Here is a 56,915-nt window from a genome sequence, read left to right as displayed (position 1 = left end):
CGATGTTGCGAAGTACCAACAGAGGATAGACGCATCAATACAGGAGTTAACTAATCAAGTTAGTAAACTCTCGATGGCTGTTAATCGTTTGGAATCTCAAGGTAAATTACCTTCCCAGACGGAGCCGAATCCTCGGCAGAATGCAAGTACAATAACTCTTCGTAGCGAAAAAATTCTGGAACCAGTTCCCGAAAAAAGTCATGGGCAAGACAAGGAACGGGAAAAGTAGATCTCTGATCCAAAAGCCAAACCAGAATCAGAAATTTAGAAACCAATTGTGATGCCACCTCCTTTTCTAAGGAGACTCGCAAAGGATAAGAAAGAGAAGGAGGAAAAAGAAATCCTCGAAACGTTCAGGAAAGTGGAGGTAAATATCCCTTTGCTCGACGCTATCGAGAAAATCCCTCGTTATGTGAAAATTCTCAAGGAATTGTGCATTAGCAAAAGGAGGTTAATAGGTAACGAAAGAGTAAATGTAGGAGAAAATGTCTCCGCAGTACTGCAAAAGAAAGTTCCGCCTAAATACAAGGACCAATGTATGTTTGCTATTTCCTGTGAGATAGGTAATGTAGGCATTAAGAAAGCCATATGTGATTTAGGGGCTTCCATTAATGTTATGTCTTATCCTATTTATAAGTTGATTAATGCGGGTCATTTGAAAAAGACAGGAGTAATAATCCAGTTGGCGGACAGGTCAGTCATCTATCCCGAAGGGTTACTTGAAGACGTCCTTGTTAAAGTTAACGAATTAGTTTTCCCTGTAGATTTCTACATTATTAATATGGAGGACGATAACTCAACTAATTCGTCTGACATTTTTCTTGGAAGACTGTTCCTAAGTACCGCAAGCGCAAAAATTGATGTTTAGAGTGGAACATTGACAATGGAGTTTGATGGCGAAATCGTGAAATTCAATATCTATGAAGCCATGAGTCATCCTAACTCATTATCAAATATTTCCAGTATCGATAGTATAGATTGTTTAACTCAAAATTATTCTGAATATCATGACTTTGATAAGTTGGAAACTGTCCTTTACAGAAGCATTGACATGGATGTATTGAGTCGTCTCGAGGAGTTAGCAGTTATAGAAGATCCGTTGCGAGAAATTGTCAAACACTTAGAGACGCAACCATCGTTGACGAGTCGAGGTAACCAACTTGAACTATTACCTTCCCAAGTTAAAATGTTACCTTCGATTTTGCAGCCACCAACCTTGGAGCTTAAAGCGTTACCGGACCACCTCAAGTATATCTTTTTGGGAGAGAAAGACACCTTACCGGTAACAGTGTCAAACAGACTAACCAAAGACGAGAAGGAAAGTCTAGTACGAGTTCTGAAGGATTATAAGGAAGCTATTGGTTGGACAATAGCCGACATAAAAGGGCTAAGTCCATCCACTTGTATTCACAAAATTTCCATTGAAGATAACACGAAACCAAAGAGAGATGCTCAGAGGCGCCTTAATCCACCCATGACGGAGGTAGTAAAGAAGGAAATCCAAAAAATTTGGATGCTGGAATGATATACTCGATCTCTGACAGTGATTGGGTTAGCCCGGTTCATGTCTTGCCCAAGAAAACTGGCCTGACAATGGTGCAAAATTCATCAGGAGAGCTAGTTCCCACCCGAGTCCAGAATGGATGGAGGGTTTGCATCGATTACAGAAAGTTGAATGCAGCTACCCGGAAGGACCATTTTCCACTTCCCTTCATCGATCAAATGCTCGAGCGATTAGCTGGTAAGACCCATTATTGTTGTCTCGATGGATATTCAGGATTTTTCCAAATTCCGGTGGCGCCTGAAGATCAAGACAAAACAACTTTCACGTGCCCCTTTGGAACGTTTGCGTATAGACGAATGCCGTTTGGACTCTGTAATGCTCCGGCCACCTTTCAGAGATGCATGGTAAGCATATTCTCCGATTACGTTGAGAAAATCATTGAAGTCTTCATGGATGACTTCACGGTGTACGGTAACTCTTTTAACGAATGTCTTGATAATCTTGCTAAGATATTACAAAGATGCCTAGAATTTAATCTTGTTTTAAATTATGAAAAATGCCACTTCATGGTTGACAAAGGATTAATTTTAGGTCATATAGTTTCCTCAGAAGGTATTGAGGTCGATAAAGCAAAAACGGATATTATTAACTCATTACCTTACCCCACATCTGTGAGGGAAATTCGTTCGTTTCTTGGGCATGCAGGATTTTACAGACGATTCATAAAAGACTTCTCGAAGATCGCGCAACTGCTTTGCAGTCTGTTACAGAAGGATAAAGAATTTAAATTTGACCAGACTTGTAAAGATGCATTTGACGAATTGAAGCAGAAATTGGTCTCTGCCCCTATAGTGCAACCACCAAATTGGAACTTCCCGTTCAAAATCATGTGTGATGCAAGTGATCGAAGTGTGGGAGTTGTTCTTGGCCAAAGAATAGGGAAAGAGCCTCATGTTATCTACTACGCTTCGAAAACCTTGGATGCTGCCTAAAGCAATTACACAACCACTGAGAAAGAATTATTAGCTGTTGTGTTTGCTTTAGATAAATTTAGATCTTACCTATTGGGAACTAAGTGATTATTTTTTCTGATCATGCAGCTTTGAAATATTTGATAGGGAAGAAGGAGGCAAAACCTCGACTGATTAGGTGGATTCTACTCTTGAAAGAATTTGATTTTGAAATCTAGTATAAGAAGGGATGCGAAAACTTAGTAGCTGACCATCTAAGTCGGTTACCGATTCCAGCAGATGACACACCATTGAAAGACAACTTCCTAGATGAAAACCTATTTTCAGCAAATGCGGTTCATCCTTGGTACGCAGATATAGTAAACTATCTCGTCACAGGTACTATACCTTCAGAATTACCAAGGTCTAAAAAAGATAAGATTAAAAAGGATGCTCGATATTACATTTGGGATGATCCTTACCTATGGAAGCATTGCTCCGATCAGGTAATCCGGCGGTGTGTAGCAGAAACAGAGGTACAATCTATCTTAGCTTTTTGTCATTCTTATACATGTGGAGGACACTTTGGACCCAAACGCATCACACATAAAATTCTCGAGTGTGGACTATTTTGGCCAAACATATTTCGTGATACCTTCTTATTCTGTAAAACCTGTGAAAGATGCCAAAAAGTCGGTAACCTTAGTCGTCGAAATGAGATGCCCCTTACTCCTATTCATATTTGCGAAATTTTTGATGTGTGGGGCATCGATTTTATGGGTCCTTTTATTTCTTCTTTCAGTAATTTCTATATACTCTTAGCTATTGATTACGTTTCTAAGTGGATAGAAGCAAAGGCTACTCGCAATGATAATGCTAAGACTGTGGTTGACTTTCTTAAAAGTTCTATCTTTTCCAAGTATGGCACCCCACGAGCATTAATAAGCGACAGAGGAACTCATTTCTGCAATAAACTCGTAAATGCATTTGGTAAACCGTGCCATCTCCCGGTCGAATTAGAGCACAAAGCATTTTGGGCAGTTAAGCAGTGTAATATGGAGATGGAGACTGCAGGAAGAGCTCGAAAGTTGGACATTCAGGAACTCGAGGAAATTAGAAATGATGCATATGAAAATGCTACAGTTTATAAAGAAAAGACGAAGGTGTTCCATGATAAGATGATCACTAGGAAGCAGTTCTCAAAAGGACAAAAAGTTCTCCTATACGACTCCACCTTAAAAATTTTCGCTGGTAAGCTTTGATCCAAATGGATAGGTCCATTTACTATCACTAATTTATTCTCAAATGGTGCAGTGGAAATTCAAAGCGAAGAAACCCGGAAGTGCTTTAAGGTGAATGGTCAACGATTGAAAACCTTCTACGAGAATTTTCAAATGCACACGATTGAGGAGATTGTTCCCGAGGAGCCCAGAATTTGAATAACAGGTCGTCGAGCTAACGACGTTAAACAAAGCGCTATTGGGAGGCAACCCAAATTTTCTTTTCCTTTATGCAAATAATTTTTTTTTGGTAAAATGGAAAATGAAAATGCATGTCAAGGATTAGTTCTGTCTAAGGAAAGACTTGGTACTTAAGAATGTCCATTGTGACTCGCCTCTCTTTCCTGGGAACTTACTTGGTGCATTTATCACGACTGTTTTACCAAATCTCGTAATCTTGGTTTTTAATAATTTATTTTTCGAGTTTATAGCTTAGCTAATAAATTTGAAGAAAAAAAACATTTTTATTTTTCTATTATTATTATTATTATTTTACTATTTTATTTAATTTTTGTTTTATTTCCATTTTTGCAGGGAAACATTCCAAGACAAAATTAAAATCCCACATGTCAACTCATAAATTCTTTTTATTTCAGCCAAGGCCCACTCTACCTACGAGACCAACCTCCACGACATTGAAATACATGGGGAGCTTTTTTTTTCTTCTCTCTTTCTCCTACTTATCTTTACTTTTACTCTTTGAATTACATTGGGACAATGTAAAATAAGTAAGGGGGAGGGAAACATAAATTGGTTCTAATTTGCTTATCTGTCATCGCTATTTTTGCATGTTTTTGGTAAAAGGTAAATTTTTTCTTTTAAATTGGGATGGTACACTTATGGTTTGACCTATTTAGCTATGTAATTCTTTACACATGAAACTCTTCAATAACCTAGACTTAGTGGGTAAGAAATTTTTGGGAATTATAAGTTTGCTTGACTGTCTACTTTTTATCATATGTCAAATTTTTTATTGCAAAAAAAAAAAACTCCTCTGATACGAATGTTAAGAGTGAAAAATTAGGGCTATACATCGGGCTGAGTAACCGGAACGTGGTGCTTGGGTTGTCATTACATCTCGCGTAAAAAGGTTCGTGTGGCTGCCCAATTTCTTTGCACTCACTCCGCTAACAAGTTATCATGAGTAGGACGAAATAACCCGCTTAGAGACGTCCGAGTTGAGTAACCGGAACATGGTGCTTGGGTTGTCATCATGTCTCGCGTCAAAAAAATTCGATAATGTCCTAAGTACAAAAATAAATAAATAAATAAATAAAATTAGGGGTAGGCCTATCAAGCTCTAATAAATTCCAAAATATATTTAATTGCTTCTTAGGCTAGGCTATTTGAGATGTTAATGTGCTAGGGTTAAATTGTTGAATTGTGCAAACCATGGGGGTCAAATCCTATTTTGGAGAAAATTTTCCCTTTTGCAGATACATACAAAATGCTCGAGGACTAGCATAAGCTAAGTAGGGGGGATTTGATGAAATGCTAAAGTTACATATTTTATGTAACTAAATTAGTTAATTTATGAGAATGCACCACTAATTTTGCCATATTTATTGAATTTTATGCAGGAATGTAATTTGGGGCTAAATAGAAGAAAAAAGAAACAATTGGGCTGGATTGAAGAAAGTAGCGAAAAAAGAAGGCCAAAGCAGAATTTTTCCAAGATTAATTAGCTGAAATTTTTGACTTAATAAGGGATTATTTTGGGATTTATTTTACTATGGGATGTTTTTTTCCTTAATTTCATATGACTATTTGGCTCCTAATTTAGTAAATCCACTAGTCTAAATAGAGCTTGCATTGTTCATTTATTCATCAATCAAAAATATTAAGCTTTTATCTGTCAATTCTCTCCTTTCTCACGTAGCCTTTGTTGTTTCTTTAGTTTGTTTTCCTTCAATTTATTAGTTCCAGTAGCCTACCATCCATTTCACCTTTATTTTCAACTTTTCACAAATTTATTTATTGTCTTTAGTTTCTTTAACTTTCAATTCTTAAAACTTCCAGCTTGTTACTACTTACCATTTACAACTCATTTTTTAAATTCCCTTTTTCAACCACCCCACTTTAATATATATATTTTTTCCACCCCCCATACTCAATCACATCACCCATCTTTTCACCCTTTCTACCTTATTTAATTTATGAAATACTAACATGCACCAAACCTTAGCCAACTAAACCGATTTTCAGCTTTAGGCCGAAATTAGCCTCGTCAAAACCCGTGAGTTACGAACCCGAGACATTTAACTCCTAAAATTCCAGTACTTATTACTTCTCCGAATTAAGAGTATGATTTTGTCTACTCATAAAGTCAGATCAACACTAAGTCAAAAAAGACGTCGTTTGATTTAGTGTGGTTAGACGTACAGTTGAAATTCCGAAAGGAACGTTTCTAATCGATTTTCTGTGAACACATTGGCGTGCCAAGTGGAGATTGCTTTTTGGTTCCGTCAAGGGAAGTAGTAACCGGATTTAAATGTGCCACGCGGTTGAGGGCATTGGTTCTAGCTAGGCTCTTCTAGAACGCAAAGCTGCCGGAGTTCTAAATCAAGAACGTTTCGTGGTTGTTCGATCGGTAAGATTTAGTTATTGGACGTTCCATAACTAATTTAAACAAGGAAGAGTTAGTGTCCGAGGCGTCCTTGGTAGCTATAACTAGCTTATTGGAAAAGAGGAGATCATCCAATTTCGAGGATCGGTTCAAAGACGAGAAAAATTCGTGCCTAAAGCTGAGCTCATTCTAATTAATTTTTCTTAATATTTATATCACGGTTTTTATTATTCTGTTTTCAACTTTTACTTTTGATGTTATTTTTCTATTTATTTCAGGTTTTCGAATTTTTATCCCCCCGAACGTCTTGGGCAGAACAGCTGCCCCGACATAAATCTGGTCAAACGAGCAACAATTTATAGTAAACCAGTCTCTAAGGGATCGACCCTACTTCCTATACTGCATAATTTGCAAACTAAGGCGTAGGTTTATATTGGTGGATTCGACACCCATCAAGTAGTCTTTGAATAGAGAATTTAAAATGAAAACAATAAAAAAAGTGGGTAGAATAATTTTCTATCCAGTGCAAACTGCAAAATCTTTAGAGTCTAAAGAAGTTATGAGGCTTAAAACTATTCTTACATGAGACAAACAAGACCCTAACAGGTAATGTGATCCTTAGTTAGCAGGTTTGATAAGTGTATCAAAACTACCTCCTTGATTTTTGGTGGAGCAGGAACTTCAGGGGCCAAATCCCTTCCCTTAGGATCGTTACCAACAGCTTCATCATCATCAGTGAATATTTATTCATGCTCCCAATCATCACCTTAACCAAAAGCATGCGAATAAACAAGAAGAGTAAAAATAAAAAAGAGACGGGCTAGGGACCTTCTGTGTCACCTTTATCTCTCACAATAGTTAATTTATACTATTTCTATGTTAATTTCATTCATCTTCTGCTTCAACATGGAAAATCATACCAAATATTCTACAAATCAGAGTGATAACAAAGAAATAGACACCAAGACACAAACATTATAAAAGCTCACCCTTCTCAACATCATCATCCATATCAAGATCACCTTCCCTTGGACCTTCATCATCATCATCACCACTTTTTTTTGTTAAGTCCAAGCCTATTCTTCTTGGCAGCTTCCTCTTCTTCCTCTTCTTCTCTTCTATCTGATACATGACCTTCTTCCTCCTCACCAGTTGACTTTTTACGTCCCCTCCCACCACCACCAGCAGTTTATTTTTCATCAATCTTCTCCACTTCACCAAACGCAGCAGCACTATTATTCGCAGCTTTCATCATCCATCTCTCACAACCATCTGCAGTCTTCCTCTTGTTCTTCATTTTTTCTTTAGCTTCTTCTAGTGTAAGTTGCTTATACCGAGCAACCTTGTTAAAATTGTACCTGCCAAAGAGCTTCACAATTAAAAAACTAATAAGACTTAAATATTTCTCCTGAAAAAATATGAGCCAGAAATAATGAAACTCAGCATCAAAGTCAATAAGGGCATAATTAAATCAAAGTCAATAGAGTCAATAATGAAAACTACTTCAGTCTACTTTTTACTTTACTTGTACAACAATTACATGATATGCCAAAATAAAAAATATGGGTCTGCGTCACAAAATCCAGAAAAACTTCATAGAACTTTCTCTAAAAATTTACTTGCCAATGTTCTCAACCTTTTTTCAGGAATTTGGAGCATACAGAAACCATATAATTTAGCTATCCCGTTTTACAGTGAAAGCTAGGAACATACAAGAAACAGATGAAAAAGGATAAATCTAATACCCGCAAAGCATCAGTAACTTGGCGTCCTTGTAGCCCATCTTTTTACAGAGACCATCTATTCTCAGCATTTTTCTTCTTTGAAAAATTGGGCAACCCAGTCATAAACCTACCAATAAATTGATTTTTTGTATAAAGTGCATGCCTTAAAAAGTAATTAAAAAATAATAAGTTTAAGGGATGCATGAACAACCCTCTCATTTCTCCATCCCTGTAAAATGAAGCTAGAAGTCAAAAGATTCCGTAAAAATTACCATTCTTTCACTACCTTTCAAATTCTTCAAACACTCTATTAGCTTTTGGATCAGAACAAACTTCTTTTTTTGCTACTATTGTATTTATGTAAATAGCAGCAGAACAATCCTGAACTGCAGAAGGCATGTTAAAAAGTACAAAGCGAAAACATAGAGAAGCTTCTTCATGTGTATATATATAATATTAAGCAAATTAGAGATGTACCTTGAATTGAACCCCAATAGTGAAATTCTTGTGAAAAATGGAATGGTTCCTTTCATCAGCTTCATCCCCGGGAGAATACTTGACCCCACAAATTGAATAGGCATGGAGAAGAAAATCCGATTGACCTAACTCCAAATGAAACTATGCATAACTTCTCTTCTTATTTAGATTTCTCCCATTTGAACCACATTCTTCCCTTGAAACCCTAGTCTCTGATATGGGTTTGTCGAACTTGTCATCGCCAGATTCTTTTTTCTTGTCATTCCTTAAAAAGTCCCAAAAGTAAATAAAATTAAAAAAAAATAAAACAAAACAAAAATCCAGACTTTTTGTAGAAAAGAAAATACCCATTAAAATTTGAAGGTCTACGCGTGTAGGTGTTAACAATGGTGTGCTGACTCTTTTCTCAGGTGGCTAATTCATCGTTCTCATCATCGCCGAAAACTGGAGGTGAATTTGAGCGCTCAACCGACAGAGAAGGAGGCTTGAAGAAGGAATTTATTTTGGATTGCATTTCGACCGTCTTTTGGATGATTCATCAAAATGGCATATTGGTGGAGTTTTGACTTTTTGTTGCTGCTGAATTGGCGCTCTAAAGATTTTAAAAGATATTTTAAATTTTTATTGAAAACTTCCCGCCTTATCAGAATAGCCCCTTTATGAATCTCCTATTCTCCTTTCCTTTCCCATTTTAAAATTCAAGTTTCCTATTTTAAATCCTATGAAGGTTGCGTTTGGATTCATGCATTTTTTACTCTCTTCCTTCACCGTTTTAAGTAAGTCCCGATCGAAAATACTTCGAGAGAGATAAAAGTGTGTAGAAAAAAATGACAAACAGGAAAATGAAAGTAACAGCAGAAGGGAGAAATGTTTACCTGAAAGATGCTAGATGAAGGGGAGAAATGCCGAAATCAAATGAAGCAAGGAATGACTTTCGTTTGAGTATTTTTTAAGTGAGAATTTGGTGAGGGTAAAATAGAGTTCTTCAAGGACCGAATCAATCATCAGTGAAGAGGGGAAATAATAGAAATCAATAAATTTCCCAACATAAGCCCAGAATAGAATACACCCCTAATATGTATTCTATTGAACCAAACAACTGTTTGTGTAGGCCTACAAAATAAACTTGTAATGACTATCCATTACATCGAACCAAACATTCCCTTAGAGATCTATTTGTTCAAGTAGTAGTTACAAAAAACTTTACTTTTTTTCATGTTTGTTTGGCGTAGAACATCTTTGATCAATGCAAGTGATTTTCTCGATTAATTTGTCATTGTTGATTAATTCTATCCTTATTAATTAACTTATTATTATTTACTCAAGTATAAAGTGAAGTAGTACAGGCTTTCATTCATGCATACCCTAAAACTTATTCTTATTTATTCAAGTATAAAGTGCATACCTTAAAAAGTAATTAAAAAGAAACTTATTGCTTACCTAAACCCTAAAATAAATTGATTTTTTTGTCATTTTATCAAAAACTCTAACCCTTAAATCCTAATAGCCTAACCCCTAAAACCATAAATAGTACTAAGACCCTAACTATAAAATAATAAACCCCAAACCATAAACTCTAAACCATAAACCCTAAACTCAAAACTCTAATACCAAAATAATAAACATTATATCATAAACCCTAAAACCCTAAACCATAGACATTAAACCTTAAATACTAAACCCTAAACCCTAAAATAAAATGATTTTTTTTGTGGCGTAACACCGCTAATGCCACTAAATCTAAAAAAAAACAATGTTATTTTCTCAACTTTTTTGCTCGATCTATAGTGGAGTTTTAAAAAAAAAACTTTCTCGATCTATTGCGGCATTTTTTTAAAAAGCGCCGCTAATGCCACTAAAGCTCAACAACAAACGACGTCGTTTTGCTCAACTTTTTTGCGACGTTTTTTAAAAAGCGCCGCTAATGCCACTAAGCTCACCAACGTGTTTTGCTCAACTTTTTTACGGCGTTTTTCAAAATTCGCCGCTAATGCTCGATCTATAGCGGCATTTTTTGAAAAGCACCGCTAATGCTTGATCTATAGCGGCGTTTGTTTCAGTAATGTCGTTAATGCTTGACCTTTTGCGGCATTTTGATACTAGCGCCACTAATGTACAACTTTTGCGGCATTTTTGGTTCAAACACCGCTATAAACGCTACTAAAAACCTGTTTTGCTGTAGTGAATGAATTGTGCATACCAATAGCGACTCCAAAACATTCACCGATCTTGCTTTCGCTTACTAGATAAAAGCTTAAACAAGCTTCACCTTGCCTTTCGCCTTGCTTATAGAGGGTTCCGATGGTTCTAAAACTCACAAACATAATACTCACAATACGTACAAATCATTAACAGTCGCAAACACATCAAAAATAAAAAAAATCACAGATTCAATCTATCTCATCTTAAACCAAAATTTCTTACTAGTTTAACTGAATTTTAAGTTTCTTGATCTGAATCTATTTTCATTGCTTGGAACTGGTTCTAAACATCCAATTAATTGATTTATAACAGATCTAAACCACTTAGAACACCTAAAATCTTAGAATCACATTTTCCCGAAAAATCACCCATAAGCACCTTGAAGAAAAATCATCAAATCTTTAAAATATCTCAACGATTTATCAAAGTATGATTGCCTACCTTGACATTCTACTATTCATATTTTTCGCTCTTGGCAGCCCTCCTATTTTTAGTTTTCAAACTATAGCATTCTGCCTTTATGTGACCCAGCTTTTTTCAGTAGTCGCATCTTTTGTCATGGTTCGTCGACTTCGACCTTGACCTAGACTGTTGTTTGCCTCTGGCAACCAAAATCGAGGCTCTTTAATTAGATATTTTGCTTGAGCCTAATTCATTTTTGATTTTTTCCTTACTTAACAAATTTCCCTTCACATCCTCAAATAAGAGTTTATCTCTGCCATAAATCAGGGTCTCCCTGAAAGATTTATACAAAGGGGGCAAAGAGCACAATAATAACATAGCCCGATTTTCATCATCTATGTTAACCTCGACGTTCTTCAAGTCATTCAGAAGTGTAATAAACTCACTAGCGTGAGCCATAATGAACTTTCTTTCATCCATACAAAACGTGTACAAGCACTGCTTCAATATCAATCGATTGACCAATGACTTTGTCATATAAAGGGTTTCTAATTCGATCCATAAAGCAACCATTCTTTTTTTTTCTATGAGTAATTCCTGTAGTATATTATTCGTGAAGCATAAATGAATCGTAGATAGAGCTTTTTCATCAAGTTCTTCCCATTCCGATTTTCCCATACCTTCAAGCTTTTTACCAGTAAAGACCTTCTTTAGGTCGTTCTAAACTATAAGTACTGTCATCCAAACCTGCCATAAGCTGAAGTTTGTGATCCCATCAAACTTCTCAATGTTGAATCTCATTGTTGCCATCCTGAACAAGTCAATCTACGAAAGATGAACCAGGTTCTCATACCAGTTTGTTGAGGATCGACCCGTATAAACAATAAGATAGTAAAAGTAGAGAAGAATAAAAACAAGTATTTACATAGAAAACTCTTACTATGGGATAAAAAAACCATGGGAAAATGAGGTTTTGGCTTTGACTAAGCAACAAACAAATAGTATAATGATTGGGAGTATTCAACCCGAACACAAAGAACAAATCCCAAATAAAACCCAAATATCCCAAATATAAAAGCTTTCTTAAAAACGCGTTTAACAAATATCTCACAAGAGATATATAACACAAATTTGATTCTCTAAATCTGATTTTTTTTAAATAAGTTTCCAAAAGCCCTTTAAATAGGCTTGGGATGTGGGTCCAATATGACTAAAATAAGCCTGTAGGAAATAGAGTTTGACTGAGAGAAGAAGTCATATTGAGAGTAAAAAAACGTGGTTGTATTTGAGCAAAAAACATCGCCTCATCGTGACATGGCCTACCTACTCATCACGACGTCGTAGCCTTGCTTGGCTGCCAAGGACATCACTTCGTCCCGATGTTCGGGACCTCCTTGTCCTGACGTCACATGGCTTTTTACTCTTTTTCAGTTTCTCTTCGATTCTCATCTTAAGTGCCTGCAACGTATTTGATAAATGCAAGGCACATCCCATAAAAATAAAACTCTTACAAAATAGGTTAAAACTGTTGCATATATTATTATAATTTATTTCATTTTTAAAGATTTTTTTAATCTTATTTTAGTTGCAAACGGGTTCACAACTTCTACAATATTAGAAATTAAGATCTATAATTATTACTTTCCATTTTAGAGATAATTATATAAATTATTTAAGTCTAAAATATTATTTATTAGTATTAGAATACTACTCGTACTATGTTGTAGATATAGAAATAAAGAAATCAATGACAAATATTGCAAAAATTAGGAAGAGGTGAGTTTGAGTGTACTTTTGATTTAAAGGTTAAAAAGTTTTTAAAAATAAAATTTTACATTGTATTAAAAAACTTAAAACAATAAACAATATATCAAATAAAACCATACTTCAATTTAAAATTACGAACATCAAGACAACAATATTGGCAAGGGAACTTTTATTTATTTCCAATCATGTGTTTATTTTATTGAATATTTTATTTTAATTTATAAGCTTTTAGATCAATACAAGGGACTTGTTATATTTAAATTCATTATTTTCGGGAGTATCTTTTAAATCTAATATTGTTTAAGGAATATCTTATATCATGACATCTTGACTCTATTTAGGAATGTGAGATTATGAGATGGTTGGAATGTTGAGAATCCAAATAACGTAATCTTATTTTGAAATGTAACATTATGAGTTGTAATGTAAGATTTAACCACAGAACTGAATATTGACATACAAGGATGAAGTGACAAAAACAGAAGAAGGAAAATGGAAGAAAATACAGGGAACAATTGAATAGACAAAGAAAACCTTTGAAAATGGTTGAGAGAATGACATCGCCATAAAATATAAAAATAATGATAGTAATAAAAGAAAGTGATTTTTGAAGAAAAAAGGGAGGGTTTTTTATAGACCCCCAACCAAACATTGCATTTGGTGAATTAATGCAGCCTCTACACTTACCAATAATAGAATGACGTGTCCACTTGGGGTAACCTAGACTAGGTGCCATCATTGGCACCGTTTGCCTAAGCATAACTGTCAGGCCCTGGATTAAATGCTCTTCTGATTATATTTTTTGTCCTTTTGTATGTCGTTTACAACATGCTTCAACAAAGCACCAATTCACCTACCCTGAACAACTATCCACTCAGAGAATATGATTAAAACTATCCGTGTGAAACAATCTCTGTATTAACCTCTCACTACACTTATGGCTAAAAATTCACAAGAGTCACAACAATCATATTAACATTTATTATTGCATCACAACCATCTGAGACATGGTCAACACCCCACCTCATCACAATCAAGAATAAAGTCAATTCGGTCATAATAAATTGGATAACTCCATAACAAAGTGTCACCTTTCGGGGACTCAATTACATTGATGTTGCTTCAATTTTTATATTTATAAGAGAAAAGTACAACATAGACATTCAAGACAAAAGAAATGAAGAATAAGAAACATATTGTAACACCCCTCGCCCGGCCCAATTGTTGGGTCCAAGTTACAGGATGCTACATTCGCTGCTAGAGCAACTACAGTAAAAAAACAGGTTAAATATCAACCACACATGCAATCCAATGTTAATCATACTCATTTCATGTTGAACAATCAAAACCGAATCTTAATCAAGCTTACGAAAACTCTTTTGTTGACCCAAGCACGAAATAATACCAAATTGCAAAGTTCCAAATTTTTAGGGCTGACATCGTGACGTTGCCAAACAGTTTCTCACATCACGACATTAGGTCACTCGATGTCATGACGTCACTTACTATCGACTGATGTTGCGACGAGGAAGAATGGTCGTCGAGATGAAAACTCCATTTTTGGTAAAAATGAATAATTTGGTACATATTTCACACTTATCTTCCAAACCATACCATTTGTGCACAAAACATTAACTTCATCTGATTCAAAACATACCAAAATCATACCAAACAAGCTCAAACTCATAATCAACTCTTCAACAAGGTATTCACTACTTAAACATCAAGTAAACTTAAGTATTTTCATATCATTAGAGCATATCAAACAATCCATTCAAATGCCAAGTTATACTTATACCAAATCAACTAGAGACATGCCATTTCAACTTCATTTTTTTTACCATTTAAATACACATATGCACAACTAGGTCTTGCAAGCATTATTTAATCAACATTTACCCAAGTTAGACAACATTTCTCAAGCATGCATCAAGTTAATGATGCACAATTACATTCCATTTCATTCACCTATTAATAAGATGCCATTTCTACTCATTCAATGTCATTTCATATGTCTCACACACTTAACCAAAGATCCTCACATCATTAAATATGGAATGCATATATGCTCATCTCCACAATTGAACCAAAACATCAAATCATCACAAGATACCAAGTTCATCAAACATATTGTACATTAAGGTATATGGCAAAACACTTATATACATCAAGACACCTATATACATTCCACAACCTAGGGTTCAAACCGATCAAACATCTACCGATTTAGAGATAGGATAATGTGAGCTTCGAGCCGTTCTGGCTTGACAAATTTCACAAGGTGATCATCTACAAGGGAAAGAGAAAATAAACGGGGTAAGCATATACAATGCTTAGTAAGTTCATAGGAATTAAACAAAAACTTAACTCATCATACTAGTAAGTACAATATGCTACCATAATTTTGCATAATTAGCTAGACATATCAAAACACAACAACAGTAAGGTGGGTTTAACATATAATCAAACCATATGATATCTCAAACATATATCAATCTATTTCATTTTAAAATCAATATTTCAATATTGTGATCATGCTCAATTCAACATTTATTCATTTAAACGTCAAACTCATATCATACACAGGTATCTTCGATACACAAATTGCTCATCCAAGCTAAATATATATAAGTGTTAGGTTACTAGTCCAGGCTAAACCTTTATAATGACATATCTGATTGCTTGTCCAAGTTGAATATACATATGTTAGATTACCTGTCTAGGCTAGACCTTTAAAATGAAATCAAGTTACCAGTTCAGGATAAATCTATGACACATGTATCTTCGAGTTTGCAACAAATGCAAGACCTCGGTAACATCTGTCATCAATCTATACATGTGTGCACAAGACCCTATTGACATTTCAATAGCATTCTAACCTTTATTAAGCTCACCCGAACATATTTAACACATGTATACCATATCAACTTACTTGGTAAAAACAACAAACAAGTTGAATATGTAGGGACTAATCGATAATTTTGGCTTTTCCTTGATTATCTTCAGTTTGATCCAATTCTCAATCTAAACAATTACTTTAGACAATTCATCAATACCAAATATTTATAAACTATTCCATGATATGCATGAGCCTATAAAAGTTCATTTTTCTGATGCTTCTGAAGTTTTACATTTTATTCAATTTAGTCCCTAAAATCGAAATAGCCATAACTTTCAGTTTTAAGCATCGATTTGAAAATCAATTTCAATCACATCCTTCTAGGACCCTCTATTATCTATTATTACATACATTCCACATCAATTTCACAATTTATGCACTTTAGTCTTTTTGTACAACAATTAACAATTAAACATTACAATCTAGTCCTTTTTCACTTCTAAGCTTAAAATCTATCAATTTAACACCAATTTCTTCAAGAAATCAACAATGTTAACTTTCAAAACCTTAAAAGTTTTGCAAATTGGTACATAGGCTAGATAAATCAAGCTCTAATGACCTTAAAAACATAAAAATTACAAGGAAATGACTTGATTGAACTCGCCAATTTAATTGTCGAAAGTTTGAATCTTTGAAACCATTTATTTCTTTTTGTTTCTATTGAATAAGGATGAAGAAATTGAAAACCATCTCTTCCTATCCACTTAGGTTTGTTTTTATACTTTAATTAAGTATTTTATTAACCTTAATTAATTATGTTTAATTACACTAAACATATTTAATTAACTAAAACATAACTAGCCACTAACACATTATTCAAGATGGTTAAATTTTCATTTTAGACCTTTGGTTAATTGCAATTTGAGCCCTTAGATCTTTAGCCAATTAAAACTTATAGTGTTAAAACTTTTACAATTTAATCTCTGTACCTAAATTAAACAATTAATAGGCAAAATTAAAGGACCAAATTTTTAATAGACTATTATACCAACTCCTTAAATATTTTAATTTAATATTTATAGGCTCGATTTACGAAAGTGAGATTCTGAAATTCCCTTTTCCCGTACCACTGAAAATCGGGTTGTAACACATGTTTCATTAAAACAAAAATCTTTATAATGAGAATAATTATAGCAGGATCTACACTAAAAGTAGAAATTACAAAAAAAAAAAAATTACAATTACAATTATTTCTATTTATACAAGATACCCTTTCCCCTATTAGGCTGAGAACCAAAGCCTTGTGCCTCGTCAGCGGGAGGGTTTGAGTTGCTCTCTCCAAGTGCACTATCTGTTAACGTACTTGCTGGAGGTCCTTCTGATCAAGTAGTTGCCTCAACTGGATGGACAAAAGGATTCCACTGAGAATAGTCACCATAGAAGACCATCCTTTTGTAGAACTCCCAGAAATGCTCCCACTCTAGACTGTGCGGATAGTATATATGAAAGTTAAGATGCCAACCTGCTTTTATTATGTCAAAAAACGGCTGGAAGTTCATGCCATATGTGTTCATTAGCCCATAGGCCACTTACATGGCAGTAACAACCCTGCCAACAGTGATAGTGGGAATAACAACCTGGGCTAGGTCAACCATTTTCTTGTCTTTCGCCCACCTGACTCATTCACTTTTTAACTTTTGAGTCCTCCTCCCCACCTATTGGTTGCTTTTGTCTAGCTTTCTCTTTAGCTTTCAGCTCTCCTTTTCTTACTCATGTAAACGAGCCAACATATTCTCTTTCTCCTTTTTCCACTGCTCCTTAGCACCTTTTGTTCATAATTACAACTGCTTTATTGCATCTCCAACCTTTTGGAGTTCCTCCATCCACCGCACATGATCATTTTGCATACCAACATATCGCCTCTCAATGTTTGAAAGAATTTGATAAAGAATTTGAAAACTTGACATAAATGGGTTTTTACGAGAGGGAGCTACCCCACCAGTCGAGCCCAATATAGCGGATGAAACAACTACATCAAAAGAAGAATTAGATACCTTCCACATAATAACAATGAATAAATTTATTGATCACTCAAAAAGTTGACCACCTACTCAAGAAGTTGATTGATCACTCGTTGGTGTGGAAGCTTTCACTATTGAAGTTGGAAGGACAACTATAGGAAGGGCCTCTAGGGTGGAGGGAGGCAGCCTCCTAAATAAACCAACAAGAATAATTACAGGAATATTAGCACAGGGAGCACCCTCTTTCGCCTCTTCACTAGCAGCAACCACATTCCAGCTAGTAAACTAGGAACCATTTGGTTCTTGAATAGAAAGAACCCAGACTTAGGCAGGCCCTGCCCCTTAGCCACCACAACAGTTTTTTGGGCTTTTTTTTTTTTATAAAACTAACCCAAAAAAATTAATTAATTAATTAAATGACCTATTTTTTAATAAAATATGAAAATAACCTAAAATCTATAGTAAAAGTTGGTAGAGCCAAAGTGTTTGGCGCCACCAACATGCCACGTCAACAATCGGGATAAAAAATCAATTTTTTTGGTGGAGCCATGTAGAATGGCGCCACTTGTATAAATATTAGAAAAATACTGCAATTTTTTGAAAAAATGAGGGGGCTTTAAGCAAATTTACCTTTTTCTGGTTGAGCCAAATAAATTAAGAAACCAGATTCCAACGCCCTATTCTGCTGCCTATGGTCCTTTTTCTGTTTTTTTATTTGTTTGTCCTTTTTCTTTTTCTTTATTTCCCTTTTCAATTTTTTATTTGTTTATTTATTTGTTTTATAGTATTTTATGTATTTTTATATATTTGTTATAGATTTTAGGTTATTTACGTATTTTATCAAAAAATAGGTCATTTATGTAATTAATTAATTTCTGGGTTAGTTTTATAAAAAAACACATGAATAATTTATGTAATGTGAAATCAAGAAAATTAAAGGGACCTTTTAATAGAAATAAAAAACGGAGGATAAAAATAAAAAATGAGAAAAAAAGTGAAAGTTGAATTGATTGGAAAAAATAAAAATGATTTATTTGTTAAAATAACTATATCTTTTTAAAAATATATATTAAAAAGTTAAAAATATATATTATGACTGGTCACATCGTGTCAATGACTTAGTGACGTCAACGATGTGACTAGTCAATAGGTTTATAATGCCTAATAATTGTTAGTTTAAAAAAATATAGAAGGAGAGAAGAAGAACGTCTTAATTTAAGAAGGTGGGATTTTGGTCCCTCCTTGAAATATTTTGTAGAATAAGAGAAGGAAGAAAGGAGAAAAAACTAGTAAGGTATTTATAGTTTTTATTTTGTATTTTATAGTTATTGTAATATAATAATTAATCATATTTAATTTATGTAATTCTTTAAAATTATGTAGATATAAAAATGTTTTCTGAAGTAAATACGGACCACACTTCATCGAATATCAACAGGAAAATTAATAAACGTGTTTTGATTGCATGAAACTGATCTCTATTTGGTTGTTATTAACCCTTTTTAACTCCTTTTTGCATGAAACTGATCTCTACGTGTTAATAATAATTTTTTAATTTAGGACACATTCATAAATTTATATATTAATTTTTTTTAACATGACGATCTGTCTACTTAATTTTACATTGTTGCTGTGCTTGGTTCCGTTTGTGGGGTACAAGAAATTTACATTTGTCTTCCACTAATTTGACACCACCTAAATAAAAACTAAAAATTGCATTCACATGAGGAAACTAGGAATACATATTAATTTGGCTTCAACTAATCTATATATCATATTATAAGTGTTCAAATCAGATTGAATCAAGCTCAAAATTATTAGAGTTACGATTAAATTCATCTTTAACGAGTGAATATATTTTTTATAAAAGTTCTCGTATGTAAGATAAATTTTCGAGTTTGAATATGCTTGGTTTATATTATGTGTAAAACTCTATGTATTATTATAGATATCGATTCAATAAAAATAAGTCTTTTTATTTTTAAATTTACCCATACCATCTATGGTTTTTAGGAAATTATTATTATTTTTTGTTTGATGTACTTTTTGTAGTTATATGGTTGCCTTTTGTTTTAATGCTTAACTATGATTAGGACATAATAATGAAAGAGAATTAATAGTACTTAAGCTTCAAAGAGATTTGGAAATCTCATTTGATCTCTACGTGTTATTATTAATATTTTATGACAAATTTTCATTCTATTATTAATATTTTATTACTCATTTAATTTCACTTAAATAAAAAATACTTAGAATGACAACGTTGGTATAATATAAGTGTGATGTTTTTGTTTTCTCAAGCTTTCAATTTTATTCCTCAATATATAATTTTATATTTAAATTATATAGATAATTGATTTATCATATTTTTATAAAAATTTTACCATACAAGATGAGTATCAGGTTTTGAGGTCGTAGTTTCATTTTCCCAAGTAAGATCCGGACGAGCAGATCATGCCATACTTACAGTTAGTGGGATTTGGGGACGTCACATTGGTCTGAAGGTTTGACCTGAGAGTGAACTTAATATCTTCCTTGGTTAAGTGGTGGTGTACAGAGACCCATACCTTCATTACTATGCCACAAATTGCTTGGACGGTCCCCTAGTGGTGGGGAACAAAATTTCACATGCTTAACATTGGCATGGTTGAGAGCAAATTTTAAGGAGTTATCGAGCACCGCCACTGAGCATGAGGTGATGTGTGCTACTCGAGCCTATATTATGCAGTTGATTAGAGGGTACTTATGTTGGACAACACGTCTAATAAGGTCCACTTAAAGTACTTGCCTCTATTGGAGGATTTCTCTAGTGCCGGTACTTACAGTTGGGGATCAGTAGTGTTGGCCATATTGTACCGTGAGCTTTGCCGAGCAACAAAACATGGGGTTAGTAACATGGTTGGTTGTCTGGGTCTGCTGTAGTCTTGGGCTCTATACAGTATGTCATTTCTAGCGGCTATGAGGCACCAACCATATTCGTGGTCACTTGTAAATAGGTAAAAACAAAATTATACTTAACACTTAACGACTCATAAGTGTGGATAATATTTTCCCAAGTTTAAGTGCTAATGTGTTTGTTTAGGTTTTAAATGGGCCACGTCATTGGGAATTGGTGCGAGCTGGAAATTAATCATTTACCGCCAAATGATAGATGAGTCTACCAGAGAGAAAGTAATATATATTAATACGGTTTAAGTAACGTTGATTTAACTTATCCACTTGTAGTATGTGATGTGATTTGACTCATTATGTTATATTGTACAGTTCTTGTGGATGTTGTATTCTGCACCGAACATTGCAACCTTTATTCCTCAGTGCGTTCACACAGAAGCCCATGTGTGGTGAATTAACACACTAGTGCTTAACTTCTCAACCATTGAGTGGTACAACGTCGATCAAGTTATGCGATAGTTTGGGTGTAGACAATTTGTTTCGGTCGATCCACAACAAATTGCTGATGTCCACGGTAAGACCATAAGGGGGAAACATACAACAGATTGGATCGTGGACCATCAATGTTATGTAGCAATATGGAATGTCCGATATGACAAACAACCTGAGATGCACTCATGCATGTTTGACTTCAGTCCCTCAACTGAATACATGCAGGGCTACATGACTCAGTGGCACATTTATTTATATGGTGGGCAACTTATGATAGTATTGGATCACGGCTATAGACGTGGAAGTCAACCTATGGGGGAGCTCAACCTAGAGGATCAACATATGGCATAGCCCGACTCGGAGGACCAACCTTTGAACACATTGGACCAATTGGTTGACACTTTTTGTGATGGGTCGCAAAGTAGTTCATATCACCCAGACATACAGTTCGAGTTCATATCACTTGGACATGGGCGGTTCGAGTTCATATCACCCAGACCAACCACCAATATCATTTGATATGTTTGGTAATAACATGTACTCTACCCCACCTCAGGCCATGTTCAATCTAGTTGTCGATCCTCCTAATGTGTACAATACACCCTAACGTCCACCTCGTCAACGAACGCTCGTAAATTGTTATACCTCGAATGACGATACCACTCCCGGTTCGTTACAATTTTGATACATGTAAATTTTAAGTGTTATGTAATATTTGTTTATAATTCCACAACTTATGTATTAGTCTTTTTTGTATAACTTATAATATCTTTTAAAGTATTAAAAATTGCAACAACTAATTTTAAATAAAAGCTTAACACTAACCAACACAAACTTTATTTCCAAAAGACCATAAAATGCAAACATCGGGTACAACATTTAATTTCCTTTAGACCGTAAAGATTGACCAGTATAGACGTTTCCATGGGGACACTTGCTTCGATTGTGGCCAACTGTTCTACATATGGTGCAACACTTTGGATTGACTTGTTCTCTAATATCCATGTCATTCCGAATCCTCGTTGTTGTCGGTCAACCTTTGACTTTCCTGCGTATTGATCGATCTAGCAACATCTCAAATGCAAGTGGTTGCACTTCCCATGTCGATACATCCCTTAATACAGGGAAATCATTACCCAAATACTCAACGTACATTCAAGTGCGTACACATCGTCGATATATTGTTCGACATTCAATGTAATACCCCTAACCCGTATCCATCACCAGACTAGAGTTACGGAGCATTACTGGAGTTTTCAATTCAAACGAACACAAATTTCAAATATTTCAAATCATATTAATAATCATATCAAAAACAATTCAAATCATACATATTTTCCCTTATACGAGCCCTCAAGGCTCTAAAAACATAATAGAAACAAGTCGGGACTAAATCAGAAACTTATAGAATTTTTCAGAAAATAGTGAAATTTTTCAAAACTGCAGGGGTCACACGGCCAAGAGGCATGCCCGTGTCTCAAGCCGTGTGGGCATTCAAAGTAGGAACACACGGCCGTGTCCCAACCCATGCCTGTGCCCGTGCAACTCATTGACTTGGGTCATACGGCCAAGCCACACACTCGTGTGCTAGGCCGTGTACCTTTCGAAGTAACCTCACACGACCGTGTGCCAGACTGTGTACTAGGCCTTGTAACAGCCTGACTTACAACCCTTTGAAAGGTACAGGGGACACACGATCATGTCACCAGGCCATGTGTCACACACAGCTGAGACACACGCCTGTGCCTCTGCCCGTGTGGACGAAAAATAGGTCATTTCTAAGCCCTTTTTCTTACCCATTCATGCATGTACCTACAATCACTTTTGCACAATTGAACAAGCCATCAAAATGCATCAAAACCATGTATAACCAAGCTAACCAAATATGATACATCGGCATACAACCAATATGCCGAAGGCACCTCAATGACAACATATAAACATATATAACCATGTGCATCATTTAACCAACAATTATCACTTTGATCACGTACCAAGTTCACATTCACAATTACCAAATTTACCATTTAGCAACTAGCATCATAACCCATATATGCCAACTACATTTTCATACCAAAAGGTACCACATGTATCATTCAACAACTAGCACTTATAGCCATTCATGACACTTATAACAAAAGTAGCAAAACACCATATTTAAACATATCACAAGACCATTTATACAAGCATTTTAAGTTACCATTTTATCTTCAATCATTCAACCATAATAAGCCATGATATCAACCAATTTAATGCCATTTATATACATGCCAAAAACCAAACATTTACCAACATTCAAAATACCATAATCACAACCAAAATACATAGGCTAAACATTAGCCAAAATACCTATACATGTTATTAGAACCAAAATCAAAACATCCCAAAAGCTTTGAACCCGAACGAGCTTTTGATTCACTATAAGACATAGAAAATAATATAAAATACGCATATAAACTTAGTAAGTTCATATAATATAAAACAAAATTTACCAATCGATACATGATAGGTAAGATAAACATGGCACAATCCAACTATACTTGGCCAAAGCTTAAACATGTACACCAAACATGTTAGCTATATTAAACATATAACATGGGCATTAAGAACATGGATGAGCACACCATTTATTCATGTAGCATATGCAAACATCATCCATTTCTACTTTCAATATACCATGTAATACCGTTTTAATGAAATTCACATATATCCATATCTTAGTTCATATCGAACTCTTACCACTTCATATCTGAATAATGCCTGTTGAACCATATAGAATATCGTCGAATACCGAGATAGCTCAGACATAGTGTGCTAACATATATAACTGTAATTCATCAAATCCTGTACATGTATGCTCACACGAGCTGTGAATTAGAATGCTAACACGAGTTGTGAAAATGGGCTTGCTCACACGAGCTGTAGGTCAGAACGTAGCTACATGATGCTACTCACACGAGCTGTGGAGTATCTACAACACATGCTAGACTTCAGCCATCAGTAGGACATTTAGGACCAGCACCCGAATCATGTAAACCTTAATGACATGTCATTTGCATCTCACGAATTCCTAAGGTTCAAACGGGGCTCGGTGATAGTCGTACGTCGTTGGATATGCAACCAATATGTACGTATAGCAATTCAAAATACAATTATAACTCAACTAAAAGATATAAACACAATTTAATTGCACGAACTTAGCTCAACGATTAAACGTAGATACAGAGGCGACTAATCCGAAACTTTATCTTTGCCCTGATCTAAAGCCGTACAAGGTTTGTCTTGATCTAGACGGATAAATTTAGCTCAATTCAAAATGTATTTTATTCAATTTAACCCAAATTTACATTTTAGAAAAATTACAATTTTGCCCTTATACTTATGATTTCTTTTCAATTTAGTTCTTAGCTCATAAAAATAGAAATTCATGCAATTCATCCTCAACCCACTATATTCAAATTTCATATAGGTCCCTCGCAAGCCTTATATTTCATTTATTTCACAATTTCACCATGTAAAATTTTCTATTTTTCCTTTTATTCCCTATTTGACAATTTCGTCAAAAATCACTTAACAAAAGTTGTTTATCTATCAACAACTACTCATTTTCTTCCATAAATCATGAAAAATCATACACATTCATTAATGGAAAAACATTAATAGTTTAACAGTTTCACAAATTAGTCCTCGGGCTAGCTAGATTAAGCTACAACAATCTCAAAAATATAGAAATCATTAAAAACCACTCACATGCAATAGGAATTATGTTGGCCGAACCCTAGCTTCTTCAATGGCTTTCTTGCCTTTGAAATTTCGGTTGAAGATGATAGAAAAAGATGATAAATTTACTTAAATTTACTTAATTTGTCATTTATTTACTAATTTACTTTTATAACCTTTAAAAACATTACAAATTTCAATAATGCCAAGCCATCATATTCCACTATCAACATAAATGGTCTAAGTACCATATAAGGACTCATACTTTAAGGTTCTATAGCTATTTAATACCTTTAGCTACTAGAACTCAACTTTTACACTTTATACAATTTAATCCTTTTTATCAAATTAAGCACGCAAACGGTAAAATTTCTTAACGAAATTTTTATACAGTACTACTATCATGCTGTAAGCAATAAAATAATAATAAAATAAATATTTCAATGTCAGATTTGTGGTCCCAAAACTACTGTTTCGATTTTACTAAAAATGGGTTGTTACATTCAAACTATATGTAGCACACGTTGCAACCACATGCGTACACAGATACTGTAGTGTTTGGAACATCCCGCACTAGCACTGCCTGTTTTAAAGATCAACACCGTAGGACTATAGTGGGATCCCCAATCGATGATCGATGTACTCTGCCACTCGAAAAGTTTCCAAGTTTTAGGAATATAGTTTTGCATTCATCGACTTAGCCCTTTAAGCATTCTTTTTCATGGCATCCCTAATATTTTCGACATGCACGTGTCCTGCCTCTAACTTTTTTACTCGTTTCAACCCTATTTTTGGCATTAAGGTTTCTAGCCTGTAAAATGTGGTTGAAAAAACCACTGAAATTGGCAAGTGAAGTGTACGCCTCAAGACAGAGTTAACGACCTCAACGAGGTTGGTTGTCATATGACTGCATCGGTACCCCTCGTCAAAATATTGAGCCAATTGCCAAGGCTCCATGCTACCCAACCACTGTTTAAGAGAATGTTTGGACCCTGCCATATCAGTCTCTAACCTCGCCAACTTATGTTTAAATCAATGTGCTTCCAACTCATATCCTATGTATGTATTCTGATAAAACTCGTTACTATCCCAATTAGGAAATGGACTCGAAATATTTACAAATACAAATTTAAATACAATATTTTTACCCATGTTCACGATTCATTTGCGACAGTCTTTGTTCTTGTACTCATTGTGGAAGTTGACAGCGATATGACAAATACAGTAGACGGACCTCCACGGAACCTATGATTATCGAATCGCTGCAACAAGGCCTTTCAGTCTGTCAGAGATAATGCAACTATTGTCTTGTCTAACAACATGCCTCTGCAAGTTTCGAATGAAATATGCCCACGATTCGGAATTCTCCGACTCCACAATGCCAAAAGTGATCGGTAGTACATATTTGTTACTGTCTTGTGCAACCGCAATCAGAGGTATCTGTGTGTATTTTCCATATAGCTGCGTTCCACCAATCTGCATTACCATTTTGCAGTGGGAGAAGGCTGTAACACATGGATCAAAAGTCCAAAACAATCAACGGAAAACACTTCTCCCCGGTTCCCATTGTCCATTCGGGCCTCTATAAGGCAACATTTGCAAGTCCACGACAGTTCCTAGGACGTACTCCACCATCGCTGAAATCCAACCTTGAAGTTCATTGTATGACTCATCCCAGTCGTCATACAATTGTTGCATGGCCATTTGTTTTGCCCACCACACTTTCCTGTACAACACTCTGTACTGGAATCGGGCTTGCATGTCTGCAATCAATGTCAACACTAGAATGATTGTGCTATCTTTCACTAGTGGCATAATGCAGTTGCAAATACTTTTGGCATCCAATTTCTGGTGATCTTGAGACATACGTACGATAGTGCATGTATGACGCCCTACTAATTTTCGTATTTTCCACTGTTGAGTCATCTGTATAAATGCAGCCCAAACTCCCCAACCACACTCATCGCCGACTCTCCAACATTCCCCAACATATAATGTCAGTTTAGACTTGAAAACCTTGTAATTAATTAACAACTTCATGTTGTACAATTTGATGGAAAACATACAGTCCGCAACAACTCCTCCAATTGCAAATTTGACGTCAATCTATGAACAGGTACTATATTGGCGTACTTAGGAAACTCGAATGCATCGCTACATCTGGATTTACATTCAACATGTTGCCCCTAGGTTCATTTCGTAAAATAATACCACGACTCGGGTTACTGAATGAAGAGCTGTGAACATCTTCAACCTCCTTCGGGTCTTTATCATTGATATCGTCTGAAACCTCATCAACATTGGGGTCACTAAAATCTTCAACGTCCTAATCAAAATCTTCACCATTATTTGTCCTTTCTCTGACGTCTGCCTTTGTGCTTATTATCACCTCCGGATGTATTTGTAGACGGGGACCGGGGGTAGGGTTGTTATACGAACTCCCACCATAATTTGGATTTTCGGGTATCTGCGATGTCCCTCCAAATTCTAACTGGTCTGTCCCTCTGAATTCTAACTGGTCTGTCCCTCTGACTAACTCAACCGGCTCTAAGTCCGCTAACTCAGCAAATAACTCAACGGGTTGGGGGTTCTAACTCCCAGTCAACCACTATATTTCCATCATAGTGCCCAAGTCATCATCATCTAACAGTTTCATATCTCAAAATTTCAATGGATTTGTAGAGATTGGAAACTTGTAAAATAATCTAGGCATCTCCCTTCCACAACGGATAGTTATTTTCACACTGATCTTCCTTTTCATATCTGCCAGCTTCACTTTTTTTTTAATCGCAACCCTACTCTTTGCCGACCTTAAAATACACAACCAATATCACCTCCTACAATTTCATCATAAAAAAGAATATACACCAAAAACACCTTGTTATTCATCTTCAACAGAATTTTTGAACTATCTTCCTAAACACAACAATTTCACCATTCTATATATGTTAGAGAACCAAGTGGTGGAGTCGTAAAGAATGACTCCACCAAAATAAAATATCAAATTTTAAATTTTATATTAAAAACACATTTTAAAAAATTACGCTTGTAATAAAGTGGTGGACCCATTCTAAAAGGCTCTACCAATTAAAATATTTTTAAAAATTTCAAATATAATTAAAAAATGTTTGAATATTTTTAAAATAATTTTAAAAATAATATTTAAAATTTTAAATCGTTTAAAATATTATAAAAAATAATAAATTTGAAAGGTCATATCTTTAAAAATAATATATTTTAAATGTTTTATAATATTAAAAATTATATTTAAAATTTTAAAAAATAATATTATAAAAGATTTAAAATATAATAAAACAAATAATAAACAAATAATAAAAAAATAAAGAAAAAAAATAAAAAACTGAAAAAGGAAATAAAGAAAAACAAATAAAAAGAAAGAAAAAGGACAAACAATGACAAAAAAAAAAGGAAAAAATGAAAAACAAATTAAAAAATTAGAAAAAGTACCATAGGCAGCAGAGTAGGGCGTTGGAATCTGGCAGCGCCAAATTATTTGGCTCCACCAGAAAAAGGTAAATTGCTTAAAGCCCCCCATTTTTTCAAAAATCGTAGTATTTCCTGAATATTTATACTGGTGGCGCCATTCTACATGGCTCCACCAAAAATTTGATTTTTTTTATCCTAATTGCTAACATGGCATGTTAGTGGCACCAAACACTTTGGCTCCACCAACTTTTACTGTAGATTTTAGGTTATTTTCACATTTTATCAAAATAATAGGTCATTTAAGTAATTAATTAATTTTTTTGGGTTAGTTTTATTAAAAAAAGCTCAGTTTTTTGCCTTCTATTATCACAAACCAAAAGTTTTTCTCCAGGTCTTTTATTACTGTTCCGAGATGTATTACCTGCATCAAATTGAACAATACAAAAATTAGCATCCATCGATCACACCAAACGCAAAAGACGGGCAATAAGTATAAGTACCTGAACTTATACGAAGGGTATCTTCTTTCGAATTGGAAGAGTCTGTCTCAGAAGAAGAGGAATGAAAATGACGGTCCCTAGGAAGTTGAGGTATTTTAGCAAGCGTACCTACTAGAACGTGTCATTTTTGGTTTGGTTGTTTGGCGATGTTGAAAATTTGATGAGGGAAAGGTTGAAACAGAAGCAAAAATGATCAAAAATGGAGAAGAAAAAGTTTGAGATGAACTTGTTTTATTAAAAGGTGATACAAAGTTTACATGAAGGATTAAGCTTAAATAAGATGAAAATAATAAAATATTACAACTTGGCTTAATTCAGTGACTAGATTCATATAACTTTCTTTTTCATTGACTGGTTTCTTTCGAATCACCTGCCAAAATGTCTAATCAAAATTTATCACAGTTTCAATGCAACTTGGCAAGTTGGCAAGTTGGCAACTTGCAGAGTGAAGAGCTCGTAGGTGAGCGCTCAAGTTTGGTGAGCTCGCAGGTCGCATGGATGGTCATTTCGCAACACTCCTTATTGACCTCTATGCTTCGAACTCCAATATCATAACGTAGCTTTTCAAACCTCATTTTCCCAAGAGGTATTGTTAAAATGTCAGCCAACTGATCTTGTGAACTGCAATGAACTAATGTGATTTCCTTGGCTTACTTCACTTCTCTCACAAAGTGATACTTGATTTTGAAGTGTTTTGTTCTACCATGGAACACCATATTTTTGCAATTGCAGTAGCAGATTGTTATAACACTTGATCTCTGTTTCTTCTTCTTGCTTCAAAATTAAATCATTCAGTAGTTTTCTCAACCAAATAGCTTGATTTATAGCTGATGTAGCTGTAACATACCCAGCTTCAGTAGTTGACTATGCTATTGTTTTTTGCTTCTTCGAGCTCCAATAGAACGCACTTGATCCTAGAGTGAAGAAATAACCTGAAGTACTCTTCATGTCTTCAGAAGATCCATCCCAATCACTGTCTGAATACCCAAGTAGCTTGACCCTTTCAATCCTCATAAACTTCACTCCATGATCGAGAGTTTCTCTCATGTATCGTAAAACTCTTTTTGCTACTTTGTAGTGGTTCACGTTACAACAATACATGACCCTTGACAATAGACTTACAACAAACATGATGTCAGGTTTGGATGTTGTCAAGTAAAGCAGACATCCCACTAAGCTTCTGTAACTTGATTCATCAAGCTTTTCAACATCTTCACTGCTGGTGAGCTTCTCATCTTGAGCGATTGGAGTGCTCATAGGTTTGCAATTCTCCATACTATATCTTAGCAAGATTTTTATTATGAACCCTTTTTTGTTTATGAAGATTGTATTGTGAGCTTGGTTCACCTCCAGATCGAGGAAGTATGTCATTTCACCTAAGTTGACATTTCAAACTTCTCTTGCATCTAGTTCTTAAATACAACCACCAGTTTGTTGTTGTTGCCAATCACAAGTAAATCATCAACATATAATGAAATAATAAGTATTTCATTACCATTTTTCTTTACATATAAGGTGGGTTCGCTGATGCTTTTTTCAAAACCCATCTCTGTAAGGTGATTGTCAATTCTTTCATACCAAGCTCTTGGTGCTTGCTTCAAACCATACAAAGCTTTATGCAGTTTGTACACCTTGGCCTCGCAACTGGGTATTATGAACATTTGTGGTTGTTCAACATAAATCTCTTCCTTCAAAAAACCATTTAAGAAGGCTAACTTCACATCCATTTGATGTATTCTCCAACCTTTTCTAGCAGCAAGAGTCAATAGTAGCCTTATGGTGTCTAACCTCACAACAGAGGAAAAGGTTTTAGTGAAGTCCACTCCATATTGTTGGCTAAACCCCTTCACAACCAACCTTGCTTTATATCTGCTGACTGATCCATCAGGATTCATATTGATTCTGAACACCCACTCAACTCTAATCACTTTCTTGTGAACCAATCTATCCACAAGCTTCTATGTTTCATTTTTGTTAATCATGGTAATCTCATCTTTCATAGTTGTTCGTCATTCTGCTTCTTGACCAGCTTCTTCAAAAGTGACTAGTTCTAGCTTTGCCAGATTACACTGTTGATAGATTTCAGTGATGGACCTGGTTCCTCATATAGGTTGTTCATCAACTTCATCATTTTTAGTTTGGTTCCCAGTGGGAAAATTAGGTCTTAGACTCCCTTGTTCACACATCTCCTCCTCTGTTGCAGTCCAAATCCAGATTTTTATTTCATCAAACTTCACATCTCTGCTTATGTTCACTTTCTTGGTGAAAGGATTATAGATTTTGTATCCTTTCTTAACACTGGAATGTCTAAAAAATATCCCTGGCAGCGATCTATTGTCCATCTTGCTTATTTTCTCTTCTGGAACATGAACAAAATAGGTGCAACCAAATACTTTTAAATGTGAAACAGAAGGTTTAAAACCATACCGGGCTTCGAATGATGTATTCCCTTCAACCACTTTAGTAGGTAGTCCGTTTAGCATATAAACAGCAATGTTTACTGCCTCTGCCTAAAAATCATTTGGCAATCTACTTTCAAACATTAAATAAAGAGCCATGTTCACCACAATTCTATTTTTTCTTTCATTTACACCATTCTGTTGTAGAGTGTACACATTGCTTAGTTGATGATGCACACTAGCTTTTTCGTACAATTTTTCAAACTTTTCTAAGGTGTATTCTGCCCTATTGCCTAATCTTACCATTTTGAGCTTGCATTCACTTTGGTTTTCAACCATGGCTTTAAACTTGAAGAAGATTTTAGCTACCTCAGACTTGTTCTTTATGAAGTACACCTAATAGAACATTGTACTGTCATTTCAGGAAAAATTAACACAAAGTGTCTACTTCTATTTAGTGAACTTGTTTTTATGGGTCCGCAAATGTCAATATGTACTAAGTACAATTTTTCAGTGGCTCGCCATGCTGTGTTTGCAGAAAATAGATACCTCGCCTATTTTTCAAGCTGGCATAGCTCACATACATCTTCATGTTCTGCCATTTTTGATAAGTTTTCAACCAATTTATTCTTGGACATTTGACTTAAGGTTTTGTAGTTAACATGTCTTATTCTTCTATGCCACAATTTTGTTTCATCCAGCAAACTGGTATATAATGCTGAAGTTACTAAGTTCTAGTTTACAACAAAACTTCTGTTTGCCATCTTTGTTGATATGAGCTCGAATCCACTTGTCTCAAGAATTAAACATTTGTTGTCCTTGAACACAACAGAATAGTTTTTTCTTGAGCAATTGTCCTACACTTAGCATATTTTGGTCTATGCCAAAAGCTAAAAGAACATCTGTGACAAGTTTAGTACTTGATGAAGTTTTGATCAAAACATCTCCCTTTGCAACTAATTCAATATACTGGCCATTTCCAACTTTCACCTTGGAATGGAACCTTTTGTCAACATTCTTGAGGATGTTCGCATCTGCTGTCATGTGACTCGTACAACCACTATCTATGAGCCAATTCTTTCTTACTCTGTTGGTGAGTTCGCATAGTGTTGCGAGCTGGACTTCGCAAGAAACTGTGAACATGAGTTCTTCTGCTTCCGTTGTCTAAGCTTTAGCAATTTGTTGTTGAGTATGCCCTTTGTTTTTGCATACTTTCTCTAGATGGCCAAACTGCTTGCAATTTTTACATTGAGCATTAGGCTTGAACCAACAAAACTTCTCAGGATGGCCTAACTTTTTGCAATGTAAGAACGGTGGATATTTTTTCTTTCCACATTTTTTCTTTGACTTTTCCCTTTTATCTGACCAGCTCTTTTTTTGTTTCTAACTTAAAGAGCTTGCAACATCTCTGTTTCTAGCTTGAAAAGATCCTTCAACATGTCCTTCTTCTCTGCTTGCCCTTATTTGTTTTAGAGCATATAGAGCATTGATTAGCTTCGAGAGTAAGATGGTTGATAAATACCTTGAATCTTCCAATGAGGATATCTTTGATTTGTATCTCTCAAGAAGTGTGGTAATCACCTTTTCAGCTATTCAACTATCTGCAAACTGGTCACCTAACAGTTTTCTCTGGTTCACCACTGCCATGATTCAATCTGAATATTGCTTTACAGTCTCAGCTTCCTTCATCTTAAGGTTTTTAAAATCTCATCTGAGATTGATCATCTGCTGTTGCCTTGTCTTCTGTGATCCCTAGAACTCCTTATTGAGCTTATCCCAAGCTCGTTTGGGAGTTTCATATGCCATAATTCTTGTAAAGATCACAACTGAAACATCGTTTTGTAGGCAAGACATTGCCTAGTGTTTTTTGGCACATTCCTTACTGTGTTGTTTCATTTGAGTGAGTGTGGGATTTGGCCTCAACACTGGTGGTTCTATTTTAGCATTTACAACCTCCAAAGATCAAAGGCTTGAAGATAAGTTTTGAATTTTTACTACCCGGATGTGGTATTTTTTTCCTGTAAAAATAAGGGGGGTGGTGATGGTGTAAAGTTTGCTGAAGACATTTTAATGAAAATAGGCCCTCAAAGATAAAATGGCTCTTGACACCAATAGTTGGAAATTTGATGAGGGAAAGGTTGAAATAGAAGCAAAAGTGATCAAAAATGGAGAAGAAAAAGTTAGAGATGAACTTGTTTTATTAAAAAGTGATACAAAGTTAACATAAATGATTAAGCTTAAATAAACTAATAATAAAAAAATATTACAACTTGGCTTAATTCAATGACTAGATTCATATAACTTTCTTTTTCATTGGTTGGTTTCTGTCTAATCACCTGCCAAAATTTCTAATAAAAATTTATCACAATTTCAGCGCAAGTTGGCAACTTGCAGGGAGCTCAAGTTTGGTGAGCTCGCGATCTTCATAAGCTAACACTTTTTCTTTTTGGTGAGCTCACAGTTTTGTAGAGCTTGCATATTTGGTAAGCTCGTAGTTCTGGTGAGCTCACAGTTCACAGTTCGCAGCTTACAATTCGTGTGGATGTTTATTTTGCAACAACTTAAATGAACAACATAGTCCAGAGGCTCCCTCTTTAACCATTGAAGACACTTCGTCGGTCCAAACCTTGAGTTAAAGGGAAAGCTATACGCAGCTGCCGACTAGGTCCCATCATTTTGGAAGCCTTCTATGAAATCCTTCGTGGTATACCCACAAGCCCCATTGTCTACAAGACAAAACTTGAACACACTCCGTAAAGTGATGTCAAGGGAGCTACCAGTATTGCCTTTCAGTTCATGATATTGTAATGATGAGTGGCCCTTGGAGTATCAGCTAGTCATGGCTAGAAATTACACTTGAAGGTGGTAGTTAACTTCCACTCAATGGGGAAGTCAAATTTTCTATCAAACTTCAACTCAACGAGAATGTATTTGCTATAGTCAACATTTAGCCCAACAACTTCACCAAAGAAGAAGTTCTTTGTCTTCGGATGGTTTTCTTGTAGGCAAATCTCGAAAATACTTGAAAGTTTTTCACTATCCATCCCCTTCAAATAATACATGAATTGAAAAACATGCAAAGATGAAAGGATATTCTTTTTTCGGCATAAAATAAAGTATCCAACTATCAACCATCAAGAGATGTCTGCCAATTGCTCGAATGCCACACCATAGTCGTTCAGAAGGTCCCAAATGAAGTCAGACAAAGGAAGTGTGAACCTAGCTTCAAATAAATATATTGGGAGGTAGAAACTCAGTTTCTCACCACTGTATTTGGGTTCAAACACTTCACTCAAATTATGGGTCCCCTCTAGGATTCCAAACTCACACTTGTAGTGTTTTCAGTCAATTCATGACACTTCAGTAACCTTTGCATCTCCAATTCCATGGTTTGGCATGGATAGTTGAGGCTTGTTACTGGCTCATTGTTCGTTCTCTCTGTTGGCCTAACAATAACCCCCCACTCTTTCACTGCCCCCTTTGGTGGAGCAACACCGAATCCACCATCATCTCTAGTTGGAACGCTTCTAGATCTACCCTTACCTTTGGCCATGGTTTTCACAGTAAAATCACTAAAGATGCTAAAGAAACGAATAAAAAAGCAATATAGAACAAACAAATAAAAATAGCAAAGCCTTGCGACAAAAATCGCTGAACAAATTGAGCAGGAAACCTAAAATGCAAATAAAAAAAACCTTTGAAAGAACACAACTGGAGAACAAGAAGCAAAAGAAATTTCAATGGCTTTAAACTTGAAGAAGATTTCAGCTACCTCAGACTTGTTGTTCATGAAGTACACCTAACAGAACCTTGTACTGTCATTTGAGGAAAAATTAACACAAACATATGCAATTTGTGAAATTTTCCATTAAAAAGTAAAGGTATTATAATATTAAGGAATGGATTAGGTATAAAGAAAACATTAATGATTAAAATAGGAGTTATTTGAGTTTGAACTGGATTGATATTATTAGTGTTGCAATAATTTAGAGGATATAAGTTCGAAATGTAATTAATATGTAATTAATATCTACTTTAAAGTTTGAAAATTATAGATAGTTTAAACATTATATAAATAAAATAAATGAAACGGAAGCAATAAAGTTATCTATTTGGTGATTCAAAATCATCATTTTGCAGCTGATCAGCCTAATTAATTTCCCAAACAATGCATATATTATGTATTCTAATTAATTTTATAATAATTTCATTAAATATAATCTAGATTATGTGAATAATCTTTGCCTAAGAGAGATAAGATTAGAATAAATTGTGTTAAACGTGAACTAGTCACAAGGCAAAGGTATTGTTGGGGTTTTGCAGCAACAAAATCAAAGAACAAGACAAAGAACAAAGCAATAAGAAGCTTGATAATTTACTTGTTCACAAACGTGCAGCAAGGAATGAAAAACTTATTTTCATTACCATTAATGAAGCAATACATGACTTTTATAGACAATCTTCTCTATCAAATACAACTACTCAGCCTAGTAAGTTGTAATGCATTGCTTGTACACTAAAACAAGCCAGCCAAACAAGTCAGTCAGTTACCTAAATACATCAAGCTGTCATCAAGCTTGTTCATTTTTAACCAAACTAAATTACATTGCAACTAAAACAGAACATAAGTTATTGCAGCATGCACATATGCTGCAGCATGCATACAAGCTGTATGCACTCAACAAAATCATTATAGCAGCATGGTTGGCCACTTTTAACAGGTATGGATGTATTAGGTGATGATAAAGTGACTAAGCAAAGGTATGTATTAAGAAATGATAAAGAGACTAGGCAAAGGTATGTATATATTGAGTAATGATAAAGTTAATTGAGGGAATAAAGATTAAAGTCATAAGCACACTTAATTGGAACGAGACGACCACTATTAAATGAAGATATAAAATAATTACAGAGATTCATATAATTCCTAGCAGATTTATCAAATTCTACTTATGGATTGGGTTTATATCCCTATACAGTTAAAAGCTGATAGGAGATAAATAATAATAAAAGAATTCTGTCAAAGTTTCCACTTAATGCATTAGCTTTTCTCTTAAACCTATTAGTTTAATTGGAGCATCTCGAAGGCTTATTCAGCCAACCACAAAATGATAAAATATTACAGGCAAATAGTTGTACAGTGCAATTTATAGAAAGGTGATCGGAAAAATAGCAGTGAAGGAGGAGGTATAAAAAAGCAAGAGGATTCCATGGTTTACCCAAGAAAAATATTGGTGTGCCTGTCTTCGCTTACAGGATAGTTAGAGTTTTAATTGTATAATGATGGCGCAAGATTCATGCATAATTATTCCCTCTCAACAGCCTCAGCCACCAGTAGAGGCTATCACCTTTATGGAATGTGATTCATTAAAAGCCGCTGAAGATGGTGACATGCTACTTTTTAACAAGTACCATGGCGATCTTCATTGTCTGCTCGACGGAAGGCGCAACACAGCTCTCCATATCTACTCCATAAACTAGGGGTGAGCATTCGATCGAATCGAATCGAATCGAATAAAAATTTTCGAGTTAATCGAGTTTTCGAATATCATTTTATCATCCTAACTTTATTTGAAGTTTTCTCGAATCGAGTCGAGTGAGATGGAATTCGAATCGAATATATTTGTTCGAGTTAAATTTTAAAAAATAATTTTGGGTCATTGTAACCATTGTCACCCATCGTAATAAAATTTGTCCACCTTAATCAAAATTTTTATTAACTTTCATCACTTCATAATTTATTTATTAATTTTTTATATATTGATTAGCTTCTTTACTTGCTTAGTTGTTTCAATTATCTTCAGATTCTTATCACTATGTATTTTAGAATTAAAAAATATATTAAATGTAAAAATATGATTTTAATAAAAGTTATTTTAAAATAAAATGTGAAATTGATACCAATATAAAATTTTAACACGAATATTTTATGGCATAATTAATAATTCAATTTTAATATAAATATTCAATATGACTAAACAATTTAATAATATAAATAATATAAAATGTGAAATTTAATTTAATAGTATAAATAGTAGATATAAATAAAATTATTACTATTTATGTTTAGTGATTTTTTGGATAATTTTGATTTTTTATTTGAGAGTAAAGGGTGAGAAGTAAAAGTTTAGAGGGAAAATAAAAAGTTTTGGAGAATAAAAGTTTGAGGGAAAGTAAATAGTTTAGAGGGAAAATATTAAAAAAAAAATTGGAGGGGGGAGGGTTTGGGATAGATGGGAGGTGGGATGGGAAGGGAATAAAAGTTTTAGGGGAAAAGTGGGAGGAAGTAAAAATTTTGGGGGAAAATAAAATGTTTTGAGGGTTTTTAGGAGTAAAATTTTGAGAAAAAATAAATGGGAGAGTAAAATTTTGGTGGGAAATGGATTTTGGGTAGATTGGGGGGTTGGGAGGGGAGGGAAATAAAAGTTTTGGGGGGAAAGTAGGAAGGAGTAAAAGTTTTGAGGGAAAAGTAAAAAGGTTTGGGAGTTTGGGGTAAAAATGTAAAATATTATAGTTTGATATTTGAATTATTCGAATTATTCAAGTTATTCGAATTCGAAAACTCAACTCGATTCGAACTCGAAATTCGAAAAAAAAATTCGAGTTGATTCGAATAACTCGATTAACTCGAATAACTCGATTCGTTTAACTCGAAATTCGAATTTTTTTTCGATTTTTTCGAGTCGAATCGAGTTTTTCTCACCCCTACCATAAACCGTAGGATGCAAACTAGTACTTAAAACTTATATAAGGTTCCTGTGTTCTCCCTTCATTTCGTGGAACAACTGGTGGACAAGTGCCCGTCACTGCTGCTTCAACCCAATGATAAAAGGAGAAATCCCATTGCATATTGCAGCTCGACATGGTCATTACAAAATAGTCAAATTCCTTATTGAACGCGCCAAAGTAATGCCACTACATATGAAGACCTGGAGAATTCGGAAGCAAGTGGTAGCTGGTGGAGGACGATGCTGAGAATGAAGGATAAGGCGGACAATACTGCTTTCCATATGGCTGTTGAATGTCCTCCAGATGACATTGATGTGGTGCGACTGCTGGTGAAGGAATTGGAATTGGATCCTGAGTTTTCATTGTCTGCTAATAAAAGCGGTGAGACTCCACTCTACATAGCTGCCATGACAAGTTATGGTGCGGTGGCTGAGATATTTGATCATTGAAAATCTGTAGATTATGAAGGCCCTGAAGGTACTACCACTTTGCATGCAGCCATAGGCGGCGGAGATAATAAAAATAAGCTAAAATATCTAGTTTCTTTTAAAGCATTTGCATTAGACACACCGAAGTATCAATATCAAATTTGGTATAGGAACAATTGAAAGATTAGTAAAAGCAAAAAAGTAATTAACAACAGCAACAGACAAGAAAGGGCGGACTCCGATTCACTACACCGCGAATTTCGGTAACTATTCAGCTGTAGAACAGTTGTTGGAAATGGATGCATCGGCAGCTTACGTAAGGGATGAAGAGAGAAAGATGACGGCGCTTCACATGGCAGCTTGGGTAGGCAACGCAAACATCATGCAATACATAAACTCCCATTGTCCCGCAAGCTGCGAAATCGTGGACGAAAGAGACTGGAATTTCCTTCACTATGCCGCGCTGGCTTTGAAAGAGAGAATTTCGTACGCTTTTACAGGGCAGCGATGTACACAGAACCACAATTCAGAATTTTTTATATGGAAAGGATGTCAATGGGAACACGCCGTTGGATGTCTTTTCCATGTTTTTGCATTCTGGACCCTCTGCTGCTTCGTCTAATGTGTTAACTTCCCTTGAACTTGAGGTTCGAAAAATCAATGGCCGATTCGTATGCCAATTACGAAAATAAGGTGACTGGGTCTACTGAATATATACAGACAAAATGGCAAATACTTTCAAAAAAAATTAAAACCTTTTAATTGGCTTCGTTTTTACTGTGGTGTTTAAAGAGTGTCACTTATATAAATATTTTATTCCATATAATTTGATATTGCCGAAACAGAAACGCGAAATATTGAAAGAAATAGGGAATAATGCAGGAGAGGAAGGGATCCGACATCACAAATCCTTCCGTGAGAATATGGGGAATGATAATAATCCCTCGACCTTGAAGGAAGTAGTAGATAAACTGAGAGAAACCCATTTGTTGGTGGCAGCGCTTGTAGCAACCGTCGCTTTCACTGCTGCCAATGCCGTACCTGGTGGATACAAGGCTGATGATAAGGGTACTGTCGATGAGGGCACTGCAATATTGAGTCAACTCCGCCTTTAAAACCTTAGTTATGACAAATGCGATGGCAGTTGTATACTCACTCCTAGCCATTTTCCTTCACTTTCTCAGCGTCTTCATCCATTTGAAAGCAGCTGAATCCTTAGTTCTGAAATGCATTCTAGTGACTGATGGCTTAACTGTTTTCACAATGGCAGCCATGGTGGTTTCTTCCAGCGCAGGCTCTTATGCAGTGTTGTAACCTTCAATAGGCATTGCCATTGCCACTTGTTCCATTGGCCTCACCTTTCCCTTTTCTCTCATTCTGCCTTTTCTAATCTACTATTTCTTTAAACGAGATTACTAGCATCCTTATAGTTTCGTGTTGGATTTTTACTATATTTACTACATTTCTTAGACATTTATGTTTGGTTCACCCATTTTCTAAATAAATAAACTCTTATTCAATTTATACTCATCATAATCGAAGGAACATAAATGAATATATATAATTATAGTCTTCTCTTATCACAACTTTGTACAACTTGCCACTCCATGTCGGCAATGGCATAAGTTAAATACAAATTGACAAAATAAAATAAAAAATAAAAAAAGTAGGCAAATTACCTTAAAGTGGAAGTTATATATGTAACATCTGTCTGCCCACAATTTTTGCTGAAACAAAATATGACAATCTGTATAAATTCCAGAATATTACAACATTAGCAGCAATGTGACGCCAAGAATAAACCTCTCATCACTACATATACAATACAAGAGACAGGAATGAAAATTAGAATGGCAAGTTGACCTTAAAAAACTTGAGCCGTGACTTTTCATCGACCCTGTACTCCTTGTATAGATAGCACCGAAACCATCTTTTAAACCATTAGGTAGTTTTGGATGATCAAGATTGCCGCTTTGAAGAAAATTACAGGTTTCAAACTTCTGCAGTGGGATTTATCATGGCAGATGACTTGCTGCTGTAACCCCAGAGCGCTTTCAAATCTCCTCTTATTGCAGCTAATACAACTGTAACTCCTGAAAAAGAAAAAGAAACAAATCATGAAAGAAAAAGGGAAAGGAAAGAAAAAGAGTTTAAAACAAGAACGGATATAACATCCTTTCATACAAGCAAGCTACAAGAAGTAGCCTGCTAGGGTGGAATCGTGAACTTTCGTTACCTAGTGTACAAGGAACGAGATAGAGGAGTGCTGGCTGACCGTTCCCGTTCATCAGGTATAAGCCTAGGTATGTCAAGAAGAGGCCTGCAATATGTGAATTGAAACTACTAAGTACCAGTATATAGCTTTGTTATTTTGTTCTTATCAAACTAAATACAAAAACACACAAAAACAAGGTTATTTGGCACTTTCAAGTTACAGAATATAACATGTTGAGTGTCACAGTCCACACCAACCTGCAAGGTACTCACGGTTTTGCCTAAAAAAAGGCTTCACAGGTTGAAGGTGGTGTAAACACTTATATTGCAAGACCAACTCTAATATACAGCCGATGCAAAATTCATGGTTTCTCTCTAGAACCATGACATCCTCCCCCACTCTAACAAGGGCCCACTATCCTCAATGGCACATCACTAGTACCCCAGAGCCGACTCTAATACCAAATGTCACGGTCCACACAACTTGCAAGGTATTGTTTGCTTTGGCCCATTGGGCCTTACAATTTTGTCCACAAAAGGCACCTCACAGGTTGAAAGTAGCATGAACACACATATCTCAAGACCAACCCTAGTACATCGATATGGGATTCATGGCTCCTCTTAGGACCATAACACTGAGCAACCTACATGATGCATGAAAAGATACAAATTCGTTTCCCTAGATCAACAATCACATTTCAAAAACTAGAACCTAATGGTAACATTACATGTCTACATGTGTGTTAATGATGGTTTGATCCTTTTCCAGTTTTCCCTTCAAGAGGAAACTTCTTCAGCATAAAACTATATGTATTCCAGAAAAAAAAATCAACTTGATATGATAAAGTAGGTAATTCAACAAGCAAATATATTCAGGTTTTAATTTGGTATGATTTTGAAACAAATAAAAGTAATTCCAACACTTTTGGTACTTACATGCCAATAAATCACAAAACTCTCTTTGCAGGTAATGTTATAATCAGATATTGTGATCTAATCAAATATAATTACATAACTAAGCAATGTTGGCCTGAAGACTTGCATTTGCATTGGATAAAAATGTCATGATCTGAAATCATAGAACATAAATGCAGGGTAAAAGCATCACTGAAAACATTTGCAGGTAAATTAGACGACCAGAAATTGCAAAGGAAAACAAAAAAATCAGCCAATCTCGTTTTAAACTTGAGAGCAAGTTCTATGAAACTATTATTGACTATAGTAAAGAAAAAAACAATAGCTTAGAGAACGATGGTGCATGCACACTCACCAAATCCATAGCCAACCATCAGCCACACAAAATACCCTTTGCCCATACTCTTTTTGCTTTCTCTATCAAATCTGAGACATCCAAAGAGAAAAAATAATGATAAATCATATACAACAAAAAGATTAAAAACCCTTCAAAACCAAGTGCATAAGAGAAGAAACAGAAAGGTCTGCTATTTAACACCAAAACTGGTACAAATACTGGACTGTCAAAGTCTAATCCAATTCACTCTACCAAGGGAAAAGCCAGAAGCGTGGTTAAGGGAGCTGAATACATACATGTATACACACACAGAGATTTAAGGTAAATTATTACAAAAGACGTAATATATTAAAAACTATTTATATAAAAAAAGGGGGAAAATATTTGGTGACAATTTTTTAGGTTGCTTGTGGAATAAAAAAGTACACTGTCAATGAACCAAATACTAACAGTAGAAAAAAAACATTTGTTAATATTAAAATGGTTAAAAAGGCCTTAAGGGCTTAGATCGGGTTTCAGATGAACTAAATTTTTTGGTATCCAACTTTGGCTTGACCCAACAGTAAATAACTTAAGTTTGAATATAGTTAAATTTAAATACTAAATGTTGTATTAAAATAGTACACAATATATAAATTTCTTCCAATCAAATAAAAATTTTATGATTTGAATATCACTAATGATGCTGCATGTGTAAAATTTCAATATGAAATAAAGTTTTGATACTAAACAATTTATACACTAAAATAATTAAAAGCAGCATAAAATTATTTCATATTATAAAAGGAAAACATAAAATGACATACATAAATAAAGTACAATGTATTTACATTGTAATGATTTACATTCTTTATTTGTTTTTATGTAAAGGTAATAGACATAATTAAGCTAATAAAATGAATGAGGTGTAAATTAAAATGTTACTAAATTTATCACATCAAATTAAAAATCTAAAGAACGAAATCAAAAGAAAAATATTCAAGGGGCTAAAGCATAAGTTTACCATAAATTTAAGTAATAATATACTGTATTAACAGAATTATAGAACCCCCCAAAAAAAAAATGATAATAATAAAAATTCACCACTGCACCCAAGTGTTTGATCAGTTACAGCTTGACAAACATCCAGTTCAATTCCATGTTTCAAACCAGATATGCTACCTCACAACCTAAATAAAAAGATGCTGCTATACACCCCAAACTTGTTCGATCTGCAATATAAATGCTTTCCTAATTCCTGGGATTTGGGTGATAAAAATTCAGACAATTTCTACCATCTCATCTGCTGCTTGTATTAAACAAATTTTCACACCCGCATGTACATAAGGTTTCAATACTAAAAATGGTCCAGTCAATACACCATGTGTTTAGCATTAAGAATTTCTTTATTCATGGTATAGTCCTTAGTCAAGCTTCAGTTAGGCAAGAGTGTAATTAACTTCATAGTTTTAGAGGGGGAAAGAATTAACAAGTCCAAATAGAGACAACATTTCACCTATTCTGATGCACCCTAACCCAACTAGACTCTCAAAGGCATAACAACCAAGAAAATAGAATATACACTAGAATGCTGTTAAACATGTTTCTTCTTTCCTTCCGTTTTCTATGGTACCATTTAGGGAGGGCATACTGAAAACACAAAAAAGGAGAGCCTTTTAATATACTGAACTACAATACAAAAACTGAAAACTTTGCATCTTCGTATCAGATGATGGAAACTAACAGCATTTTGAAACATAATACCTGTACGTAAATGTAATAAGCAAACCAGGAAAGAGAATGTCCCCAAATCCAATCATATTATAGCCACCCCAAGGATCAATAAGTCTAGGAACTCTCAAGAGCATGGGAATTGCTTCTCCACCGGTATTCTTTCCTTTAGCAACCTATTAACATGAGCAAAATGTTAGAGATCAAAGCTCAACCTTGGACTGTGAACTTACATTACAAGTCTTTATTTTGGTTGACTAAATGTTTAATTCACTTATTAAAAAAAAAGAGGGTCAACCTGGCTTATGAATTAGGAACTTACAACGTGCCAAGACCACTTTTTTTGAAATGAAAGGCAAACAGTATGATCTTATATTTTACTAAGTACAAACTATTGCCAAGTTCTAGCATGTTTAGAAAATAAATATTAGAAAGCTAGAATGACCTACCAATTGAACCAATTCACATAGAAAGTAACCCCTCAAACACTATTGTTTCTTTTATGTGGTATCCAAACCTCCTCGACCTAGCAGTTTAAAGTTTAAATTCAAATAGGCTTCTACTAATCAATAATCACAGCACAAAGTATGTGATGGATAGCTTGGCCTATACTTCATAGGGCTTATTTGCCAATAAGGATGTTTGAGGTTAAAATTTGCTCTCAGGCCGTCACCAAATACCACTGGCTAAAGAGTTATTTTACAGGAAAGATTAAGACAATAAATTATATTATCAACAAGATGCTTTCTGAATAGAAATGTTGTCTTACATAAAAGAGTAAGAACACAAAGAATGTAAAATCCAGAAAAAGGTAGCTAAGGACATACAAAAAAAAGGGAAAATACAATAAATCAGTTTAGTAGCTCCAATAAGGAGCCCTGCAATGCAAACAATAAGAACCATGCTTATTTTGTAATCTAGAAATATTTCTTATACGTCAAACATGAGAAACATATAACAAAAACCATAGCTTCAACCAAACCAAGCAAGGAGCCATACTTTGTTCCATAAGCATACATTTCAGTGTGCTATTATTTATGTTCATAAATACTATTGGAATGGCTACTCACAAAAAAATCATGACAACATGGCTTTCCTAAATTAACACACTGCCAAGATTGGTACTTTGACAGTGATAATGAGAAAAGACGCAGCTCCTCCATTAGACACAAATATTGAATCCTCTCAATGGAGTCAAGACCAAATGACTAGTCAATGCCATACAATAATAGACACCAAGAAATTTTAATTCGACAACCAAAGGGATGTGCACTTACTGCAATCATCACACTCTGCTGGAATATAAGCGGTGATATGAAGACCCAGAAAATGTCATAAAAAAATGCCAAACACAGAAGCACCGTAGCAACCTGAATCATGAAGAACAATCAGGGCAAGGAGTGAAACACAATTCATAAATACATGATGAAAGAAGCCATAGTACCTTGATATTAGGTAGTCGAGCCAACTGTAAGACATTTATCATCATACAAATACCCTTTAAACCAGACAAAAAAAAAGATAGTCAACAAACGAAAAGCAAAAGATAATTGTTAACATCAATTATTATCTTGCTGTTGTAGACGTTAATTATTATTTTTTGAGAGATATTAGCTTATTAAGGGGTAGACGATTGCCATGAGGTTTAAAGTTGTTCTATATCCAGGGCGAGAATCAAACCCTTGACCACTAGTTAAGGTAGGAGATACCCTTGTTTTAATTTCCTTATCATATAAGTCTTTTATTCAAACAAGTAGACCTATGTAACCTAGCTGATTGGCAGCAATAAAAATTAAGTCAAATTAATTCAATTTTTAGAGGTTTAAGATTCTCTCTAACAAGTCTAAGGTAAGGGACTCCCTCCGAAGAGTCCCACACATTCACCATAGGCCATTCACGTGGTAGAAACAGACACAAAGAGAAAGCCCTGTTAAGTTAAATAATTTTCTTACTCATAACCATAACAATTTGGTCTCAAAGCCAGGCACCATGAGTGATTCAAACCTCAGGAATTTGACACAAAACTGGAAGAAGTAGAGTCTAGGATGGCTGAAAGCATTGACAAGTTGGGTAATAAGCTATTACCGCAATTGTCATTGCAAATACAAGAATTGATGGCTTCGGATCAGAATCGTGACAGGGAAAAAGGATTTGAGGGAAGAAACAACAGTGTCAACCAAAATGGTAGTTGACTGGATAGGCAAGAGAATAGGACAGAGTCAACAGGTGGGTCAAGAATAGTGTCATTTTATACAAGTTAGACTTTCTGACCTTTGATGGTAAGGAATATCCCTTGATTAGGCTACACAGGTGTGAGAAATTTTTCTCAAATCAGAAAACAGATGAAGTAGATAAAGTGGGATTGGCAGCATTTCACATTATGAGAGAAGCACAGTTGTGGTTTTAACAGATGGAAAAGGAGGAAGCCAATCTCTCATGGGCTGCCTTCAAGGAGTACCATACAACCATACTAATAGAGTTGAGATAGATAGGAATGACAAAGGAATACCAACTTTGATTTCAAAAGCTGTTAGCCCGTGCTAAATCTGTGCGAGTAGACCAACAAGTTGACATATTTACCACAGGGTTGTCAAATCCATTTGGTTAGATGTGGAGATGCAAAAACCTCTGAATTTAATTCAGGCAATAAACTTGGCAAGAACTTTTGAAATTAAAACAACAGTTAACCAAACTTGCCGACTTGTGCAGAATACCGTGGCAAAATACACTTTTGAACTCATGGGGAACTTCTGCCATAACACCCATAACAACGTCAAAAATCAATTTGGATGGGAGTTGGGTATCAACAAGAGACTCAATGCCAACAAGAGAGACCCTCCTTTTATTAAAAAGTTGACTCATGCAAAGATGGCAGAACGAAGAGACAAGGATGTTTGTTACAATTGTGACAAACCATACTTGTTTAGGCACCAATGTAAAAAAAAATTTATTTTGGTTGGAGATGAAAGATCCTGACGATACTGTGCAGAATCAAGATGAGTAGGGAAACTGAAATATCCTTGCATGCAATGACGGACCAAAAAAATGCATATTCAATCATGAGCTTGTGGACATGCTCTTGTTCCAAGAGGGGAGTAATGTTAGACGTCAATTATTATCTTAACATTGAAGATGTTAATTATTATTTTTAGAGAGATGAATTTAGTTTTATTAGATCTTCTATAATTAATAATATCTTTATGGTATTAGGTGTCTTTCTTTATTTAGAGTCATTGTTTTAATTTCCTTAACTTATAAGTCTTTTATTCAAACAAGTAAACCTATGTAATCTCTATTTTAAGAGGCTAATTCAAGCAATAAAGTTAAATTAAATTAATTTAATTTTAAGAGGTTTAAGACTCTCTCTAACGAGTCTAAGGTAAGGGACTCCCTTTGAGGAGTTTTACACATTCACCATAGGGCATTCGTGTGCAAGAACCAAAAACAAGGGGAAAAGCTCCGCTAAGTTAAACGAATTTCCTACAAATTGTTTGGTGACTCGATCCGTAACTCGAGACCATAACAATACTAGACAAAGTTTGAACCAATTTCTATGCAAAAACAAAAGGAATCAACTTAATAGTAGTCTCAAGTTACTAAAAATAATAGAAAAACAAGTAGGTGGAACATCAACAATGCCAATAAAAAGGAGTTCCAACAGATATCACCAAGAATTCAAATAAGATATCAACTAAATTGCAACCATATGATCATAAATACCACGTCTTTTAAAACACGATTGTTCCTAACATCTTGCTTTAGAACAATTCCTTCACCTAGGACACTAACTGTTAAAAGTTCTTGTAATACTCGTGCAAGTTCAATCCTCTTACATCATTAACCCTAACATTTAATCTCAAAATCCTACTTGTTTCCCTAGCATCATTTTGTTGCCAATTTGATACAACCCGCTTTCCTCGACAACAATTGGTTTCCATACTTAACACATTATTAAGCCAAGATATTACCGCTGCATAAAGTGCAAAAATATTTGCAATGATCAACTCCTAAAAGACCCCATAATCAGTCTGGAGCGCAAGTAGTGGTATAGAAGACTTACAAGAATATTTTGGCCCACCCATGAATAAGATGCTCGTCGATGAACAGCCCAGGCAACAGCGAATATCACACAGAATAGGAAAACCCCAAGTGAGAGAACAGAAACCTCCCCAATGACAGGCAATCTCACTGTCTTCTGAGGACAATTTCTGCATTTTCTGCTTGTACACTTATATTAGGAATAGCAATAAAAAGAAACCAGATCTTGTAAAACAGCTATTTGACAGGTTTAGTAGTGAAAATCAAATTTCAAGCATACCTTGTTACCGGAGTCATAATGATATTGTGCATCCCCTGGAAAGGAAAAAATAGAACGCAGAGGTTGATAAGAGAATATATCACTAGGATATTAAACAGTAAAAGAAAAAAGGGGGAAATAGCTACTTTTTCCTTTCTAACCAAAAGGAAAGGTAGTTACTTCAGTACTGTTCATATCAATGGTGCAGAAACAAGATAACATGGAAGTTGGGGTTTTTACTACAGAAACACGCAGAAGTACATCATTAAACCTATCCCTCATCATTTCTAAAAGTTAATTGTATATATTTATTAGCCATGGCTATATATTTGGAGGTACTAATATTTTCTGCATTTATTTCCATTTTGCAAACATCAGCAACAAAAATGTAATAGAACAGAGAAAAAACAATAACTTAGAAGTGTAGTTTGTTTTTAACGATCCCTGTCTAATCATTGGCAGATTCAAACATGCATACAAACATAAACTTATAAAGAAAGACATTAGAAGCAAAACTATGTTACCTGGACACCACCGATGCAGAAGAGTACAGTCAACACCAACAAAAACCATGAAGACATGAAAAAGAAGAGTAGCAGCAGAAAAACAGATGCTAATATCACAAAAAGTATAGCACCTTTTACACTAATATCAATGGTTTCCTGATCATTATCACTGTCTGTTCCAGCATCGGAAGACTCCTAATCAACAAAAGTGAAAAGACATCACTCAGTTTCCTTCAATAATCAGGGATATCAAGCTAAAATGGTAGAAGCAGAAAGACAACTGAAGATTCAGGTATACTAGGAGAAGGAAGGGAGAAATTAATATAAAATGGGTATGGCTTCTTCACATACAACCAATTCAAGTGGCAATAAACCAGTTTTCTTTGGCAGAACCGAGATGTCTTCTGATATAATTTCTGAGTAAAAAGTCAAGTTCAAAAATTCCAGGGGTAATTGCTTATAGGGAGACCGGTTAATCAACTATCTATAATACCCATAATATAACATAAAATAAGATATTTTATGCATAAAAATTCACTCAGAGGTAATTAGTTATCGAGTTAGATATATCAAAATGAATTTCAATAATTAAAACTTACAAAACCCCTAGTTTCATCTTTCATCTTTAGTTTCACAATCCTAACATTAATGGATCACTTAGAACATTTAAACATTAAAATATTTTCACACCTGCTTCAAGATTTATATTTTAAAAATTGTACTTTGTGAACATATCAATCACCAAATATTCAAGAAAACTCTAATAAAGTTTCTTATTTTATATCAAAGAAACTATGACTTCATTAGTTCAAAAGAGAAAGCATATGTGCAATAAGTGCTGCGATGTAGTGTCAATTGCATATATATTTCCCTAATTCTTTGAAAAGGACCTTAACTCGAGAGATCTCGTTGCAGTGTCATGCGTGAACATAAAACATTTAATCGCAATAATGGAAGAAAACACCACTCAACCCATCGAACTAGCATTATAGAGATATGAGAAAATAGAAACTGTATAGATGCTAATCATGAACCATCAACTCATAGGATAATATAAAAATATCTAGAAAAAGAAAAACCTAATTGTATAATGTCTAGGACACCACCCAGCAATCAGAGAATAGACACTAAGGACCTCTATGAATGTACTTTGGATGAAAAACAGTTATAAAAATAACCAACTGAACTTTAAAATAGCACAAGCTGATTATGAGCACAAATCAAAGCTGTAATTGCTGTCAAAGCCATTTGTAAAGGAACACTAATAGGAGCTAAAAGTTTTAGGATAACATAGAGGACGTGTTAGTCATGCACATTATAACCAATTATTCCCTATCGACAGGTACCAACAAATATCTCTAAGACACATCAATATACAGAATGCAATTATGAGCTTCATAACAATGATAGAAACCAGATTGTGGTAAACCTTTGAAGATGATTCATTTAATCGTTTCTCAGTTTGCTCAGAAATACCAAACTCTTGCCAAAGTGAAGCAGTAAAAACTGTGCCAACAGACATTGCCCACAAAAATACCACCGAGATATCCACGATGGGACGAGTTGGTGCATATAGTAAAAGTTCAACTGCATCAGAAATTAGCAAGATTTGATTTATATGAATCTTCAAATGAAAATAAACTTAAAAGATTCAAAAGAACGCACATGTGAATATACCCAAAGCTGAAACTAACACTTAAGTAAACAAACAATAGGTTCTAGAAGATGTAATAAACCATTATTTCTATATATTGTTATGTCATTTTCAAGTAAAATACATAGATAAAATTTTATCTTTCTAAAATTCAATAGTAGACTATCGCTCCAGGGAAATAACAAAATTGTGAACCAAAAAGAAAGAACCAATGCAAAATTAAAACCTCAAGTAGAGAACTTAAACAAAAGTGTGAACCTTAAGCAAAGAAGTTTCAATAGCAACTAAGGTCAAACTCAATGAAGGTCGAATTAGGGATTCAGGAAAAACAAAATAAAATAAAGAGAGAGGAGTATAAAGATATAGACATGAAAATCATGAACCTTTTTCATTATAAATGGTACAAACTGAAGCACAAAGAAGTGCAGCCTGCAACAGCTATTCAAGAAATAAGATTTTTTCTACCTGTATTTTATTACTTCTTTTCTTAACTTTCCCTGGCTTAATTATTAGCAAGCAGAAAATTCCAGCACCTCAAAGCTTCTGCCGAAAAAGTACCACACTCTAATCAGACCTAAATTCTCTTTCTTATTAAGGCATTCTACTCTTAAATCCCCAGTTATGTTATTGTCTGCTTGAAAATTCAAAAAAGAACTATTTCACTGGAAGTTCACATAAAGCTGATGTTTGCTTTCAAGAAAAAGCAGAAAACTGAAGATTCTTATATTAAAAGTTCATATATAAGAGAAATGACATTGAAATTTTGTTTAGTAACCCTAACAAATTTTCTTATCTTTCTTAAAGCTGAATGTTTGCTTACACTGGCACACAATACATAGGCAAATACATGTACAGTCACACAAAACCTGCATATTGAGGAAGACATACACATAACTCCAAATGAAAAGCTTATATGAATGGAATTAATTTCTTCACTTAGATTTGAACCACTTAATTTTTTTATTACCCGATTAAAGGATGATAAAATGTTTCCTGAAATGTTTTGTCATATAGAAGGAAACTTTATCAAAAAAACATTAAAACAAAACAAAAGGATAGACATATATTTACACTAAACTCACTCAACTAAGCGTTAACAGCTTAACCAAATAGTTGCATTTGGCAGGATTAAATCTTCCACTATAAAGGTAGCCCATATCCAATCTAGAGGTTTAAGTGCATTCCACCCTATAACATTATAAACCACTTTTTGAACAAGATATCTTGTTCCTAACAAGCTAGAAATTATCTAGCATACATCTGGAGAACAAAAATAAAAGGGGAAAAAATACATCATACGAGCTCAAGAGCATACCACGTTTGTTTGCCATAGTTTTGGTAAGGTCATCTCTAACGGATTTTGGAACCATCACCACAGGTATCGAAATATTTGGACTGACATCACCAGAACAATCGATCTGTTCAATCTCTAGATAAATATTAAAAAGGAAGCTTAAGTAAGAGACTAATAAACCATTACAACTCTTTAATGAAATGATCCAACTGAACTTTGAAAGGCGTTTTAAAATATAAATAACAAATGCCATCAATAAAAAAATTATAACCTTCTTTGTCATTTATCACCAGCAAGGCCTGAGCGCCTCCTGATTGTGCAACTTTTGCCTTAGTTACAAAGTCACAATCACCTCGTACAGACAAGGCCGCAGAGCCAGATAGCTGTAATCAAAAAAATTCTGACCATGACATTTTAAAAATTTTCACTTGGCTTACATTGGAGTACAGTGCTTAGGAAACTATTAAACACTATTCAAAATTTTAATAAAGTATTATATCTGAACTCTTTCCCCAACTTCATAGGTGGGAATGGTCCTCCTGGAACTTAGAGAAGTTCAGAGGGTATGAACTACGCACTTCACTATATTTAACTTAATCAAACAAGGATGTACTTAACTCATAATAATAATAAAAATAAAGCCAAATAATTATTGAGGAGGCAAGTAACAAAAAATTTGTGAGAACCCGGTAACTTGAGACAAAACCTTTGAAGAAGAACTAGAACAGCCATTTAGGGGATTTGAGAAAACAGCAGGCAATTTGGGAACTTTATTCTTTTCCTCAGGCAATGTTGCTCCAAAGCTTGCAGTTAACCCAGCTAAATATTCACCTTCATCACCATCAACCCAGATCTTCACCATGGCCTGGAAGATATAAACTCATTTATTAAGGAATTAGGGTAAACACACACTATTACAATTCACATATAAATTTCATATGAGCCTACCATGTCAAAAGTTTCACTCACTACTTCTATGTTATCTACATTTCTCTAGAATACACCTCAATACCAACCAACAAAGCAATCAGTTTCTTTCATAAGGTTGCAAAACTAATACAAAATGCAAATCCTGAAAGAACCCTGATTACTCCTATCCACTTAGGAAATCCCAATCGAGCAGATTATTCTAATTCTTTTACCCAGAACAATGTTTGTAATAATTTGCCTATAGAATACGCCAACAGCATGCAAGTTGGCTGCAACAAGTATCCCCAAATTTAATCAATTGTCAGTGACAAATCCTCCAGAAATCAAAACTTAATCTATCTAATCTATGTACACGAACATTTCTTTCCAATGTTCTCTCCGGTTAAAGAAAAAGGACATTTCCGTTTTTCCTATTTCTCTCACAAAAATGAAAAAAAAAAAAAAGAGAACCTTAATGGAGCTAATAGAAATTAGAACTGTTGCAAATCATGAAGGAATTCAGAATATACATTAACCAGTTTAGCAATGCCGTTAATACTAATGATAATCGAAAAGAAAAAAGAAATTACCAGTTGAACAGGATTGTTACAGTAAGGAGACTTGGAGCCACCAGCGATGGCGGCAACAGCAAATGACAAAGCGACGAGAAACGAAAACGGAAGAGTCGCCGAAACCCGGCGTCGGTTTCCCAGAGGAAACGACATGGTGGTGTGGCGACTATAGATTGAAGCGAAAGAGAAAGAAAAATGGAATTAAAAAATTCTTCCTTTTTTACTCTCTCTTTCTTAAAGAAAATTGGTGAAGGAGAATGCATCGGCAGAAATAAAGTTTGGTTTCGTTTCTGTTAGCTGATTTTTTTTTCTCTCTCTCTCTTTCTCCGACCACGTTACCGAAAAACACGTTCCTTTCGTAAGTAAAAGCGAAAGGTCCGGTGTTGGGTATGGAAGACAACCATACCAGTAAATTTTAGGGGAATTTATTCTTGTTTCAACAATTTTAAGGAGAACTGGTGTAACAGAAGTATAGAACAGCCATAATTAAAATTTTATGTTATTTAATTATCCTTTTTTACAAAATTTGATAATTAACTTTTCGAGTGAAATTGTTTTTTTTTACGATAATATTAATTAAAATATTATTGTTTTATGATATTAGCCACACAAGGAACATAACAGTTCATATATACTTCATATTAATATAACATAATTTATTTTATATGTTACTTTAATAAATAATTTAAAATTTATAAAAATAATATATATATAATGTTTATAATTTAAAAATAATAACATAAACTACCCGTTATCATGTTTAAAATTTAACATTTTAGTTGATATTTTTATTAGAAATAAAATTCGACTCTTTTAATAATTAATAAGTAAATTTAACTCTTTTTAAAATATTGTTAACCAAATTTAACTAAAAAATAAAAGTTTAATTGATGAAGACTAGATTTATCTTTATGTTTTTTTCTTAATCTTATCTCATATATATTATATTTTATCATATATGTATATATATTTGAAAAGATATATATATTATTAGAAGCTTTTCTGTACGCATAAATTCGAGTCCAATATTGACAATTTTTGAATTTTATTTATCAACTTTAATTAACACTTAATTATTTTAATTTAATAGTGATAATTAGACCTAATCATGGGTAGGTTGGGTTCGGGTTCGGGGCGGGTCAATGCAAAATTTTAGATTTGTTTTTTAAGTTTTAGCTCGGCCCGAAAAATGGGTCTAAATTTTATTCAAGTCGATACAGATAAAAAATGTTAAACCCAAACCTAGCCTGACCCACTCGTATTAAAAAATTTATATTATTTTTATATAAAAATAAATTTAAAAAATATAATACATCAAAATACACTAAAACAATACTAAGATAGTTGCAACTTAGCAAACAAATATATCTCTAAAATAGTAGCAAAATTAATAATAATATAAGAATTATACAATATTTAAATAATAACAACAAAAAAGTAGTAACATGATAGTAAAATGGTAGCAAAACAACATCAAAATAGCAACAAACAGTAACAAAAAAATAGTAAAAAATTAGGCAAATTCGGGTCGGACTGAGCAAGGTTAAAAAATCATACTCGTGGCTTAACCTATTTAGAAAATAGGCCTTATTTTTTGAACCTATATTTTTGTTCAAGCCCTCCCAATTTTTGGGCGAGCCTTTGGATCTAGGCAGGTGGCTCGGTCCATCATCGGGTCTAATGATAATATAATTTTATTATTTATTTCTTAATCAATTTTTAAACCAATTAGAGAAAAGTAATTAGCACATCGTATGTGATGTAATTAAAAAATCCTCAATTTGCACTTGAAAAATAATTTCAAACGAGTATAAAGATTAAATGTAAACTAACACAAGAAGCAAAGTGAGGAAAAAATTAACACACGATATTTGTTAACCAGTTTAGGCACAATGGTCCTACATCTGCGGAGCCTCGCTCATGATTTTATTCAACAATCATCTACAATCATCTAAATAAGTCCAATCTATCATTATACAAAAAAAATTGCAACCCCAACGCAATAAAGAAACAAAGACTAGTAAAGAGAAAAACTCAAGAAAGTAAAGATCTTTCACCCTCTTTGTCGTGATTTGTCAAGGGAGAATGAAGCCTATTTATAGGCTATCATAACATCAAGATAAACTCCTTTAAATCAACAGATAAATCCTTGAAAAACTCCCTTGAATAAATATGATATTTATCTTTAAAAAATAACTATTTAATCATCAAGATATACTAAGACTTTCATGCTAATCAAATCACCTCAAGTCAAGAAAGTTGATTGGGAGACTTAGTATCCAAGTCGACCTATGCTTCTGTTTTGTCAAATATGTCCCACTCAAGTGGGTCAAATTTTGCTTAACCGAAACCTATATAAGGCCCAATGCGATGGCCCAAGCAAAGAAATAGTTTTGTTATAACATGTTGGGGATTGACCCATATAAACAAAGAAATAAAAAAGGTAGAGAAGATCAAACACAAATATTTATGTGGAAAACTCCTCCGAAGAGGATAAAAACTACAGGCAAAGGAGGCTTCGACTTTTCACTAAATGAGTAAACAAATGAAAAAATAAACCTAAATGTATTAAACGTACAAACTCAAACCTTGAAAACAAAACCCTAACTTTCATAGAGTTCACATAAAAGAGGTGGAAATTTCTCTCCATAGTTACCGCGAAAACTCTCATCGAACTCATCTGCAACTACATCTTGTCGCTCCCAAAAGAAAAGACCTGTAGTACTACATCCTTAATTTCCTCTTAATTGGCCTCTTAAAACAGGGATACAAGGACTCTTTAAATAGGCTAAGATTAAAGGTCTAATCATACTAAAATATCCCTAGAGTAATCAGAGTTTAACTGGGAAAAGATAGCAGAGTTTAACTAGGAGAAGAAACTCAATTTATGTGGGGAACATGTCGCCACGTCGCAACGTTCCCATTCGCGTCCTCACGATGTCGTCCGTCGTCACAATGTCGAGAAGCCTCTCGCTGTGATGTCGTCATCTGTTCGGCTTAAAATACAAGGCACATCCCACAAATCTCCACATTAACTTGTATTTACAAACCTTCTTCTCCATGCCCCATCATGGGCCAAACTCGATCTTTGCAGAATGTCAATCAAACCTAAACCGTTTTCAAGCTTGGAAACCAAAAGACTCCTAGTCTTGAAATCAAGGTTGTATAATGCAACCACGGCTAGTGATACACGGACGGATGTCGTGTGCTTCACAACAAGAGAGAAAACATTGAGGAAATCAACTCCCCCCACTTGAACGTCAACCTTTGTGACCAACCTTGCTTTAAACATTCTACTTTATCCGAAACTGCTACAATTTGAAATTTGTGATTCCATCGAACTTCTTGATGTCGAAATTCATTGTTGTCATCCCTGAATGGGTCGATTACAGAATCTGAACCAAGCTCTAATACTAGATTATTGGGGATATAAACAACGAAATAGAAAAGGTAGAGAAGATCAAACACAAATATTTACGTGGAAAACTCCTCCAAAGAGGATAAAAACCATGGGCAAAGGAGGCTTCGACTTTTCACTAAATGAGTAAACAAACGAGAATACAATATGAAAAAAATAAACCTAAATGTACTAAATGTACAAACTCAAACCCTAAAAACAAAACCCTAACTCTTATAAAATTCTTACAAAAGAGGTACAAAATTCTCTCCATAGTTACTATGAAAGCTCTCACCAAAACTCATCTGCTACTACATCTTGTCACCGCCCAGAAGAAAAGACTTGTAGTTCTACATCTTTAATTGCCTCTTAATTGGCCTCTCAAAACAATGATACAATGCCTCTTTAAATTAGCTAAGATACTACAATATCCCTAGAGTAATCAAAATTTAACTAGAGTTTAACTAGGAGAAGAAACCCGATTTATGTGTAGAACACGTCGCCACGTCTCAACGTCCCCATTCACGTCATCACGACGTTGTCTGTCGTCACAACGTTGAGAAGCTTCTTGTCGTGACGTCGCTGTCTGTTCGACCTAAAATATGAGGCACACCCAACATAACAGAACATGAAACGAGCAATAACAACTTTTTCAACAATACATTACACCAAAACAGGCTTTTAGCGGCGCTTTTTAGCGCCGCAGATACTTTTAGCGGCGCTTTTAAAAGCGCCGCAACAGACGCCGCTAATGAATGCACCGCTAAAGAC

At 34.6% G+C, this 56,915-nt stretch overlaps 2 protein-coding genes and 1 pseudogene across 4 annotated transcripts; 1 reads left to right on the top strand and 2 right to left on the bottom strand.

Moving 5' to 3' along the window:
• Nucleotides 1–7,162: 7,162 nt before the first annotated feature.
• On the bottom strand, nt 7,163–17,366 carry LOC105778497 (uncharacterized; annotated as a pseudogene).
• A 19,099-nt stretch (nt 17,367–36,465) lies between these two features.
• On the top strand, nt 36,466–39,454 carry LOC105775349 (protein ACCELERATED CELL DEATH 6). Its single transcript, XM_012597874.1, has 5 exons — nt 36,466–36,610; nt 38,110–38,331; nt 38,555–38,703; nt 38,840–38,986; nt 39,185–39,454. Exons 1-5 carry the CDS (start codon nt 36,466–36,468, stop codon nt 39,452–39,454), a joined length of 933 nt encoding a protein of 310 aa, XP_012453328.1.
• A 418-nt stretch (nt 39,455–39,872) lies between these two features.
• LOC105777479 (signal peptide peptidase-like 5) lies at nt 39,873–53,188 on the bottom strand. 3 transcript variants are annotated; one of them, XR_001128305.2, is made up of 15 exons: nt 52,766–53,188; nt 51,973–52,131; nt 51,538–51,649; nt 51,288–51,401; nt 49,748–49,905; nt 48,337–48,513; nt 47,834–47,868; nt 47,576–47,732; nt 44,960–45,013; nt 44,793–44,885; nt 43,549–43,691; nt 41,824–41,894; nt 40,576–40,659; nt 40,203–40,432; nt 39,873–40,086 (listed from the first exon to the last, which is right to left on the bottom strand). XR_001128305.2 is itself a non-coding variant. In XM_012600779.2 (14 exons), the coding sequence occupies exons 1-14, from the start codon at nt 52,898–52,900 to the stop codon at nt 40,332–40,334; spliced, it is 1,593 nt and encodes a 530-aa protein (XP_012456233.1). In that variant the 5' UTR covers nt 52,901–53,188; the 3' UTR covers nt 39,873–40,331. The 3 variants fall into 3 exon arrangements, 1 of the variants encoding a protein (XP_012456233.1); XR_001128306.2 differs by having other exon boundaries at nt 39,873–40,066; XM_012600779.2 differs by having other exon boundaries at nt 39,873–40,432.
• Between the last annotated feature and the right edge of the window lie 3,727 nt (nt 53,189–56,915).

Source organism: Gossypium raimondii, chromosome 10 (assembly GCF_025698545.1).
Source record: "Gossypium raimondii isolate GPD5lz chromosome 10, ASM2569854v1, whole genome shotgun sequence".
In the NCBI taxonomy this organism is placed as follows: domain Eukaryota; kingdom Viridiplantae; phylum Streptophyta; class Magnoliopsida; order Malvales; family Malvaceae; genus Gossypium; species Gossypium raimondii.
This window is presented reverse-complemented; position numbering and strand designations above follow the sequence as displayed.

Bases quoted from the DNA above. Each gene is read 5' to 3' on its own strand.
- LOC105777479 (XM_012600779.2), bottom strand. From the start codon at position 52,900: ATGTCGTTTCCTCTGGGAAACCGACGCCGGGTTTCGGCGACTCTTCCG. The intron at 52,132-52,765 runs GTAATTTCTTTT...TATATCTTCCAG, and splicing joins GTAACAATCCTGTTCAACTG to GCCATGGTGAAGATCTGGGT. The intron at 45,014-47,575 runs GTAAGTCTTCTA...TCTGGTTTAAAG, and splicing joins GGGTGGGCCAAAATATTCTT to GGTATTTGTATGATGATAAA.
- LOC105775349 (XM_012597874.1), top strand. From the start codon at position 36,466: ATGGCGCAAGATTCATGCATAATTATTCCCTCTCAACAGCCTCAGCCA. The intron at 36,611-38,109 runs GTCTGCTCGACG...CTACATATGAAG, and splicing joins GTACCATGGCGATCTTCATT to ACCTGGAGAATTCGGAAGCA. The intron at 38,704-38,839 runs GTAGGCAACGCA...ACGCTTTTACAG, and splicing joins CGCTTCACATGGCAGCTTGG to GGCAGCGATGTACACAGAAC.